The 72,089-nt window shown below is 43.1% G+C and overlaps 3 protein-coding genes across 3 annotated transcripts in view; 2 read left to right on the forward strand and 1 right to left on the reverse strand.

Annotated features, from left to right (window-relative positions):
• Positions 1-16,028: 16,028 nt before the first annotated feature.
• Positions 16,029-20,093, reverse strand: LOC139158760 (lysozyme C-3-like). Its single transcript, XM_070736094.1, has 4 exons — positions 19,942-20,093; positions 19,591-19,752; positions 18,533-18,611; positions 16,029-16,305 (listed from the first exon to the last, which is right to left on the reverse strand). Exons 1-4 carry the CDS (start codon positions 20,075-20,077, stop codon positions 16,239-16,241), a joined length of 444 nt encoding a protein of 147 aa, XP_070592195.1. The 5' UTR covers positions 20,078-20,093; the 3' UTR covers positions 16,029-16,238.
• Positions 20,094-44,239: 24,146 nt separating this feature from the next.
• Positions 44,240-52,149, forward strand: LOC139158761 (lysozyme C, milk isozyme-like). The gene is made up of 4 exons (XM_070736095.1): positions 44,240-44,409; positions 47,612-47,773; positions 49,527-49,605; positions 51,852-52,149. The coding sequence occupies exons 1-4, from the start codon at positions 44,274-44,276 to the stop codon at positions 51,916-51,918; spliced, it is 444 nt and encodes a 147-aa protein (XP_070592196.1). The 5' UTR covers positions 44,240-44,273; the 3' UTR covers positions 51,919-52,149.
• An 11,745-nt stretch (positions 52,150-63,894) lies between these two features.
• LOC139158762 (lysozyme C, milk isozyme-like) overlaps positions 63,895-72,089 on the forward strand; it is a 9,271-nt gene continuing 1,076 nt past the window's right edge. Inside the window, exons 1-4 of the mRNA XM_070736096.1 lie at positions 63,895-63,952; positions 65,239-65,457; positions 68,633-68,794; positions 70,542-70,620. Coding sequence (XP_070592197.1) covers positions 63,907-63,952; positions 65,239-65,457; positions 68,633-68,794; positions 70,542-70,620 — 506 coding nt within the window. The 5' untranslated portion in view covers positions 63,895-63,906. The remainder of the gene's footprint in view (positions 63,953-65,238; positions 65,458-68,632; positions 68,795-70,541; positions 70,621-72,089) is intronic.

A 72,089-nucleotide genomic window follows, 5' to 3' on the forward strand; every position in this document is an offset into this window, starting at 1 on the left:
ACTAGAAACCAGGACTTCGTGAGTTCCGGTCCTACCTTAGGCACTATGAAAAGACACTCCTTAGGTACTCCTCCAACTTGTTGTTAGTATCCTTAAAGATTTTTATTAATATTGATTGTTTCCTGATTGCTTATTTGACCCCTGTGACAATCATTAAGTGTTGTACTTCATGATTCTTGAGGAATGTATCTTTTCTTTTATGTACATTGAGAGCATATGCACCAAAAACAAATTCCTTGTGTGTCTAGTCACACTTGGCCAAGGATTCTATTCTATTCTATTCTATTCTATTCCATTCCACTCCACTCCACTCCATTCCATTCCATTCCATTCCATTCCATTGTATTCAATTCTATCTGAATGTCTTTGCATCCTTTTGCAGGAGAGGCGGAGTAACGACACGGACACAAGAGCTGGATTTAAAACTGGGTCATTTTTATTAACATAAATTTGCATAATTTATTGATTAAATCAGCATAATTAACTATGACCCTAACAAGGCCCCGCAGGGTCAAACAATTGCTTCCAGGGCGGAAAATGACGTATAATAAACTTCCAGGGCAACTTATGGGCGTAGCTCCATGCTAATCCAGGTGAGGGACCACTCCCTCACCTAAGACCTTGCCATGCACTTGCATGTGGGAGGTCCCGCCGGCTAACCCCTAGAAGGGGAATTAAATGGGCAGGACCCAAAGACAGGTTCCCCGCAACTGCTCAGGTCGCCAATATCACAAGCCTTTGGAGAGAACCTGTCAATCATCCCCAAAGATGCCCAACAGAGAACACGCAGTTGCTAAACCACCACCCAGTTTTCCGCCCCTAACCTGCCTACCCAAATGACCAAAGGTAAGCCAATCAACCTAAACAGGTGCAAGCACCCCCTAACCACTTATCCGTCTCCACAGTGTGGAATAGGTGAAAAAACAGTCACGGCTAAAAGGCCAGACCACCAAAAATTCCTATTCGGCCCCATAGGGTGACCCAGAATAGCACACTGCAAGATAGGGAGGGCGGGCGGGTGTCTTCTATCAGCAACGAGTCCGGGCGAAAAGGCTGAGCCCGGACCTTCATGCCCTTATATAGGGCAGGCAGGCCCTGCCCGGACACGTCACCCATCAGGCCACCCTGGCCTGATTATCGGCCGAAATCTCGTGAAATCTCGCGAGATCTCGGCTGAAAACAAGATGGCGGCTGCGCCACGTGTCCCTGTCTCCCCGGACCTCCAGCAAAAGGCGCCGGTGAGTAATGACCACCGGCGCTATTGCAAGAGAGGCGGAGTAACAACATGGACACAAGACACAGGTCGCCAATACCACAAGCCTTTGAAGAGAACCTGTCAATCATCCCCAAAGATGTCCAATGGAGAACACGTAGTTGCTAAACCACCACCCAGTTTTCCACCCCTAACCTGCCACAGAGTGGGGGTCAGATCTCTATCTTGGCCCCCCAACTCCCCCTCTAACTGCACCAGCTCGCGCAGTGACCGCTGCAGGTCCTGTAAGAAGATGGTGTTCCTCTGATCTGACAGGTGAACACCATCAGCCCGGTAAAGCCAAGGCTGCTCTATGGTGATGAGGGGATGGGCCACTACAACCCCACCTAACTCTCTGACCACCTTACCCAGGGCCTTATTCACTCTTCTTCTAACCCGGTGAATGGCCCTAAGGAAAATGGCGTCCCACCAAGCGATCCTCGGGAGGATCCAGACCCAACCACTTGCGTGGTGGGCCACACAGTGCAAAGCCACTGCAGGTCTTCGTGAGCCTGACAGATCAAGGGCAGACTTCCAAGCATGCACAGGTCATTGCCACCGAGGTGCAAGACCTGCCACCTGGGCGCAGCAATGGGATGCCGCCTTCCCAGTACCACCTGGGCGCAGCAATGAGATGCCGCCCTCCCAGTACCACCTAGGCGCAGCAATGGGATGCCGCCCTCCCAGCACCACCTGGGCGCAGCAATAGGATGCCGCCATCCCAGTACCACCTGGGCGCAGCAATGGGATGCCGCCCTCCCAGCACCACCTGGGCGCAGCAATGGGATGCCGCCTTCCCAGCAATAGCGGTAGAAACCCTTCCCACCGCACACCTCCTCTCCCCCAGCCAGACGACGTTGACCCATCAGCCCCACGACAGTTGGGTCACCCCGGCGGTTCTTGTTGCTGAGCGGTCGGCCCCAAAATATCACCTGTGACCTCAAAGCAACGCCGTCGGTCTCGTACCGGCGGGGCTAACTAGAAGAGGGCCAATCAATGGCAGCCTGGCCGGACCCTGGACACCAAAACCCAGCTAACCTAAATCAACGAACTGGAAGGTGCGGAGCGACCTGTCAGCCTGCGAGAAGGCCATAGCCTCGCTGACTCGCAGGGCCCCAAAAACATGACACAAGTCGCTGCCCTAAAGAGACGGGCCTCGTACAGAGAGGCACACAGACTGTCCAAAGCCTGATTAAATAAGCGACAGCTGCTACACTGTCAAAGCCTGGCGACTATCTCCATGGGTCCCCTGTCGCTCCCTCATCCAGCCTTCCAGCATCTTCCAAATGCGGAAGTCACCAGAAAGGTCCATAAACCCATCTGCCTTGGACAGAAAGGCGAGACTGGCTAGCTTGGACCTAATTGTCCTAACTGAAAGGCCACGCTGCCTAAGCTGGACACAAAATTCCATCAGGTGTTCTACCGGGGCAGGCCATCTATGGGGGTAACCCCTATCCTGCCTGAAATCCCCAAACTCCTTACCTGCCTGCTGGTAAGCCCTCAGGGTGCCTGGTGCCACTGAGAGGGCCATAGCCCTGCCGGCCTCTGTTCTCCACTGCTCGGGAGCCTGCCCAGGCTCCAAAGGTGGTTGGGAAAAGCCTCTGGTGACGCTCGGGCCCACGGGGCCAGGGTCTGAAACCTGGACAACTGACCACGGGACAAGGCATCATCAATCCCGTTGTCTAACCCGGGGACATGCCTAGCCAAAAATAAGGCATTCAGGGACAAAGACTTGTGCACAAAATGGTGGACAAGCTGCATGACCCTGTCACTCTTAGAAGACAGGGCATTCACAACATGGACAACAGCCAGGTTGTCGCACCAAAAGTGAACAGTCTTGTCCTGAAACTGTTCCCCCCAAAGCTCCAAGGCCACCACTAAGGGGAAGAGCTCTAAAAAGGTCAAGTCCTTAACCAGGGGAGAGGCCCTCCACTTTGGAGGCCAAGCAGACCAGCACCACTGGTCACCTAACACAACCCCAAAACCACAGGTCCCTGCAGCATCTGAACACAACTGCAACTCAGCTTCCAAAAGAAGCTCGTGCCTCCAAAAAGACAACCCATTAAACTGGTGCAAAAATGCCCGCCATACACGTAGGTCATCCTTGACCCCTGCGCATAAGCGGGTACGATGATGGGGCAAGCGCAGCCCCTTCATCGCACTGTACAACCTCCGTGAAAAAGCCCGGCCAGGAACAATGACCCGGCAAGCAAAATTCAGAATCCCCGCTAATTCTTGCAGCTGCCGAAGGGTGACCTTCCTGTAGCCCAACACTAGATCGAGTTTACCCCAGATCTTGACTAATTTGTCCAGGGGCAATCTAGAAGATTGCTCCTCTGAGTCCAATTCAATACCAAGAAAGGTAATCTTGGTAGCAGGGCCCTCGGTCTTCTCGGGGGCCAAAGGCACCCCCAACTGAGCACAAAGGGCTTCGAAGTCCCACATTAGAGCAAAGCATTGCTCTGAACGCGCAGGCCCTGCCATCAAGAAATCGTCAAGGTAGTGAACGACTGAACCCAGACCACTGCGCCTCCTGAGCGCCCACTCCAATAAGGTGCTAAAGCTCTCGAAAAGAGAGCACGAGACAGAGCAACCCATAGGCAGTGCTCTGTCCACATAAAAACCACCTTCGAAGTGGAAGCCCAAGAGCTCGAAGTCGTCTGGGTGTATGGGGAGGAGCCGGAATGCCGACTTAATGTCGCATTTACCCATAAGGGCTCCAACCCCACACTTCCTAACCATGGCCACTGCCGCATCAAAGGATGCGTACCGGACTGAACAAAGTTCGTCAGGAATGAAATCATTCACTGACTCCCCTTTCGGAAAAGACAAGTGGTGAATCAACCTAAATTCACCACTTGCCTTTTTGGGGACCACCCCTAATGGGGACAACCGGAGATTTGGGGAGGGTGGGTCCAGGAAAGGCCCCAGAACCCTGCCCTCGGCCACCTCCTTCTTTATCTTTGCCCTAACGATGTCTTCATGTCCCACAACTGACCTAAGGTTGTCGGACATGAAGGCCTTCCTAACCCCCATATAAGGGATTCTAAATCCCTCAGAGAATCCTTGCAGGAGAGCATCCGCTCTCGAGCGAGGGTGGTAGTTTTTTAGCCAACCCTTAAGTACAGGAAGATTAATTGGGCTGGGCCCCTTTTCCCCCAGCAGGCAGGGGTTGCTTTGCCTGACCCCCTCCCTTCTTGTCCTTCCCCTTTTTAGGCCTGGGACAAACGGAAGCGGCATGGGTACCCCCACAGTTCCCACACACATGCCTGAATTTACAAAAGGGATGAAAACAAGCCCCTTTTGCAGCAAATTCATGACATGGGGGAGAGGCTCCCTTCACCGCACCCCCCGTGGCGGCCTTAGCTGGGATGGAAGCTGGGGACTCATCCTCCATATAGTGCCCACTGTCAGTTCTGTCACAGCCCTCTTTCCCAGACATGTAAGTTGCTTGGAACCACAAGTCGGGAACTACCATGTCCCAGGGGAGAGTGGGATCGAATGCCATCCTAAATGCCTTATCGTAGTGTCTCCAGATCGAGCCCTTCTATTCAAAATGGGCCCGGGCTATCAGATCTATGTACTTAAGCATTGAGGCAGCCCTAGCCGGCTGCCTCTGGAGCACTATGGTGGGATAGGTCAGATAAGCGTACAGCCAAGAGCTGAAACACTTACTGACCTTTGCCTTCTTGGGCTTCTCACCCTGTACCTCTCCCTCCTTATCCTTTTTTGGGACCTCCCTATTCAGGATGGAAAAGAGGTCAACTTAGTCCCCTTTCCATGTGGCCTCCTTCACCGAGGGATGAAGGTGGAACCCCAGGGGTGTCGCTGGCAGCCCGCACGGGATGGCCCCTGCCCTAATGCTGGCAAACGGGTCCCAAACCGTGGTGGCCCCAACCCCCAGCACCCCCGGCTCTGACGGGTAAGCCATCACAGGGGCCGGAGGTATCGCGGCCGGAGCCGACGGGAACCAACCCCCCGTCCCTGACACCCCGGGCCCTGACGGAAAAGCTGTCACAGGGGCCTGAGCAACCGCAGCCGTAGCTGGCGGGGACCAAACCTGACTACAGGTGCCTGCAGGAGTACCTAGCAATGAGACCCCACTCCCAAAACCCGGCGGGACAAAGGCCTGTCCAGGCAGCGGGAGGAGCAGAGGGGATGCCAAGTGTGGTGCGACCTCACCTGACCTGAACGGGGTAGAAGCCATCCATGGGAGCCCCGGTTCCCCGGGGCCCGGCAACGCCGCCATCTGCCCAGGCTGGGCCCCCTGCCCGGACCGGGCCGCTGCCTCCTCTGGAGCTCTACCAAGGGCCGCAGGCGCTGATGTGGAGGCCCCTCCTGGGCCGGACGTAGACCACCACCGTTCGAGGTCGTCAAGCCGTTCGATGACCCTGGCCCAATAAAGAGATGACATGTCAGTATCCACTACTGGGGGCCCAGACCTCCTGCCCCCAAGCGGGACTTCCCCTTGGGGATCCCCCATGCTGGCTCGAGCCCGAGCCGAGGGCCTAACCACCCTCCTTGGCCTGGCTATGGGCACAGCCGGCGGGGCAGGGGTCTTCTGCTTCCTAGGGGCCATCAAGAAGGCTATATAATAGTATACAAAGTTATTCAATCATTTATGATGTCTGTATTGATATTTATTTAAACTATCGTTAACTTGAAAACAAGCCTGATGGCCAAGGGCCCTACAGGCTGGAGGGAAAGAAGGCCTCCTGCACTTGCCTCAAGGAGGCAGCAGGGACACTACCCCCCAAACGGCCGGGCACAAGCACTCCTCAGTCCCGAGGAGAAGCCCCGCCCCCCACAGCCCAGAAGAGCCCTAAAACCCCCAGGCCCAATGGGCACTTCTGCCCTATCCGCCCCCCTGGGCCCGTCCCACGAGCCCGCACGCAGGCCCTCTTCGGTCCCGAGGGGGACTTAAAAAGGCTTCCCGCCCGACAACTGAGCCCTTACAGCCTCCGATGAGGCTCTTAAAATGGCGGCCGTCCACAAAATGGCCGTTGCAAGCAGACACCAGCCGAGTGTCTGCTATCAGCAACGAGTCCAGGCAAAAAGGCTGAGCCCGGGCCTGCACACCCTTATATAGGGCAGGCAGGCCCCGCCCGGACACGTCACCCATCAGGCCACCCTGGCCTGATTATCGGCCGAAATCTCGCGAAATCTTGCGAGATCTCGGCCGAAAACAAGATGGCGGCTGTGCCATGTGTCCCTGTCTTCCCGGACCTCCAGCAAAAGGCGCCGGTGAGTAATGACCACCGGCGCTATTTCCTCTCATGTTACCTACATCATGGAAATGATGCACTGAACAGACTAGATTTAACAGAATAACAAATCTATACTTTGAAAGAAAGTAAGATGAAGACTTTGGAACAGCATAAATCACAATAATTTGGTCTGTATAATTTAATATGTTAATGTTGCTTTCTTGTTTGGATACTTCAGACTCACCAGTCAGAAATTTGACAGTGTCATGAAGCGAAGCAGCAAGCAGTTCACTGCATGTAAAATACTTCCTTGCAAGAACGGATGGCTAATAGGAAGGCAAACCGAGAAATACGTTTCTCCAACTTGTTATTCCCTCCAACCCAAACCACAAATCCCTCCCCATTTACAAAGACAACCTTCCTAGAATGCCTGTTTCTCCATGAATTTCCCCATTCTTAATCTGTTTCCCCACATTTTGCCCAGTTCCTCTTTTTCCAGACTACCTTTTTTCCCTTTTTTATTTCTTAACATTTATTCCTTGTTTCCTTACAATCCTTGCAGCAATATGCCGTTGATACTCAGCTGTACATCTCCACCCCATGTCCAGTCAGTGTTGTGATTCCGTCTGAGGCTCCTCAGGGAACGGCTGAACCTCTGCCGGCTCCATGCTCAGAGGGGGAGGAGGAGGAACAGGAGGAGGAGGAGGAGGCCCAGGCAGACGGGGAGGAGGAATATCAGGCCGAGGGAGAGGGAGAACAGCCTGAGTGCCCCGGGGTAGAGCTCTCCCCAGCAAGCAGCCTGGAGTCCTTGGATGAAAATGCACAAGCCATCATCGATCTCAGGCAGAGAAGAGCAGCACAACGAAGGGGACAATTAGCCAGGTATTTCCAGCCCTAACTAGGCAACAGCTGGGTTTGGGTGTGGTTCTCCCCAGAAAGGCTGAAAAGTCAGACCCACCCTTCCTGTATTGTGGAGTATTATCTTTGGGAGTCCTGGGACCTGGCTGTGATCTTTGGCGTTTCTGACTCTGGCTTGTGGCCCTGAAGGCTGAAACCTTGGGGGGAAAGATGTGGGTCTTATTCTCTACAGTGGTGTGTGTGCCAGCAAGAAGTCTGCTGTATTGTCTGGACGTCATGACTCTGCTGTGAAGCCTCATAGCCTGTCTGTTGGGAAGAACAGGTTTTTCTCTGTGTTTGTTTTTCCAACTATAAAGTGCCTTTGCTTTTACCAGCATGTCTGGCTGCTTTTTTCAGTTGGTGTTGAAGTCTGGGGGCACCCAGACAGAACAGTATAATACTCCACCAACCACCAGACACCTGGTTCTCATTTTGGAGGGGTGGTTTGGTTGTTTATTTTTCTTGCTCTCTGCTGCTGGTTCCTTGTTTGGCATTATTTGCTTTTTGGCTTCCTGTTTTTGCCTGCCACCATTGACTTTTCTGCAGCTGACATGCAGGCTGTCTTTGCAGAGTTGCGAGGGGACATTGCACAGTTGACCCAGATGGTCCTGGTGTTACAACGCCAGGTGGAGGTTTTGTCCCAGCCGGCCCCACCCCAGGCGGCCCCTGTGGTACCTCCTCCAGCACCTTTGCCCAGGAGGAAATGTTTTGTGGCAATGCCGGAAAAGTTCTGGGGGGACCGGCAGCTGTTTTCTGCATTCCAGAACCAGGTGCAGCTGTTTATCAACACCCAGATGATGCACTTCCCGGGGGATGACCACAAGGTGGTGTTTCTGTGTAGCTTGTTGGCTGGCCCTGCAGCGTCGTGGGTGGCACCTTACCTGGCTCGGGATGACCCGCTACTCCAGAACTATGCTGCTTTCTGTGACCTGCTGCGTCACCAATTTGCGGACCCGGTGCAGGAGCAGACGGCCACGCGGGCGCTGAAGCAACTGCGCCAGGGTTCGCGCCCCCTAGCGGACTACATGGCTGACTTTCGGTCTCTGGCCGGGCAAGTCCAGTGGAATGAGGCTGCCCTGATCGAGGCCTTTCAGGACGGACTATCAGACACTATGTTAGATGAACTGGTGCATGAGGTGATGCCCGGCACGTTGGATGCTTTGGAGCGGCATTGCTTGGCAATAGAGGCCAGGCTGTTGGCCAGGGAAGTCCGTCGAGTGGGATGGTCCAACCCCCGTGCGTCAGGCGTTCCGCCGACACCTGTTCCGCGGCGGGTGTTGTCGACCGTAGGCACCCCGGCTCCGGTCCCTGCGCCCCGACGTTTTTCACCAGCGCTGCCTCCACGCCTGATGGATTGTGTTGCCGTCGGGGAGCCGATGGACATGAGTTACGCATGACCCCGACAGACCCCGGAGGAACGAGGGCGTCGGCGGGCGGCTGGGTTGTGCTTCTATTGCAGGGCCCCAGGACATTTTGCTGTAATTTGTCCCCACATGAGGCGGAGCACGGTGGCTGTCGCCGTTCCAGTACCCTCCAGCTCTCCCGTGCTTCCAATGGCGTCCCCCATGCAGTTCCCGGAGACAACCCCTTGTGTCCCTGTCCCTGTCATGAACTCTCTGATGGCGGGGCCTTCGTCTGGACGTCCTCAGTCGCCGGAACGGTCGGGAAATGAGGGAGGCCCGGCTTGGTGGCAACACTAGGTCGGGCGGGGATCCCACTTTCTCCTGATTCCACGGCTACCGACTCTGGCCCGTTTCGTCACCTGACGCTCGCTGTTACTCTGCATATTGCGCAACGGACTCGGGCGTATCCTGCATTGGCCCTTGTGGATTCGGGGGCAATGACGAATTTCTTGGACAAAGCCTTTGCCCACCGCCATTCCTTGCCCCTTTGTCCTGTCATCCCGCCGTTAACCGTGGAGACCATTGATGGGCAGGTGTTGCTGGCTGGTCCCATCCGGTTCCAGACCCTGCCGGTGCGGATGTGCATCGGAACTCATGAGGAGGCCCTGCAGTTTTATATCACCAAGGGGCTTCATTTTCCCCTTGTGCTGGGGTTGTCGTGGCTGCGCGCACATGACCCGCATGTGGGGTGGTCCCAGAACCAGGTAACTTTCTCCAGTTTGCAGTGCGTGGACCACCACTGACATGTGTGCGCAGCCCATGGCCCCGTGGTTCCCGCGATCCAGTTACCCCGTTGCCTCGAGGAGTTCGCCGATGTCTTTAACGAGAAGGAGGCAGATCGGCTACCACCGCATCGGATGTACGACTGTGCCATAGACTTGATCCCTGACGCCAAGCTTCCGGCTGGTCGTTTGTACTCCATGTCAGAGCCGGAGCTTGTGGCTCTCAAGGAGTTTGTTGAAAAGAATTTGGCCAAGGGATTTATTCGGCCATCCAAGTCCCCTTTGTCTGCCCCTGTTTTGTTCGTGAAGAAGAAAACGGGCGATCTTCACCTCTGTTGTGACTATCGGCGCCTTAACGCCATCACGGTGCGTAATAGGTACCCCTTGCCTTTGATCCCTGAACTCATGGACCGGTTGCGGACGGCAACGGTATTCACCAAAATTGATTTGCGCAGTGCGTACAATTTGGTCCGGATGCGGGCCGGGGATGAGTGGAAGACAGCATTCGGCACGCGTTATGGCCACTTTGAATACACCGTGATGCCCTTTGGCCTCACTAAGGCCCCGGCCGTGTTTCAACATCTAATGAATGACGTGTTCCGGGACATATTGGACCATTTCATGGTGATAGAAACATAGAAGTCTGACGGCAGAAAAAGACCTCATGGTCCATCTAGTCTGCCCTTATACTATTTTCTGTATTTTATCTTAGGATGGATATATGTTTATCCCAGGCATGTTTAAATTCAGTTACTGTGGATTTATCTACCACGTCTGCTGGAAGTTTGTTCCAAGGATCTACTACTCTTTCAGTAAAATAATATTTTCTCATGTTGCTTTTGATCTTTCCCCCAACTAACTTCAGATTGTGACCCCTTGTTCTTGTGTTCACTTTCCTATTAAAAACACTTCCCTCCTGGACCTTATTTAACCCTTTAATATATTTAAATGTTTCGATCATGTCCCCCCTTTTCCTTCTGTCCTCCAGACTATACAGATTGAGTTCATTAAGTCTTTCCTGATACATTTTATGCTTAAGACCTTCCACCATTCTTGTAGCCCGTCTTTGGACCCGTTCAATTTTGTCAATATCTTTTTGTAGGTGAGGTCTCCAGAACTGAACACAGTATTCCAAATGTGGTCTCACCAGCATTCTATATAGCGGGATCATAATCTCCCTCTTCCTGCTTGTTATACCTCTAGCTATGCAGCCAAGCATCCTACTTGCTTTCCCTACCGCCTGACTGCACTGTTCATTTTGAGACTGTCAGAAATCATTACCCCTAAATCCTTTTCTTTTGAAGTATTTGCTAACACAGAACTGCCAATACAATACTCAGATTGAGGATTCCTTTTCCCCAAGTGCATTATTTTACATTTGGAAACATTAAACTGCAGTTTCCATTGCTTTGACCATTTATCTAGTAAAGCTAAATCATTTACCATATTACAGACCCCTCCAGGAATATCAACCCTATTGCACACTTTAGAGTCATCGGCAAATAGGCAAACTTTCCCTACCAAACCTTCCCCTATGTCACTCACAAACATATTAAAAAGAATAGGACCCAGAACAGACCCTTGTGGCACACCGCTTGTAACCTGACTCTGCTCAGAATACTCGCCATTAACAATAACTCTCTGATGTCTATGCTTCAGCCAGCTGCAAATCCAGGGATTAAGTCCAATCTTCACTAATTTATCTATCAGCTCTTTATGTGGAACCATATCAAAGGCTTTGCTGAAGTCCAGGTAGGCAATATCCACGGCACCGTGATTTACCTTGATGACATTTTAGTGTATTCCCCGAATCATGCCTTGCATTTGGACCATTTGCGCCGGGTCCTGCTCCGGTTGCGGGAGCAGCATTTGTATGCCAAGCTGGAGAAGTGCCAATTCTTCCAGACTACCGTCAAATTCCTTGGGCACATTTTGTCTCCAGGTGGCATTTCCATGGACCCGGGCAAAGTGGCCGCACTTCAGTCTTGGCAACCTCCATGACGAGTGAAGGACATACAACGTCTTTTGGGGTTTGCGAACTACTATCGGGCTTTTATTCCGGGGTATGCCACGTTAACCACGCCCTTGACTCGGTTGATACAAAAACAAGTTCCGTTTGGTTGGGGGGAGGCGGAACAGCGGGCTTTTGAGGCTCTAAAAGCGGCATTCATGGCGGAACCGCTTCTGCGTCATCCTGATCCCGCTCGGCCGTTTGTGTTGGAAACAGACGCCTCGGATGTAGCGGTTGGCGCAGTGCTCCTCCAAGCCCATCGTCCCGGTGACATGCTGTTTCCGTGTGCCTACTTCTCCCGCAAATTGTCTCCTTCGGAAAGGAATTATACTATTTGGGAGAAGGAACTCTTAGCTGTGAAGGCCGCCTTTGAGCATTGGCGGCATCACCTGGAGGGGGCCCGTCACCAGATTGAGGTACGGACGGACCACCGGAACCTCGAGTATCTGCAGACGGCCCGGAAATTGAACCAGAGACAGATCCGCTGGTCCTTCTTTTTTGCGCGGTTCAATTTCCGCATCAGGTACACTCCCAGCGCTCAGAACCCTCGAGCGGATGCCTTGTCACGCAAGCTGGAGTACACGCACCTGAAGAAGCCGGCTCCTCTGCAGACGGTTCTACCTCCTGCAGCTTTGGCTGCAATCCAGGACCCAGTGGACTTGCGTCGCCGTTTACGGGCGGCGCAGCAGGAGGATGGGTTTGTAGCGCAGAGGGTGCGGGAGTTAACACCCAATTCCCCCTGGACATTTCAAGACGGTCTGCTTCGGTACAGGGGGCAGCTGTATGTTCCCGCTGGCCCAGTGAGGGGCCTGATTATGGCCCAGTGTCATGACTGTCCAGTGGCGGGGCATTTTGGCCTGTTCAAAACATTAGACCTGGTCAATCAGACATTCTGGTGGCCACGCATCCAAGATGATGTGCGTTCCTACGTGGCCACCTGTGTCCGGTGTCGTACGGCCCAGGGGGTGACTGGAGCCCCACCAGGCTTACTGCAACCATTGCCCACGCCGGAGAGACCCTGGGGTGCTGTGTCCATTGACTTTGTAATCCATTTGCCTTCCTCAGCTCACTTCACGGTAGTCATGGTGGTGATGGACATGCTCACCAAGATTGTCCATTTTGTACCTTGCACTAGGGTGCCCACTGCTCAACTCATGGCTCAAATGTTTATCAGCCACGTGTTTAGGTTACATGGGCTTCCGGATCGGGTGGTCTCTGACAGGGGAACACAATTCACAGCCCGGTTCTGGCGGGAATTGATGCCGGCCCTGAATGTGTCCGTATGCCTCGCATCAACGCAGCACCCCCAGACCGATGGAGGCACAGAAAAGGTCATAGGGATACTGGAGCAATACCTGAGGTGTGTAGTGGCGGATCGCCAGACTGATTGGTCCAGGTTCCTCCCTGTCGCAGAGTTTGCTTTTAACAACTCCCGCCACTCCTCGACCCGACTCACGCCCTTTTTCACCAATTATGGCTTCCATCCTCGCTTCTTTCCCTTGACCCTCCTAGATTCCCCGGTGCCTGCTGCCGAGGACTTCCTCTCGGAGCTGCAGGCGGTGACATGGGCATATTTGGGGAAGCCCATGATTGCTCTTGCAGCTGCATTCTGCACGATTTGAAGTTTCCGAACACTTTTCAAAGGTAGCCCCATGTAGAGAGTGTTACAGTAGTCGAGCCTCGAGGTGATGAGGGCATGAGTGACTGTGAGCAGTGACTCCCAGTCCAAATAGGGTCGCAACTGATACACCAGGCGAACCTGGGCAAACGCCCCCTCGCCACAGCTAAAAGATGTTTCTCTAATGTGAGCTGTGGATTGAGGAGGATGCCCAAGTTGCGAACCCTCTCTGAGGGGGTCAATGATTCTCCCCCCAGGGTGATGGACGGACAGATGGAATTGTCCTTGGGAGGCAAGACCCACAGCCACTCCGTCTTATCCGGGTTGAGTTTGAGTTTGTTGACACCCATCCAGGCCCCAACAGCCTCCAGGCACCGGCACATCACTTCCACTGCTTCGCTGACTGTTCTGTCTGGGTGCCCCCAGACTTCAACACCAACTGAAAAAAGCAGCCAGACACGCTGGTAAAAGCAAAGGCACTTTATAGTTGGGAAAACAAACACAGAGAAAAACCTGTTCTTCCCAACAGACAGGCTATGAGGCTTCACAGCAGAGTCATGACGGCCAGACAATACAGCAGACTTCTTGCTGGCACACCCACCACTGTAGAGAATAAGACCCACGCCTTTCCCCCCAAGGTTTCAGCCTTCAGGGCCACAAGCCAGAGTCAGAAACGCCAAAGATCACAGCTAGGTCCCAGGACTCCCAAAGATAATACTCCACAATACAGGAAGGGTGGGTCTGCCTTTTCAGCCTTTCTGGGGAGAACCACACCCAAACCCAGCTGTTGCCTATTTAGGGCTGGAAATACCTGGCTAATTGTCCCCTTCGTTGTGCTGCTCTTCTCTGCCTGAGATCAATGATGGCTTGTGCATTTTCATCCAAGGACTCCAGGCTGCTTGCTGGGGAGAGTTCCACCCCAGGGGACTCAGGCTGTTCTCCCTCTCCCTCGGCCTGATATTCCTCCTCCCCATCTGCCTGGGCCTCCTCCTCCTCCTCCTGTTCCTCATCCTCCCCCTCTGAGCATGGAGCCGGCAGAGGTTCAGCCGTTCCCTGAGGAGCCTCAGACGGAATCACAACACCATCCCCCCCTCGGAAGGCCCCTCCCCATCTGCCAGCGGAGAGGACGCGGTTTCTGGGGAAACCGGGCATGAAAATCCCGAATAAGGTCGGGAGCGTCCAACAACGCTGCTTCCACCCAGGAGCAATCATCAGGGTCCCCCTCCACCCATTGAACCTTGTATTGGAAGGAATCGTCCACCCACCGGGAATCCATAAGGGCATGTACCATAGCCTCAGGGAGGTGGTCACGAACACACGGGGCAGGAAACACGGGAACGTTGGGATGGAGCGGACAATCGGGAGGGACAGCAACTAACAGCGAACGGTGAAACACAGGGTGAACCCGCAAGTTGGCCGGCAGGGTGAGCCGGTAGGCCACCAGATTGATCACCCTTTCAATGGGAAAAGGGCCCAGGAACCGGGGATCTAATTTGTGTCTGGGTAATTCGGAGACTATGTATTTCGTGGACAGCCACACCTGATCCCCCACCACCAAGGGGGGCACATCCCGTCTGGAGCGGTCAGCCACTCTCTTGTAGTCCTCCTTGGCCTTATTCAGGTACCTTTTCACCATCAACACTCCACAGTCTGCATTGGTTGCCGACCAGTTTCCGGTCACAATTCAAAGTGTTGGTTATGACCTATAAAGCCCTTCATGGCACCGGACCAGATTACCTCAGGGACTGCCTTCTGCCGCACGAATCCCAGCGGCCAGTTAGGTCCCACAGAGTGGGTCTTTTCCGGGTCCCGTCAACTAAACAATGCCACTTGGTGGGACCCAGGAGAAGAGCCTTCTCTGTGGCGGCCCTGGCCCTCTGGAACTAACTCCCCCCAGAGATTAGAATTGCCCCCACCCTCCTTGCCTTTCGTAAGCTACTTAAAACCCACCTCTGCCGCCAGGCATGGGGGAATTAAGACTTTTTTCTCCCCCTAGGCCGTTACAACTGTATACATGGTATGTTTGTATGTATGTTTGGTTTTTATATATTAAGGGGTTTTAATTTGCTTTTAGTATTGGATTTTATTGTATATTGTTCATGATTGTTGTTAGCCGCGGCATATAAATCCAATAAAACTTGAAACTTGAAACATAAGCATAATAAATTGAGGCAAGCAGTTAATTAATTTATCCACTATGTTTTTTAATCACTCATGTCATTAAAACTGTTAACTAATCTGCTTGCCCAAGCTGACTCATTTATCAAAATATCAGACCCTTCCTATTTTCCAGTCCTGAACTCTGTACCTTTAATATCCCAATGTCCTACTGGACTTTTAAATCCACATTTCTCAAAAATCACTTTCTTTGTAAAAACGACACTATCTCCATCAATTTCTTCTACTCTGGTATCTGCCAGGATATTGGATCATAGTAAGATGGCCACCAGATTCTAAATTCAGACATCAGTTGTGGTGTACAGCAAAAGCTAAGCCTCAATATAACTGGAAGTGCATCCTAGATATTGTCTGGCCTTCACTGCCAATTTAGAATTTTCATGTAACATTTCAAGGTACAGTAGAAGCTCTGGTCACAAACTCTTCTGAGCATGACTAAATCAGATTCTGAACTAAAAAAAAAAAATCACATTTTTTGGTAACCCCCATATTTCCAAAATTAGGTTTGAGTCACAACCAAATCAGTTTGTGATCAAAGTAATAGAACAAATTATGGTCGTGACCAGAGGTTCTACTGTAGTTCGCTCATATTGTATGAAGAGATACATCAAGATCTCTCTTAGGTGATGCCAAGTTTTGAACCAGTGATCTATTTGATTACACAGTTCTCCCCTGCCATAGGAAGGATTAATAGCCAGTTCACTTATGTGAAAATAATGAAGGATGAGATGAAAATGGCAAAATGCACAATACCATTTTATTGAAGGTTTTCAAGCAATATTTGAAGAGTTTAAAAGTGATTTAAAATCATTATTTTTATGCAGAGAAACTTGTTCTTCCCAACTTGTGGGGTACATGCTTCAAACTGGAAGATTGATTATGTAAGAAATAGCATCATTTTAATCACAAGAGGAGGAGAAATGCAGAAGAGAAATGCAGGCGCATCCATCTCAGAGCCGGCAGCCCTGAATCGATGACGACACATCTCTTCCCTTGCAGTGGTTCCTCCAGGCAGGCCTAGAAGTAAGAATAAGAATATTGCATGTCTTTCCAAACCACATGCATAGTTGTTTGTTTGATTATGTAAAGTACTTCAAGAATAACAGAATATGAGAATAACAGAATTGGAAGAGACCTTTGAGGTCTCTAGTCCAAGTCCTCCCCCCACAAGCAGGAGACAGGAATTCCCAGATAGCCAGCGGCAACTATCTTTGATTCATCTTTCCTGTATATTGATTGCTAAAGTTCTTTGCTGGTCAATGAATTCATTTCCACCAGACTAAAATTCAACATTTTTTTTAATTTTAGTTAAAATAGTCCTAACTTTCAATTTGTCACAATAAAGCCTATATGACTAGTAATGCCTAAGAGATACTTTGATTCTGGTTTGCTTCCTCCTTCACAGGAGGTGAACTCATACACAGTGGCAACAAATCCCATAATAATAATAATAATTTTAAAAAATCCAAAACCAATATGGTGAAGCATGTGCAATCCTGGAAACTCAGGTTCTACGCATGTGCAGAAGAAGAAAAAACACCAGGAAAAAATCTCCACCCCCCAAAAAAATAAGGAAAAAAAATCAATATTTTTAAAAAGGGATGGCGGCCTCCAGAGACTGGCAACAACCAAATCATGATTCAATAATGTCATGGTAATGTCAACAGCAATTTGCTATCAGTTTGAGCAAACCATCCAGAACCCGGAGGAACCCACATTTATTTGTTTGTTTGTTTGTTTGTTTGTTTGTTTGTTTGTTTACTTACTTACTTACTTACTTACTTACTTATTTACTTACTTACTTACTTACTTATTTACTTATTTATTTATTTATTCATTCATTCATTCATTCATTCATTCATTCAGTTAGTTAGTTAGTTAGTTAGTTATCTAAGAAAGAATAGGAAAGAAGATATAGTAATAGAACAAATCAATGAAAAAATAGAAGAAGAGACATAGGAATAGAAGAAAGGTATAGGAGACATAGGAGGGCAATAGGACAGGGGACGGAAGGCACTCTAGTGCACTTGTACTCACCCCTTACTGACCTCTTAGGAATCTGGATAGGTCAACCATAGATAATCTAAGGGTAAAGTGTTGGGGGTTTGGGGATGACACTATGGAGTCCGGTAATGAGTTCCACGCTTTGACAACTTGGTTACTGAAGTCATATTTTTTACAGTCAAGTTTGGAGTGGTTAATATTAAGTTTAAATCTGTTGTGCTCTTGTGTTGTTGTGGGTGAAGCTGAAGTAGTTGCCGACAGGCAGGACGTTGCAGCATATGATCTTGTGGGCAATACTTAGATCTTGTTTAAGGGGTCTTAGTTCTAAGCTTTCTAGGCCCAGGATTGAAAGTCTAGTCTCGTAGGGTATTCTATTTTGAGTGGAGGAGTGAAGGGCTCTTCTGGTGAAGGATCTTTGGACATTTTCAAGGGTGCTGATGTCTGAGATGCGATAGGGGTTCCAAACAGATGAGTTGTGTTCGAGGATGGGTCTGGCAAAAGTTTTGTAAGCTCTGGTAAGTAGTGTGAGATTGCCAGGGCAGAAACTACGTAGGATTAGGTTTACAACTCTTGAAGCCTTCTTGGCTATGTTGTTGCAGTGGGCTTTGGCACTTAAATCTTTTGTTATTAGCATACCGAGGTCTTTAACCGAGTGGGGAATATCTGTGATAATTTGATTATTCAGTTCGTATTTGAAGTTCCGATTCTTTTTCCCAATGTGTAGGACATCTATACTTGTTAGGGCTAATGGGAGTTCAAATTCCCATCTAACCGTTTAGTGCTGCAGCCCCTTTTCCTATTCAACCAACGATTGGAGGTTTCACAAATGATCTCTCCCTGATTCTCTCCCTGTATTCTTTGTTTACCAGTTCTCTGATCCCATTGACTCTTCCATGGGATCAGAGCCTTGGTGTTTAAAAGGGCATCTGCCAAATTCTTCTGCTACCTGCCCCAATTCTGTACCAAACCCCAATGCTGAACTTGGGATAAAAGATTTTAAAACAAATGAGAAGCACAAAAGTGGGCAAGAGATGGAAAATTACTGGGAAGAAATGATCCAGCTATAATAGTCATCAACAAACCCCTCTAGCAAGAAAAATGCAAATTGCTATATTTGAGAAATTGTATTTTACCATCAGGGTTAAAAGTTGTACAATAATTTAAAGATAATTAACTTTCAAGATAGTTCAATTGCTACCCAACATTACAAGTGAAAGATGTTAATGAAAGATTGACTTACCAGGCATTCATCCCTTGGGGATCACGGACAATTCTCTTAGCACACTCAATATCATCTGTGATGTCGTCATTTGTGAAAGCTGCCAGGAAAGACAAACTAGATGTTTCCAAAAAAATTCCAAAGACTTGCATAATATTGCTATTTAAAGCAGATTCTTACCCAAGTGGCATTTTAGTTGTAGGACCTCAATAGTTATTATGCAATGCATTCACTTCTTTAACAGTGTAACCTACTTTTTATACAACTGTTGTAGAGCATGAAATACCATTTCTCATCCTCTAGCCGGATAGAGTAACAAGTCTGAAAAGTGTAGAACACTAGCAATCTCTTAATGCAGACTTCCAGACTGTCATTATGCACTCTTAGATAGGAGTGAGAGAAAACCCTCACCAGAGTCCAAGAACCAGATTTCTCTGACAAAGGGCAGAGAGCACTGAATCAGGTTGCTTGCTAGTTGCAGTTCTAGTGCTGAAATTGCTGCCCCTGGGCAAGACATTGATTAACGGTGTGGTGGGTGGTGTGGAGGCCCAAAAAGAGATATGGCTGTGTAAAGGAAGTTAAAGGATTTGTGACAATTTGGGAAATAGAGTACAAAGTGAAGGAGAAGATTGAGGAAGGGTAAGAGGCCAACAGAAAATATGGTGGCTAGGATACTATCACAGATAACCCAAGCAGGAACTTTGAAATGGCAAGAACAAAGCAAGAACTTTGAGAGGCAGGATGATTCAACACCAAAGTTCGTGAAGCGCTGGGCAAAACTGAATAGGTACAAAGAGCACTAAAGGAGAAGAAGGATTAAAACTCCTGTTCACCTTACTTATTTCCCCTTTTATTATTATTATTTATTAGATTTGTATGCCGCCCCTCTCCGTAGACTCCCCTTTTCTAGTGTAATAGGTACACTTGATAGTAGGTCAGATCAGGAAACAAACACTAAAAGGATTGCAGGAATATTACAACACAACAACAACAAAAACAATAACAGAAGTTTGAAAGCTCCTAATAACTTTTGCATTATTTTCATCAAGATACTTCATTCTGTATATTAGATGTCTTACCACTGCAAGGCTTATTACAGCCATTAGCTGTAGGGCCCTGTTTATTGTCGCACCACAAGCTGTTGTTTATCTGGAAAATCCCATAGCCACGACTGCCATCTGTGTTTGGTGGCCCCACAGCTTGGCTGTTGAATCTGCTCTCATGATAAGCCATGCAGTTCCCTGGAAGAAAGCAAACAGACAAAGGAGTATAAAAGGTTACTGCTATAAATGAAAAACTATCCTGGTTTCTTACACAGCATATTTAACCATCTTCAATCATTCTTCCCCAACTAAGGAAGGATCCAAGGACCGCTCCCTCTTGAAAACCTTGACCAGGCTAAAATAGAGAGGTAGAAAGAGTAAACTCACAATCGCCCAGTGTGACCCTGCGATATCCATCCATGCCAGATCTTTTCAAAACTGAAGACAATTCACACATTTGAAATACTTTTGCTTCATTGGCTGCAATGAAGAGGAAGAGGAGAGTGAGAGTTAAGGCCTTCATTGCTGCAGCTTCTCAGAGGAGAAATTCTGACTTCTCTGGTGCAGCTACTGGATTTTATAGTCACAGCTTGTGAAAGTAGAAATTCAAGATTGAATGATAATAAAGTATGTAGCAATAGTAATTCCCAAACTTGAAGCAATAATGGATTAAGAGAGGATGTTGAGGAGAAAGACGAAGAAAAAAATATATTTAACTATCATTTTTAATTTTCTAAAAAGCTAAACCAATTAAAAAAATATGTGAGAAAAGCACCAGTCATGATTGAAGCCATATCATTTTTTATATGTTTTGCATGTGACGTATGTGGAAAAGGAAGAGGGCATTTATTGTGTGGTGGATTGCTGCCTTCTTGATTTTTTTGCACCCCCTTTCCAAAGACATTCCTCTCTCTCATTTGGTAGAGTTTTCTGTTTGGTTGCTTCAATACAACTCTTCTTCCAGTGGGGGGGGGAGTGTGTTTTTTGGTCTCGTGAAGTTTGCAGAGAAATGCAACATACTGAAATTACTCAGAGAACTGTATTTTATTTCCTTGGTTTTATTGCCTTATTATCCTCCTTGATGGCAATCGACAAAAAAGAGGGAGAGCTAGAAAAGTGAGGATGAGGTTGTAGTTTTGTATTTTCGGCTTTTATAAGAGAATCTGACATGGATGCACAATGAATTAATACCTTCTAGCAACTTGTAACTCTTGACATGATGCTTTATTTAAAAAAAAAACTTTCTGAAACATTACCTTGAATTCTGTAAATTTAATTTGTTTGATTTGTGGCCATGGTGAAGAAATACAGAGAAAAATGAATCGCTAGAGTAAAAAATACCATGTTAAATTAGTCACCAATGCCTCAAAATAACATTGATTGATTATGTGTCATCAAGTCTCTGTCAGCTGTTAGTGACAATATACAATAAATATTTTTTTCCCACCATGATCTGAAAATGCTGAATTGTGCAACCAGTCTTTGTAAATTATTCATGGTATGCAGTGAACTTTACATAAGTTGTCCCAGAAGACTATTCAGAAGCCAGATCTGGTCATGAAGTGGGCAGCAGAGGCAGGGAATTCAAGGCACTGGTTTTTATCTGCAAAAGCCCTATATTTCTGATCTGATCAATTAAACAGTAATACGTCTTGGATCCCAGAAAGCAGGAAAGTCTTAACTCTCCATCCATTCATAAAATTTCCCCCAAAATTTCTCTCTAATTTTTTTCTGCTTTATATATTAATTTTATGCAAATATTTGGAAATAACTTTCTATTTTGCCTCCCCCGGCAGTTTTCACAGATTATTATTATTCTCCAAGATCCACACAGCCTCCACCCTGCTCTCTTTTAAAAGACCATGAACCCCTTTCTGCTTCCTCATTACTGGCCCTCAGTGACATGACTCCGTTCCTGAATGGGAATCATTGTTATGAATGTTTGTGTATTCTGCACTTCTCCATATCAACTTTTACATGGTTCCAAATTATTCCTTTTTGTTTTTACCATGGTTACTTGTATTCAGATAAATAGCTTCCAAATTTTCCAGGAAGAGCCAAAAGATAAAGGAGTGTTCATGCATATGCTTTGAGAATGCCCGGTAGTGCAGAATTTTTGTCAAAAAGTGGAAGAGGATATTAATAGGATGTTAAATATACAATGGATAATTACTAAGGAAATGGCAGCATTAATTAAAAGTAATGCGATGGGATAATTTAGAGGAATTGGGTTGGAAGGATGCGACAAAATGGACAATGCAAAATTGGTACCGGTACATTGTGGACCATATTCAATTTGAGATTATGGATAAAGGGATGAATTCGGTTAATGAAACTGACTTGCGACAACTGATGGGATGATGGGACAAGGTAAGATGATATATGGCAAGTAGAATACGAGACCAAGCTACAATGAATAAATTGGAGTCACTCTATAATATAGATATTTTGCTCTTGAGTTAAAATCATATATATAAGATACACCCCCAATTTGGTGGTGGGGTGTGAATGCTTGTCTGGTGGTGGGTACTACTCGCAGAGCACCTGTTTTATGTTGTTTGTGTGTGTTCATATTTTAAAGAAATCAATAAAAATATTAAATTAAAAAAAGTTTCTTCTTCTGCTTGGCCTCAAGGGGCAATTTTACTCTTACGTTATCGAACATGTAAAAGGGGCATGCATAAGTGCACCAGTGTGCCTTCCGTCCCCTGTCCTTAATGTTCTTCAGGCATCATTCCTGTTTGAACCAGCAAAAGTGGAAAAACTATTTTTGATGCAAACCCAGAAAGTTTACATTGAGATCATCTTTCCAAGTTGAGGACTTGGTCTTCTATTCTTGCCCTTCTAAAATGGCGTAATCTTGTGCTGGGTCAGATAGGAAGTCTGGATCAGCCTCAAGGCACCAATCAGCTTTTCCAAAATGGTGGCCCAAATTGAATTTCATTTCTTCTCCAAACTGCCATTTTTGGGGGACTTTCTATGGCCATGGTAGTTGAGGAGAATACCCAGTTTCCCCCAAAATAAGACTTCCCCTGATAATAAGCCCAATTGGGCTTTTGAGTACATAGTATTAAAGTAAAGAGCTTATTTTAGTGTTCAAAAAAATTTAAGGTGTTAATTATTTTGGGGGAAACATAGTAAGAAATGAACCAACTTGGGAGAGACTATCAAAAAATGGTTTAAGTGAAAAATATAGTCAAGAGTGCATGTGCTTGAAAAAAAATCTCTGTTTCTTTCATTCAGTGACACTTTTGAAAACAATTTCAACAATTTTGAATATGTTTGAATGTCAATTATTTAATCAATTTGCTTAAGTTTTCCCATTTTGAGATGAGAATGTAGAATAAGGAGCTAATTGGAGAGAAAGGATGGAAGGGTTACAAACTGAAAACATTGGCCGTCAATAACTTTCTGAATTTTCATGAATTTTGCAATAAAATTCTTATTGAAGAGTATCACTAATGTCAAAACAAAATAAGCTATTCTTTATGCTGGCAAAATAAGCTATTCCTCTATTTCTAGTTTTGTTTGAAAGATATTTCTTAGTTAGATGAAACTTCAATCATTCAGAGCTATTTTCTTCTCACTTACATTAACAATTTATAATAGATAATTGAACTTTTCCCTCATTACTTTTTCAGGCCACTTTATCTTAAGTACTGCGACAAGAAGACCGTCCAATTTTATTACATAAAATGCCTTTTTGGTAAGAAGCATGCTACACCTTAAAACTGAATTCGACAGAAGACAAGGCACACTTAGCTTGGTGATTGCTTTTAAACAGCCTTAATAATTCAAAAAGAACTTTTAATGAAGTAGATTGATAGATGACAGACAGGCAGGCGGATGTTATAGATGAGAGAGAGAGAGATGATGATGATGATGATGATGATGATGATGATGATGGTAGTGAAGATAGACAATAGGCAATAGACAATAGACTAGATAGGATATACAGTGATCCCTCGATTAGCACGGTCTCGATTAGCGCAAAACGCTGCAACGCGGTTTTTCAAAAAATATTAATTAAAAAATAAGTCCGCGTTTTTTTCTCTACACCACGGATTTTCCCGCCCGATGACGTCATACTGATTGCTGATTGCCGCCAGCGCTGCCCCAAGAAAGCCGGTTAGAGGAAGGAAGGAGGGAGGGAGGGAAGGAGGGAAGGTTGCCATTGCCATTGCCACCAGCGCTGCCCCAAGAAAGCCGGTGAGAGGGGCGAATCGGGCGGGCGGGGGGTAGCGGCGAGGAGCCCGGAAAAATCACCATTGCATTGCCAGCCTCCGAACTTGCGTCGCTCCACCTTCTGCGCATGTGCGGCCATGGAACAAAGGGCGCGCATGCACAGATGGTGTTTTTACTTCCGCATCCAGTATAACGCGGAAATCGGTTAGCGCGGGAGGTCTTGGAACGTAACCCCCGCGCTAACCGAGGGATCACTGTATACTGTATATGTAGAGGTTGCATTTCCTTTGTTAATATCATATTTTATCATTCTTTTTGAACAAATAATTAGTTTCCAAGAGGAAACTTTTTGATATCTTTCTCCTTAAGCTCTTTATGGATATCAGTTATCCTTGGTGACACAGTGATTAGTGCAGTACAACAGGCTATTTCTGCTGCCTGCCAACTGCCTGCAATTTGGCAGCTCAAATCTAACCAGGCTCAAGGTTGACTCAGCCTTCCGAGATGGATAAAATGAGAACCCAGATTTTGGGGGGCAATAGGCTGTCTCTGTAAACCACTTAGAGTGGGCAGTAAAGCACTGTGGAGCACTATATAAGTCTAAATACTAGTGCTGTCCATAAAAACAGATCCTAAGCTTGTTCCCAATAATTGTCAGGGACAGTTTGAATCTGTTATTCTTCATTTCATCATAGGTACAGTATATGCCAAACAATTATTTGAGTATTTTATTTGAAAGCATATTTTAGGTTGTTCTAGAGTTATTTTTATGCTTCTTTTACTTTTTTGACTTTTTAAAAATCCAATAAGATGTAGAAAAGTTATTTTATTGTTGATTTATTACATTTATTATTATTTATTAATTTCCTAAAATAAACAAGTGTGTCATTTCAAACACAAGTGATGTGTTTGAAATAGGAACAGAACTTTTATTGTGTGGTGATTGCAATTTTCTTGACTTTTCAAACCCCTAAACATATTCCTTTCTGGGAGACCAAAAGATTATTTGAATTTTTCTGTTTGTTTTTTCCACTGCAATTGTGTCTCAGCATATATTTCTTTTGTCTGATGAAAGTTTGTGAAGACAAGCAATATATTATATTAACCCAATGAACTGTGTTTCATAGAGAGAGAGAAAGGTGGGAAAGAAGCTCTAATTTTGTATTTCTGGATAATATTGCAGGAGAATACCAGATTGGGGTGAAAGGAAGGGTTAAAAATTTCATCAAGCCGGAATTCCTTTGTGCCCGCAACAGTTCTTTTTTTTTCTTTTTTTTTAAATTTAATTAATTAATTTATTTTGTCCAATACACAATGAGAGTTTCAGTGGGTGTATATATATATGTGTGTGTGTGTGTTTTCGTAGATTTTCACGGGTACACGTATGACTGTCTTGGTATATTCGGGTTTCTTCCCGTGTAGGATTTGGAAATTTCTGGCGATGTTTCGACGAGGTCCCACTCGTCATCTTCAGGCTGGTGTTTCTGTCCTTCTTCTAGGGCAAACACAGCAAGACCTGAGCTGCCTTCCTTCTATAAATACTGGTGGCTGAGTGTAGTTTGATGGCTCAGCATTTTTCACATTTAGTTGAAGGATTGACATGGTGATGATTATGATATGTTTTTTTTTGTTTAGGGCTGGTTTCCAAATTTCTGGTAGGGGGAACGAGTCATCACGTTTATTCATGCTGAGGGGGTGTTTTTCTATCTCTATGGCTTCCATGATTATTCTTTTATATACGTGTTCTGTTTTGGAAAGTAATTTAGTTTTTTTGAAGTCAATTTCATGTCCTGTTTTTTAATGTGCTGGACAAGGGAGGAAGTTTTTTCTTCTTTTTTGACTGCATTTTTATGTTCTGCAATGCGTGCGTTTATTCTTCAATTAGTTTGTCCAATGTATGTGGCTGCACATATTTTGCATGGTATTTCATAGATTCTTGGTTTTCGAGATGGATTTTGTCTTTTGGGTTTCTTAGGATGTTTGATATTTTCTGGTTAGTGACAAATGAAGTTTTGATATTATGTTTGTGGAGAATTTTACTAATTTTGTCTGTGGTGCCTTTAATGTAAGGGAGGAGGGTGATGCCATTATCCTGTTCTTGGTCTTGATTTTTGGGGGATGTCTCTTTTTTATTAGGTTTGTAATTGTTTTTCTTTCAAATTCATTAGATACATTAATACATCTTTAAGTTTGTTCAATTCAGTTTTTAAGTTTTTAAGTGGTCATGGTCAGTTAGGCTTTTGGTTCTGGTGATGAGGGTTTTGGCTACTGAGGTGATCTGTGCAGGGTGGTGGTGGAAGTGTCCATTTAAATAACGGTTGGTGTGTGTTTTCTTTTGGTAGCTGGTGTGTCCTAGAGTGCCATTGGGTTTTTTATAAATTAGGACATCCAGAAAGGGAAGTTGATCATTGGCTTCTGTTTCCATAGTGAATTGTATTTTGGGGTGTAGGCTATTGAGATGTGTGAGGAAATTGTCCAGTTTTTCTTTTCCATGTGACTAAATTACAAAAGTGTCATCTACATATCTAAGTCAGAGTTTGGGTTTGTGTTCAGATTTATCCAAGGCATTGGTTTCAAAGTATTCCATGTATAAGTTTGCGATGACAGGTGACAAGGGTGATCCCATGGGGGCTCCTTCTATCTCTTTGTATCTTTGTCCATTGTGGATGAAGTATATGTTCATCAGGCAGTGGTTGGTCAGATCTAAGATGTGCTTCGGGGGGGTTGTATTTGTTTTGGATGGCTTTCAGGGCTTCTTTAATAGGCACTTGGGTGAAGAGAGATATGACACCGAAGCTTACGAGAAGCTCACTGGGTTGTAGGTTTTGTTCCTTTATGATTTCTATGAAGTGGAATGAGTTTTGTACATGAGACATGATGGATTCTGCATAGGGCTAAAGTTATTTGGCAAGAAATTTGGCAAGATTCTATAGGGGTGAGCCTATGGAGCTGACTATGGGTCTGAGTGGTGTTCCTTCTTTTCTTGTGGAGTTCATTTCTAATTAGGGCTAATTCAGTTCTTTTTAGGATCCTCTCAGTGCCTGGGGTTTTTGGATGGAATTTTAGTTGGAAGTATTTGGGAATTATTCTTTTGTTCCTGCAGTTGCGTAGGAATTTAAGATCACATAAGATGGAGGCTTTTCTGACTTCAAGTTTTTCATAGGTCCTAGACAGTAGGAAAGTATCCTCCCCGTAGAGGTAAGATATTTGTTTCCGTAGATTTTCACAGGTATATGTATGTAGATTGTTCTGAGTTCGGGTTTTGCCCCGTGTAATATTTTGAGTGTCTATGCGACATTTCGGTAAAATCACATTCACCATCATCAGGCTGAAGTTGTAAGCTTCTTGCTGCTGTAGATATAGTTATATATATATCTACAGCAGCACGAAGCTTACAACTTCAGCCTGATGATGGTGAATGTGATTTCACCGAAACGTCGCATAGACACTCAAAATATTACACGGGACAAAACCCGAACTCAGAACAATCTACATATATATATATATATGTTTTCGTAAATTTTCACGGGTATATGTATGTAGATTGTTCTGAGTTCGGGTTTTGCCCTGTGTAATATTTTGTATGTCTATGCGACGTTTCGGTGAAATCACATTCACCATCATCAGGCTGAAGTTCCAAGCTTCGTGTTGTTGTAAAATGGAATGTTTGCAACTGTCATTTCTTCCTAGTATATAGTGTGGGGGTGGAGATTTGGTTTGAATGTAGCAAATAGATTGGGTGATTATGTTTTAGTGATCTGATTGGTTGGTGTAATCATAATTATTAGAAGGATTGACATGGTGATTTTTATGAAGTGTTTTTATTTAAGGCTGGTTTTCAAATTTCAAAATTCCAAAATCATAGTTATTAGAAGGATTGACATGGTGATTTTTATGAAGTGTTTCATAAAAGTGTTTCACCACCCCGCACAAATCACCTCAGTGGCCAAAACTCTCATCACCAGAACCAAACGCTTAGCTGACCATGAGCACTTAAAAACTGAATTGAACAAACTCAAAGATGTATTAATTTCTAATGGATTCGAAGGGAAAACAATCACAAACTTAATCAAAAAAGAGACACCCCCCAAAAAACAAGATCAAGAACAGGACAATGGTACCACCATCCTCCCTTACATCAAGGGCACCACAGACAAAATTAGTAAAATTCTGCACAAACATAACATCAAAACTTCATTTTGCACTAACCAAAAAATATCTAATATCCTAAGGAGCCCCAAAGATAAAATCCAATTGGAATACCAAGGAATCTATGAAATCCCTTGCAAAACATGTGCAGCCACATACATTGGACAAACCAACTGAAGAGTGAGCCAACGCATTGCAGAACATGTGAATGCAGTTAAAAAAGAAGAAAAGACTTCCTCTCTTGTCCAGCACATTAAAAAAACAGGGCACGAAATTGACTTTGAAAAAACTAAATTACTTCACAAAACAGAGAATTTATATAGAAGAATTGCTCTAGAAGCCATAGAAATTGAGAGGAGCCCCCTTTGCATAAATAAAAGAGATGACACGTCCCGCCTACCAGAAATTTGGAAACCAGCCTTAAACAAAAAAAACACCTCATAAAAATCACCATGTCAATCCTTCTAATAATTATGAATTTGGAATTTTGAAATTTGGAAACCAGCCTTAAATAAAAACACTTCATAAAAATCACCATGTCAATCCTTCTAATAATTATGATTACACCAACCAATCAGATCACTGAAACATAATCACCCAATCTATTTGCTACATTCAAACCAAATCTCCACCCCCACACTATATACTAGGAAGAAATGACAGTTGCAAACATTCTATTTTACAACAGCACGAAGCTTGGAAACTTCAGCCTGATGATGGTGAATGTGATTTCGCCGAAACGTCGCATAAAGATGCAAAATATTACACAGGGCAAAACCCGAACTCAGAACAATCTACATACATATACCCGTGAAAATTTACGAAAACAAATATCTTACCTCTACGGGGAGGACACTTTCCTACTGACTAGGACCTATGAAAAACTTGAAGTCAGAAAAGCCTCCATCTTATGTGATCTCACATTCCTACGCAACTGCAGGGACAAAAGAATAATTCCCAAATACTTCCAACTAAAATTCCACCCAAAAACCCCAACCATTGAGAGGATCCTAAAAAGAACTGAATTAGCCCTAATTAGAAATGAACTCCACAAAAAAAGATTCATACTTGATGAAATCAACAAAAGTCTACTCTCTCTTCACCTTAAAATCAGCAACCAATTACACCCTATACTCTGGGATAAATTCAAACAAATATCAATCTGGAGAGCAGAAACAGAAACCCAATATAAGACAGACACACATAATAAAAAACTCCAAAAACTAGAAATACAGCAGAAACCCAGCCCTCCACAACAACTTATGACCAAAACAGTACATAACATATCAGACAGGATACTCACCACTACAGAAACCAATATTCTTTCAAAAGGATTCAATTTTGCAATAACCCCAAAACGTATACCAACTGAAAACATCATATGTGGAATTGAAACAAATCTAAATAAAATAAACCCAGATACAGCCAACAAAATCAGACTTAAAGTCACTAATATTCTCTGCTCTAGTAAACCTCCTAAAAGCAACATACAAAAGGAGGAAAGAGATGCACTTATCAATTTGAAGAAAGACAATCATATAACCATCCTCCCAGCTGACAAAGGAAACTCCACAATAGTGATGAATACAGCAGACTACAAAGAAAAAATGACAACTCTACTACAAAACCCAGCCTACAAACTCCTAAGCACAGATCCTACCACCTACCTAGAAAAAACTACCAAATCCAAAATCAAGGCCTCTCTCATCAGCGAAGAAATCCAGCAAAAAATCATCCCCAGAGAAAAATCTTCCATATGTCCAAAACTCTATGGCCTTCCAAAAATACACAAGGAAGGAATACCTCTCAGACCAATAGTCAGTTCTATAGGCTCCCCTCTACAAAACCTTGCCAAATTTTTAGCCAAATACCTTCAACCATATACAGAAACTATTACCTCACATGTTCAAAATTCATTCCACTTTATACAAATAATCAAAAAACAAAACCTACAACCCGATGACCTACTTGTGAGTTTTGATGTCGTGTCCCTTTTCACACAAATACCTATTAAAGAAGCCTTGACAGCTATCCAGGACAAACACAAACCCCCTAAATATATCCTAGACCTTACCAACCACTGCCTGACCAATACATACTTCATCTATAATGAACAAAGATATAAACAGATAGAGGGAGCCCCCATGGGATCACCTCTCTCACCGGTCATCGCCAACCTCTATATGGAATATTTCGAAAATAATGCATTAGAGCAATCCAAATACAAACCTAAACTTTGGCTGAGATATGTTGATGATACCTTTGTAATTTGGCCACATGGTAAGGAAAAACTAGACAATTTCCTCACACATCTTAACAGCCTACACCTCAAAACACAGTTTACTATGGAAACAGAAATCAATGATCAACTTCCCTTTCTAGATGTACTGGTCTATAAAAAACCCAATGGCAGCCTAGGACACACTATCTACCAAAAGAAAACCCATACCAACCGTTATCTAAATGCACACTCACACCACCACCCCGCACAAATCACCTCAGTGGCCAAAAATCTCATCACCAGAACCAAACGCTTAGCTGACCATGAGCACTTAAAAACTGAATTGAACAAACTCAAAGATGTATTAATTTCGAAGAGAAAACAATCACAAACCTAATCAAAAAAGAGACACCCCCCAAAAAACAAGATCAAGAACAGGACAATTGTACCACCATCCTCCCTTACATCAAGGGCACCACAGACAAAATTAGTAAAATTCTGCACAAACATAACATCAAAACTTCATTTTGCACCAACCAAAAAAATCTAATATCCTAAGGAGCCCCAAAGATAAAATCCAATTGGAATACCAAGGAATCTATGAAATCCCTTGCAAAACATGTGCAGCCACATACATTGGACAAACCAACCGAAGAGTAAGTGCACGCCTTGCAGAACATGTGAATGCAGTTAAAAAAGGAGAAAAGACTTCCTCCCTTGTCCAGCACATTAAAAAAACAGGGCACGAAATTGACTTTGAAAAAACTAAATTACTTCACAAAACAGAGAATTTATATAGAAGAATTGCTGTAGAAGCCATAGAAATTGAGAGGAGCCCCCTTTGCATAAATAAAAGAGATGACACGTCCCGCCTACCAGAAATTTGGAAACCAGCCTTAAACAAAAAAAACACCTCATAAAAATCACCATGTCAATCCTTCTAATAATTATGAATTTGGAATTTTGAAATTTGGAAACCAGCCTTAAACAAAAACACTTCATAAAAATCACCATGTCAATCCTTCTAATAATTATGATTACACCAACCAATCAGATCACTGAAACATAATCACCCAATCTATTTGCTACATTCAAACCAAATCTCCACCCCCACACTATATACTAGGAAGAAATGACAGTTGCAAACATTCCATTTTACAACAGCACGAAGCTTGGAAACTTCAGCCTGATGATGGTGAATGTGATTTCGCCGAAACGTCGCCATCTTCAGGCTGGTGCTTCTGTCCTTTTTCTAGGGCGAACACAGCGAGACCTGAGCTGCCTTCCTTCTATAAATACTGGTGGCTGGGTGTGGTTTGATGGTATGGGTGTGGTTTGATGTGTATATACAGTGATCCCTCTATTATCGCGAGGGTTCCGTTCCAAGACCCCTCGCGATAATCGATTTTTCGGGATGTAGTGGTGCGGAAGTAAAAACACCATCTGCGCATGCGCACCCCTTTTTCCATGGCCGCGCATGCACAGATGGTGTTTTTACTTCCGCACCTGGGAAGACCCAGCAGCTGAGGAGCCGCCTGCCTGCCCGCTTGTCCGCCGCTTGTCCGCTTGTCCAGCCGCCGCTTTTCCGCCGCTTGTCCGCTTGTCCAGCCGCCGCTTTTCTGCCGCTTTTCCGCTTTTCTGGCCGCCGCTTTTCCGCCGCTTGTCCGCTTGTCCGCCGCTTTTCCGCTTTTCTGGCCGCCGCTTTTCCGCCACTTGTCCGCTTGTCCGGCCGCCGCTTTTCCGCCGCTTTTCCGCTTTTCTGGCCGCCGCTTTTCTGCCGCTTGTCCGCTTTTCCGCCGCTTTTCCGCTTTTCTGGCCGCCGCTTTTCCGCCGCTTGTCCGCTTGTCCGGCTGCCGCTTTTCCGCTGCTTTTCCACTTGTCCGGCCGCCGCTTTTCCGCCCACCGCTTGTCCGCCGCTTGTCCACCCGCCACAGCTGATCTGCTCGGCAGCGCAGTAGCAGCGAGGAGCCGAAAATGGGGTTTCCCCGTTGCCCACGCAAAGGGAAAACCCCATCTTCGGCTCCTCGCTGCTACTGCGCTGCCGAGCAGATCAGCTGCTGGGCGGCCGAAGGAACATTCCCTGGGTGCCGCCCGCCGCTCGAGAGCAAGAGGGGGAGAGATAGAGAAAGAGAGAGAAGGAAAGAAAGAGATGAGAGAGGGAGGAAGAGAGTGTGAGAGAGGAAGAAGCAAGATAGAGAAAGAGAGAAAGAAACATGAGAAAGGAAGGGAGTGATGTCATCGGGTGGAAAAATCGCGATATAGCGTTTCGCAAAGATCGAGATCGCGAAATTCGAGGGATCACTGTATAAACATAGTAAAATACATGAAGAAGGTTATAGAGGAGATACTCATAGTAAGATATATCAATGAAGGAATAGAAGAATAGAAGAATAGATATAGGAATAGAAGAAAGGAATAGGAGATATAGGAGAGCAATAGGACAGTGGACGGAAGGCACTCTAGTGCACTTGTACTCACCCCTTACTGACCTCGTAGGAATCTGGATAGGTCAACCATAGATAATCTAAGGGTAAAGTGTTGGGGGTTTGGGGATGACACTATGGAGGCTGGTAATGAGTTCCACGCTTTGACAACTCGGTTACTGAGGTCATATTTTTTACATTCAAGTTTGGAGTGGTTAATATTAAGTTTAAATCTGTTGTGCTCTTGTGTTGTTGTGGTTGAAGCTGAAGTAGTCGCCGACAGGCAGGACGCTGCAGCATATGATCTTGTGGGCAATACTTAGATCATGTTTAAGGCGTCTTAGTTCTAGGCATTCTAGGCCCAGGATTGAAAGTCTAGTGTCGTAGGGCAGTGTTTTTCAACCAGTGTGCCGTGGCACACTAGTGTGCCGCGAGACATGGTCAGGTGTGCCGCGAAGCTCAGAGAAAGAAAACAAGAGAGAGAGAAAGAGAGAGAGAGAAAGAGAAAGCAAGCAAGAGAGAAAGAAAACAAGAGAGAAAGCAAGAAAGAGAGAGAGAGAAAGCAAGAAAGAAAGAAAGAGTGAAAGAGAACAAGAGAAAGAAAGCAAGAGAGATCAAGAGAGAGAAAGAAAGAGAGAGAGAGAAAGAGGGAGGGAAGGTGGGAGAGAAAAACATAAAGGGGTAGGGAAGGAGAGAGAAAGAGCAAAAAAGAGGAAAGAAGGAAGAGAGAAAGAAAGAGGGATGGAGAGAGAGGGAAAAAAGGAAGGGAGAGAAAGAGGGATAGAGAAATAGAGCAAAAGGGAGGAAGAGAGAGAATTTTTTTGTCCAATATTTTTTTAGCCCCCCCCCCCCCAAAAAAAATGTGCCCCATGGTTTTGTAAATGTAAAAAATGTGCCGCGGCTCAAAAAAGGTTGAAAATCACTGTCGTAGGGTATTCTGTTTCGAGTGGAGGAGTGAAGGGGTCTTCTGGTGAAGTATCTTTGGACATTTTCAAGGGTGTTAATGTCTGAGGTGCGATATGGGTTCCAAACAGATGAGCTGTATTTGAGGATGGGTCTGGCAAAAGTTTTGTAAGCTCTGGTAAGCAGTGTGAGATTGCTAGAGCAGAAGCTACATAGGATTAGGTTTACAACTCTTGAAGCCTTCTTGGCTATGTTGTTGCAGGGGGCTTTGGCACTTAAATCTTTTGTTATTAGTATACCGAGGTCTTTAACCGAGTGAGGATTATCTGTGAAATTTGATTATTCAGTTCGTATTTGGAGTTCAGATTCTTTTTCCCAATGTGTAGGACATCTGGGTCTATACTTGCTAGGGCTAATGGGAGTTCAAATTCCCATCTAACCGTTTAGTGGATTTGTGATGGGAAATAAAGTACAAAGTGAAGGAGAAGATTGAGAAAGGGTAAGAGGCCAAGAGAAAATATGGTGGCTAGGATACTATCACAGATAACCCAAGCAGGAACTTTGAAATGGCAAGAACCAAGCAGGAACTTTGAGAGGCAGGATGATTCAACACCAAAGTTCGTGAAGCGCTGGGCAAAACTGAATAAGTACAAAGAGCACTAAAGGAGAAGAAGGATTAAAACTCCTGTTCACCTTACTTATTTCCCCTTTTCTAGTGTAATAGGTACACTTGGTAGTAGGTCAGATCAGGAAACAAACACTAAAAGGATTGCAGGAATATAACAGCATAACAACAACAAAAACAATAACAGAAGTTTGAAAGCTCCTAACAACTGTTGCATTCTTTTCATCAAGATACTTTATTCTGTATATTAGATGTCTTACCACTGCAAGGCTTATTACAGCCATTAGCTGTAGGGCACTGTTTATTGTCGCACCACAAGCTGTTGTTTATCTGGAAAATCCCATAGCCATGACTGCCATCTGTGTTTGGTGGCCCCACAGCTTGTCTGTCAAATCTGCTGTCATGATAAGCCATGCAGTTCCCTGGAAGAAAGCAAACAGACAAACAGACAAAGGAATATAAAAGGTTACTGCTATAAATGAAAAACTATCCTGGTTTCTTACACAGCATATTTAACCATCTTCAATCATTCTTCCCCCAACTAAGGAAGGATCCAAGGACCCATCCCTCTTGAAAACCTTGACCAGGCTAAAATAGAGCAGATAGAAAGAGTAAACTCACAATCGCCCAGTTTGACTCCACGATATCCATCCATGCCATTTCTTTTCAAAAGTGAAGCCAATTCACCCTTTTGAAATACTTTTGCTTCATTGGCTGCAATGAAGAGGAAGAGGAGAGTGCCAAGGCCTTCATTGCTGCAGCTTCTCAGAGGAGAAGTTCTGACTTCTCTAGTGCAGCTACTGGATTTTATAGTCACAGCTTGTGAAAGTAGAAACTGAAGATTGAATGATAATAAAGTATATAGCAATAGTAATTCCCAAACTTGAAGCAATAATGAATCAAGAGAGGATGTTGAGGAGAAAGACGAAGAAAAAAATATATTTGACTGTCATTTTTAATTTTGTAAGAAGCCAAACCAATTAAAAAAATATGTGAGAAAAGCACCAGTCATGATTGAAGCCATATCATTTATTATATGTTTCGCATGTGGTGTATGTGGAAAAGGAAGAGGGCATTTATTGTGTGGTGGATTGCTGCCTTCTTGATTTTTTTGCACCCCCATTCCAAAGACATTCCTCTCTCTCATTTGGTAGAGTTTTTTGTTTGGTTGCTTCAATACAACTCTTCTTCCAGTGGGGGTGGTTTTTTTGGTCTCATGAAGTTTGTGGAGAAATGCAACATACTGAAATTACTCGGAGAACTGTATTTTATTTCCTTGGTTTTATTGCCTTATTATCCTCCTTGATGGCAATCGACAAAAAAGAGGGAGAGCTAGAAAAGTGAGGATGACGTTGTAGTTTTGTATTTTCTGCTTTTATAAGAGAATCTGACATGGATGCACAACCTTCTAGCAACTTGTAACTCTTAAGTCCCTTAAGACTTCACATGCCATCTGTAAAAAAATTTGTGTTGAACCCCTGGAACGCAGGGTTAACTGATTTTCATGGGCACAAAATTCCTGTCCTAGGCTGCATAAATGTACCAGTCATGTTCAAGGGGTTTAGGGGTCTATTGCCCCTCATTGTGGTCGATGACCCCAGGCACACTCTGCTGGGGCTGAAATGGTTGAAACCTCTAGGTATAACTATTTCTGGGTTACATAATGTATGTGAAAATGTTTGTGATTCTGTTGCCATAGTACAAGAATTTCCAGAGGTTTTTTCAAATGACCTGGGTCGATAAAAGGGAAATCTGATTTCTTTCAATCTGGACCCAAATGTGGCTCCCATCCGATTGAAGCCCCATCGCGTCCCCATTCCACTATTGATAAGCTAATAGCACAAGGCGTTCTAATACCAACAGACCATGCCAGCTGGGAAACCCCTATAGTTACCCCCCTAAAGCCAGATGGCTCGGTCAGAATTTGTGCAGATTATAAAGCGACTATCAATAGAGCCTTACAGCATAACGCATACCCCATTCCAGTAGTCCAACAACTTTTGCACACCCTGGGAAATGGCTCCATATTTGCAAAATTGGACCTTGCGCAAGCGTACCAGCAACTCTCTGTTGACCCTTCTACCGCTGAAGCCCAAACAATTGTAATGCATAGAGGCGCATTTAAATGTTCAAGACTCCAATTTGGGGTATCAATTGCCCCTGGTATATTTCAGGGGCTAATGGAATGCCTCCTGCATCAAATTCCTGGGATCGTCCCCTACTTTGATGACATGTTTATGCCCAGTCTAAGCTGCAACTTTGGGAAAGAATCAGAGCCGTTTTAACCAAATTTAAAGAGACAGGACACCGATTAAAGGTCGACAAATGTTCTTGGGCTGTTCCCAGTGTACAGTTCCTGGGATTTAAAATTGATAAATCTGGCATCCACCCTACCGACGAAAAAATTGAAGCCATAAAAAAGCTCCCACCCCCACAAACAAGACAGAATTGCAAGTGTTTTTAGGATTACTGAATTTTTATTCCATTTTCCTCAAATAGAAAGCAACGGTAGCGGAACCTCTACATAACCTTCTAAAAAAAAAAGGCACTGCCTGGATGTGCGGACCCACCGAACACTCTGCTTTTAATGCAATTAAAAACCTTTTGTCTTCTGAAAGTGTTTTAGTACAATACAATGTCACCATACTGGTGACTTTGACTTGCGATGCTTCCCCATTCGGCGTAGGCACCGTTCTCAGCCACTCATTTCCAGATGGTTCAGAGGCACCTATTGCCTTTTACTCAAAAACCTTGTCCTTGGCCCAACGAAACTACTCCCATCTGGATAAAGAGGCTTTGGCTGCCGTAGCCGGTGTAAAATGCTTTCACAATTAGGTTTGTGGCCATTTATTTATTTATTATTATTTATTTTATTACTTAGATTTGTATGCCGTCCCTCTCCGAAGACTCGGGGCGGCTCACAACATGTAAAAAACAAATCATAAGCAATCAGACAAATTTAAAATATTTAAATATTTAAAAAACCCCATATGCTAACAGTCACACACACAGACATACCATGCATAAATTAAACGTGCCCGGGGGAGATGTTTCAGTTCCCCCATGCCTGCCGACAAAGGTGGGTTTTAAGGAGTTTACGGAAGGCAGGAAGGGTAGGGGCAGTTCTAATCTCCGGGGGGAGTTGGTTCCAGAGGGCCGGGGCCGCCACAGAGAAGGCTTTTCCCCTGGGGCCCGCCAACCGACATTGTTTAGTTGACGGGACCCGGAGAAGGCCCACTCTGTGGGACCTAATCGGTCGCTGGGATTCGTGCGGCAGGAGGCGGTCTCGGAGATATTCTGGTCCGATGCCATGAAGGGCTTTAAAGGTCATAACCAACACTTTGAATTGTGACCGGAAATTGATCGGCAACCAATGCAGACTGCGGAGTGATGGTGAAACATGGGCATACCTAGGTAGGCCCATGACTGCTCTCGCAGCTGCATTTTGCACGATCTGAAGTTTCCGAACACTTTTCAAAGGTAGCCCCATGTAGAGAGCATTACAGTAGTCGAATCTCGAGGTGATGAGGGCATGAGTGACTGTGAGCAATGAGTCCCGGTCCAGATAGGGCCGCAACTGGTGCACCAGGCGAACCTGGGCAAACGCCCCCCTCGCCACAGCTGAAAGATGTTGTTCTAATGTGAGCTGTGGATCGAGGAGGACGCCCAAGTTGCGGACCCTCTCTGAGGGGGTCAATAATTCCCCCCCCAGGGTGATGGACGGACAGATGGGATTGTCCTTGGGAGGCAGAACCCACAGCCACTCCGTCTTATCCGGGTTGAGCTTGAGTCTGTTGACACCCATCCAGGCCCCAACAGCCTCCAGGCACCGGCACATCACTTCCACCGCTTCGTTGACTGGGCATGGGGTGGAGATGTAAAGCTGGGTATCATCCGCATATTGATGATACCTCACCCCATGTCCTTGGATGATCTCGCCCAGCGGTTTCATGTAGATGTTGAATAGCAGGGGGGAGAGGACCGACCCCTGAGGCACCCCACAAGGGAGAAACCTAGGAGTCGACCTCTGGCCCCCCACTAACACCGACTGCGACCGGCCAGAGAGGTAGGAGGAGAACCACTGAAGGACAGTGCCTCCCACTCCCAACCCCTCCAGCCGGTGCAGAAGGATACCATGGTCGATGGTATCTAAAGCCGCTGAGAGGTCAAGGAGCACCAGGACAGAGGATAAACCCCTGTCCCGGGCCCGCCAGAGATCATCCATCAACGCGACCAAAGCGGTTTCCGTGCTGTAACCGGCCCTGAAACCCGACTGCTGGGGACCTAGATAATCGGCTTCTTCCAAGGACCGCTGGAGCTGGAGTGCCACCACCTTCTCGACAACCTTCCCCATAAAGGGAAGGTTGGAGACTGGACGATAGTTGTTAAGTACGGCTGGGTCCAGAGAGGGCTTCTTGAGGAGGGGGCGCACAAGCGCTTCTTTATAGAGTGATGGAAAAACTCCCCTCCCCAAGGAAGCGTTGGTAATCTCCTGGGCCCAGCTCCGTGTCACCTCCCTGCTGGCTGAAACCAACCAGGAGGGACACGGATCCAGTAAACAGGTGGCGGAACTCACAGCTCCAATGGCCTTGTCCACTTCATCAGGTGTCACCAGATCAAACTCTTCCCAGACAGGTGGACAAGTACGTGCCCCAGTCACCTCGACTGACTCGTTGTCAGTCGACTCTGTTACACAATTGGAGTCGAGATCGGCCCGGATCCGAGCGACTTTATCAGCGAAAAACGTGTTAAAATCCTCGGCACTACTCTGTAAGGGCTCCCCAACTCCCCCCTGGTTGAGAAGGGAGCGGGTCACCCTAAACAGAGCGGCCGGGCGGGATTCCGCTGATGCAATCAAGGCGGCAATGTACGCGCATCTTGCCGCCTTGAGCGCCACTTTGTAAGTCTTAATAAAAGCTCTTACAAGTGTTCGATCGGATTCAGACCTACTCTTCCTCCATCGCTTCTCTAGACGTCTCTTTTGGCGTTTCAACTCCCGGAGCTCCTCGTTGAACCATGGGGCTCTACGGGGTCTAGCGCCATGGAGAGGTCGCAAAGGCGCAATCCGGTCAAGAGCCCCCGCTGCAGCCCTGTTCCAGGCCTCCGCGAGAGACTCCGCCGAACTGTGGACGAGTGCCTCTGGAATAACCCCAAGCGCCGTCTGAAAGCCCTCTGGGTCCATCAGGCGCCTGGGGCGGAACATCTTCATTGGTTCCGCCTCCCTGAGGGGGAGGATTGGAGCCAGGAAGTCAAGCCATAGTAGAAAATGGTCTGACCATGACAAAGGCAACACTTCTAAGCCCCTTAGTCTCAGACCATTACTCAATTGCTCGGAAAGGAATACCATGTCAGGTGCGTGCCCTCCCTCGTGAGTTGGACCCTGAACTACTTGAGTCAGGTCCACGGCTGTCATGGTGGCCATGAACTCCTGTGCCAACCCAGAGGTTTCGCCGAGTGACGGCAAATTGAAGTCCCCCAAGACAATAAGTCTGGGGAACTCTACCGCCAACCCGGCTACCTCCTCGAGTAGCACAGGCAGGGCTTTTGACACGCAGCTGGGAGGCAGGTACGTGAGAAATAAGCCCACCTGAACTCCTAAGTCCAACTTCATCAAGAGAGACTCGCAACCCGCTATTTCCGGAGCAATGAGTCTACGCAGGCAAAGGCTCTCCCTGGCTACAATAGCCACTCCTCCCCCCCTCCCCTGGGGTCGCGGTTGATGCCATGTCTGAAACCCGGCTGGGCAAATTTCAGAGAGAGGAACACCTCCCTCCGGGCCCAGCCAGGTTTCAGTAATACATGCCAGGTCGGCCTCCTCATCCAGGATCAAATCCCGGATGAGGAGAGCTTTATTAACCACCGACCTGGCATTCAACAGCAGCAACCTGAGCCCAGGGCCAGAGTTACACTCATCACCAGTACCCAAGATTGGGCTCACAGAGCCAGAACAGGGGACCGTTATTAAGCAACGGTCCCTCGTTCCCCTGGAACGGCTAACTCTGTGGCCCCCGCCATATCTGCCTCTCCCCAGCAACACAGGGATATTCCGACCCCCTGCCACCCCAGAGATCGGTGCCCCTCCCTCTCCTGTCTCCCGGGCGTCAGGTGGGCCAGACATATCATTCACACTACTATCGATACACTCATCCATACCATACCCCCCCCGCCCCCGCCCATCCAATCGTACCAGTCATTCCATTCGTAACCACAAACAAATTTATCCCAATCATCCATTACTTAGAACCCTAATAACGTTAAAAATCAATTAAATTAATAATAGTATAAAATGGCAGTTAATAACAATTTAAAAACACTAAAAACTGTTAAAAATATAACTATAAAATATAATATAAAAATATTCCTTTATGCTAATAACAGACCACAAACCACTCTTAGGCATCCTAGCCGGGGACAAACAAACCCCCATTTTCCTGTCCCTGTGTATGACTCGTTGGGCCATTTTTTTGGCCACATATAATTATACACTAAAGCCCAGAGGGGGGAAGGACATAGGACACGCAGATGCACTAAGTAGGTGTCCTCAAAAAGAATTAGTAATTGACCGTGCTCCAGCATCAAGCACCCTTCTTATTGAACTACTTGACCAAAGCCTGCTAACAGCCTCAGACATTGCAGAACACACCAAAATTGACCCCATATTAAAAAACATAGAACAATGGGTCCTAAAAGGGTGGCCCACAGAAAATATATCAGAAAAATTTCATCCATTTAGAAATAGACAAATAGAACTGAGCATTTTAAAGACTGACTATTATGGGGACATCGTGTGGTGATTCCCAAATCCCTTCAAAAAAGAGCTTTGAAGGCCATCCTGGCATAGTCAAAATGAAAAGCCTGGCCAGGAGCCACTTATGGTGGCCAGGCTTAGACAAGGACATCGCACTATGGGTTGCCTCTTGCTTCCCATGCCAACTATCAAGACCTCCAAAATCAAGACCATCTGAATGGCCCACTCTGAGAGGTCCATGGTCCCGAATACACATTGACTTTGCCGGCCCGATAAGGGGCCAGTCTTTCCTAATTGTGGTAGATGCCTACTCCAAATGGTTGGAGGTAGCCCTAATGACATCAACAACAACCTGCGCAACAATAAAAATCCTATGAAAATTATTTGCCACACATGGCATTCCAGACACCCTAGTGTCCGATAACGGGCCGCAACTAACGGCTCGACAGATGGAGACTTTCCTAGCAGATCTAGGAATCAAACATACACTCAACCCCCTCATTTTCCACAAGCGAATGGTCAAGTAGAAAGAATGGTGAGAATTATAAAAGAGCCTTTAAGTAAATCATCACCTGGGGACTGGCAACAACAAATCAATGAATTTCTCATAATTCAAAACATAACACCATCAGCCTCAACCCAAAAGAGCCCAGCAGAGCTGCTCATGGGGAGAAACATACGCTCTAAACTAGACCGAATACACCCAGATTATCAAATTGAAAAAGACGAACAAAAAACACAAACAGGGAGAAGTTTTAATATCGGCAACCCGGTATTCGCAAAAGAATACAAATCCAAAACCAAATGGAAAGAGGGAACAATAAAAGAGAGACTTTGTTCAAAAACTTATTTAGTAATGTTAACAGACAGACGAATATGGCACCATCACATAGACCAAATAAGGAAACGAATAAAAACTAACAATATTGTCTTACCCACTTTAGAAAAACAAAAAGAGCACTCACCTGAACCTGTTCAGGAATCCAGCGATGGCTACCTATTACCCCTGGAGGCCAGCAAGGATCTGGCTGCATCAATGCAATCAAGCCGGCAAATAGCCTACCAAAGTGGAGCAGAACAAGCGCCGACCATACAGGGAGATAGCTCTCCGGAAAATGAACTGTGCATGTCCCAACGAACACTCAAACTGCCAATCAGGTTAAAAGATTACGTCACTTGGATAAACTCCTAAAACCAATCACCGAACTAAAAGGGCAGGGATGTTACGTCCGTAACAGAAAATAAAGAGAAAATCACTGATTGGTTAAGACGCGGCTTGAGTTTAGGAAGCCGCCAAAAATAAACGGTTGTCAGTTCATTCCCACGCAAAAGACAGAGGATAAATAGGGCAATGGATTAGCCGTTGCCCTTGTTGGGAATTGATTGTTGGAGAGAGCTGTTTGTCCTATTATGTCTTATTCAATAAACCTGTTGAACCCGAAGAAGTCTCCGGTGCAGTGATTCAACAACTCCGTTCCTGAATTGGAATCATTGTTATGAATGTTTGTGTATTCAGCACTTCTCCATATCAACTTTTACATGGTTCCAAATTATTCCTTTTTGTTTTAACCATTGTTACTTTTATTCAGATAAATAGCTTCCAAATTTTCCAGGAAGAGCCACCAGTCGTCCTGAGTTATTGTGACACAGATTTAGAGTTATTGGGGAACAAAATGAGCTACATTTGGCTATGGGAACTTAAGACTGAAGACACATCTAGTTCTGCTGAAATTAACAGCTGAATCCTCCTGGGTCCTTGAAATACAGATTAGCCTGGCATTCAATTCTCACTAGAATGCAGTACTGCAAATCTCATTGAATGAAATCTCAAAAAGTAATATGCATTCTTTCTAGTTGAAATTTTTACAGACTGGCAGACTTTACAGGTTGAATCTTGTTTCGTATTTTCCAAGTATCTCCATATGCAGGTATCACAGATGGACAATGACTTGTTGATTACATCCTGGAACTGATGATGCACAAAATAGACTAGATTTAAAGCATATCTAGACTTTGTGAGAAGATGAGATCCAGATCTTGAAACAGTAGAATCAATGATGCATTTCGTTGCACAGGTCTGCTCTTCCATAGAAATGATTGGTAAGTAGATCTATTATGTAGGAATAATAAAAAAATGAAAATGAAAGAAGTAAACCATGAATCAGGGCAGGCCATAATGCATAAAACTTGTTTTATTGAAGCAATTTTCAAAGATTTTAAAAAAGCAAGGATTTTCCCTCTTTTCCACCCAGAAACCATTTAAAAATCACCATTTATGTGCAAAGAAGCTCATTGTTCAGAGTGTGTGGAGTGCAAGTGTTATACTTTGGGCCTAAGAGGCAGAACAAAGGGAGAATCGCGCACAGATATTTCAAAGCAAAACACTTGTATATAGAGAAAGGATTTACACAGGCAGAATCATGCTTTTTAGTCCATGTTGGCAGCTCTCTCAGTGAAATTGGTTAAGAGATAACGGTGCTGGCTACTGCTAGGAAACTGGCTTTCTTGAGATCCACACAACCTCAATTCTGCTCTCTTTTGAAAAATCTTGACTTCTTGAGCATCTTGCCAGTGACTTTGAGTCATTATTATGAATGTTTATTTATTTTGCACCTCTTATAAAACATGGTTTTAATTTATTACCATTTTAAAAAAATTGCTTTTAGAAGAATGGAAGTTATAAACAGATAAACAACTCCATGTCAAGTCTGAGACTTCAACTCAATTTTCAGTGTACAAAAATTAAAATTCCTTCCTCTTCCCTCTTCACCTCCTTTTGTAAAAGAGTTTGTTGTAGATAATCTTGAAATTTTGGAAAATTAGAGGACACATTAGTTCAGAATTGATGATGACTTTATGATACATGTGAAAAGACAGCATAAAAACAGGAATAAATTCAAGAAATAAAATAGAGTTCACTGGGTTATTTCAATATGTTGCATTACTCCACAAACTTCATTAGACAAAAAAATTTATACACCGAAACCATAGTTATATTAACACAAACAAACAGAAACCTCAATTAGATATGAGTCACCTAGAGAGAGAGGAATGTCTAAGGGGTGCAGGTCTGAAAAGTCAAGGAAGTGGCATTCATCACACAATAAAAGCCCTGTTCCTTTTTCACATACATCAAATGTGAGGCACATTTAAAAAAACTTGTGGCTTCAACCACACAGTTGAAACTAGCACTTGTTCATTGATGCAACATCTGTCAAGCGGCTGAAAATGCTGTCCACTATTTGTTGTTTTTGGCTTCTGATAAATTTGAAAGTGATAATTATTATTTCTCCTTGATATTTGATATTTGTCATAAGCACTTCCTGCTTATCAGGTAAGGGAATTATTGCTATTGTTTAATTATTGTTTACCATCTCTCCAGAGGTGCCAGTTTCTCAAGCTGTGACTATAAAATCCTATCGTTTCCCTGAGAAAGTCAAACATTGTCCTCCAGGAGCTGCAGCAATGAAGGCCTTAGGGCTCACCCTCCTCTTCCTCTTCATTGCAGCCAATGAAGCCAAAATATACACCAAATGTGAACTGGCTTCAATCCTGAAACGACATGGCATGGATGGATTTCATGGCTACTCATTGGGCAACTGTGAGTTCACTCTCCTTTTTTCTCCACCGTAGCAAGTTCTAGATTTGCAAGGGTGATCCAAAATGGGGCGGATCTTTCAAGGCTTAGTTTAACCAACCTTCCCAATGAATCTTTTGAATGTTCTAGAGCAGTGATGGCGAACCTATGGCACGAGTGTCACAGGTGGCACGCGGAGCCATACTTGCTGGCACACAGACTACTGCCCTAGCTCAGCTCCAGTGTGCATGAGTGTGACGGCCAGCTGATTTTTTGCTTGTGCAGAGGCTCTGGGAGGGCGTTTTTGGCTTCCAGAGAGCTTCCAGGGGGGTGGGGAGGGTGTTCTTACCCTCCCACAGCTCCAGGGAAGCCTTTGGAGTCTGGGGAAGGCAAAAGATGATCCTGCTGAGCAAGTGAAGGGCTACCAAAATTTTTACTACTACACTCTGGGTGTGGCTTATGCATTTTGTTTCAACATCTTTCAGTGCAAATTGGGTGCTCTGGGGTGGAGCTCCAAATTTTGCTACTGGAACTGTGCTGGGTCCACCAAAAGTTTAGAAACAGGCCATTTCCTGCCTCCATAGGACATCAGGGGGGGTGGGGGAAGCTGTTTTCAACCATCTCCAGGCATAGAATTATGGGTGTAGGCACTTGCACACGTGCAATAGCTCACACCCACGCTCTTTCGGCACCTGATGGAAAGAAAGTTCGCCATCACTGTTCTAGAATGAGAATACTGGAATATGCTTTCTTCCCATTCCAAATTTACTAAGGGAAGCTCATGCTTCTCCCTAGACTAACACCCTTATTTTTTTATATAGGTGGTAGATATCCAGTTTTTTGCCTGATTGGGACAATTGCAGAACAGGTTATACCATCTTGGACTCTTGTCCAACCCCATCTTGTGTGGGGTGGGGTTTTTTTTACAATTATGGCTTAGACAATATTTTACTCACTCTACCTGCAGTTCTGTTCAGGTCTGTGAGATCCAAAATCAAAGTTTGAGACCCTGTAAAAAGTTTTCCCTGCATATCTGAAACTTGAAATTTCATGACTTTTCATCATTTCAGGGGTTCTCTATATGAGAATTTATTTTGGGGGGTGGGGGGTTTCTTTCTTGCTGAAAAAGAAAAAGTCACACTTGTTCTGTTCCTGGGTCACCCTGATCCAGACCGAAAACTCTTCATTTGAAGTGCTTATGTTTGGTCAATTTGAAAACTTTTTACTTGAAAAGTAGTCTGAACATTTCTGCACACAATGATATGAAAATTGAACTGAAAACAATTATGCATATTGCTTTATTTTGATTATAAAAGGCAGGACCCCCCTCCCCCGGTTTTGTGAATTTTTTTTCCAATTTATAGATAGTTTAGCTTGCAAAATGTGTTCAATTTTCCTAAAGTTGGTGTGGGATTGGTAGTTTGAACATTTCTGAATATAAGAAAAATAGAAATGAACTGAAAGAAATGATTCTTATTGGTTTTTAAAAATCAGAAATAAGCCCTCTCCCCCCCTTGGCTGCTTGCAAACATTTTCACTTTATATTTTTTTAGGCTCCAAATCCAAAATATTTTTAATATCTTATGCATTCATTTACTCAATTTAACATTGCTGATCATCAAAACAATATTTTTGGGGTGAGTTTGCGGAGAGGGGCGGCATATACATCCAATAAATCTAATCTAACCTAATCTAATCTGATTTTTTTCTGGGCAAAAAATAATAATCACGTCGAGTCTGTTTCTGATCGTATACAACCGGACCAAAAAGAATTTTTTTAGGTACTTGAATTTGGTCTTTTTGAAAACTTTTTCCACTGGGAAACTAGTTTGAACATTTATGAACATAATGATATGAAAATTGAACTGAAAACATTGAGGCTTGTATTTTTATTTTGATCAAAAAGCCCCTCCCCCATTTTTTCTGAATTTCGTGTCAATTTATATTTTTTTAGGCTACAAATCTCTAAGGAATTTTCTCCCAAAAGTTTTGATATACTAAATTGAACAATCCTGAACATAGGAAAAATAGAAATGAACTGAAAAAATGATTCTTATTCGTTTATTTTTACCACAAAAGGGCCACCACCACCCCTCGGCATTGCTGTGTGCCATTATTTTCACTTTTTGTATATATTTGGCTAGAAATATTTGGAATATCCTTTTGAAAAGCAAGCACATTGTAGCCAGACAACTAATTTTATGAAAGAAATCCATTTTACTAAAAACAAGTATATAAGTTTGAAATTAACAGCATAAATTTATATAAATTGAAATAATTGACCACGGGGGGGGGAGAGACTTTTATGTGCAAAATAAACAAATATGCATCAATTTTTTCAGTTCAATTTTCATATCATTATGTTCAGAAATGTTCAAGCTACCAATCCCATACCAACTTTAGTAAAATAGAATGCATTTTGCAAGCAAACCTATCCATAAATTGAAAAATATTTCACAAAAACAGGGGGCGTGCGCATTTCATCAGCAAAATAAACCAATATGCATCAATTTTTCCAGTTCAATTTTCATATCATTATGTTCAGAAATGTTCAAGCTACCAATCCTACACCAGGTTTAGTAAAATAGAACGCATTTTGCAAGCAAAACTATGCATACATTGAAAATAAATTCACAAAAACGGGGGGTACACATTTTATCAGCAAAATAAACCAATTAGCATTAATGTTTTCATTTCAATGTGTGCAGAAATGTTCAAACTTGTTTCCAAGTGAAAAAAGCTTTCAAAAAGACCAAATATAAGCACTTCAAATGAAGAGTTTTCAGTCCGGGTCAGGGTGACCCGGGAACATAACATCAGGGTGTTTTCTTGAACAGAACAGCAGGGTTAAGAATAAGGGATTATCACTACTAGGATAAACACCCTCTCAAAGGTAAGATCTTTCAAATTCCACCTAATAATTTAAATTTAGTAAACAATTGAAATCATAGAAGATTTTCTACATGTGCAGATTACCAAAAGATGCACAATGAAAAACTACTTCCTCCCTGGAAAGCTCAAATTAGAAAAAGAGAAGAAAGGAAAATTCCCTGAAGATTTCCAAAAATGTATTGGAATTTTTGGGTCCTTCCTTGGTTGAGGGAAGAATGAGAAGATAGTTAATTATTGAGTGATAAATGCTCTATTTTAAAAAAAAATATCAGGATAGCTTCTTCATTTACAGCACAGCTCTTTTATAGTCTACTCCCCATTTGCTTTCTTCCAGGGATATGTATGGCTTATTATGAGAGCAAATACAACAGCCGACTTGTGGGGCCACGAAACTGGGATGGCAGTTACGACTATGGGATTTTCCAGATAAACAGCCGTTGGTGGTGCAACAATTACAGTGGGCGTACATCTAATGGCTGCAAGAAGAATTGCAGTGGTAAGACACTTAGTCTGACAGACTTCCAAAATTATGTTATTATTATGTTCTACAACACAATGAGATAATATGCCCCTACTCCTTGTAGTTTTTGGGATGGAAAGGATTGATACTGACTCACCAACACTGTCTATCAAACTTGTTTTGAGTTCCTGCTTGGATTAACAGTGATAATATCTAGCCACCCTACTTTCTGTTGGCCTCTTATCCTTCTTCTATTTAATGTCCTGCTACCCAATTTGTCACAACTATAAATTCCTTCACACAGATATATCTCAATTTCTGTCCTCAGAACGTAAAACACAGTATTATTTAAAGGCTCATAGGTGGTGAAGTCCCATTCACATTAACTATCTCACACTCTCTTCAGTGCTCTTTAAAGATTTCTTCATTTTTGTTATTTTTATAAACAATTCAAAGTTGCACACATACCTAATATTCCTTCTTCTTCCTATTTTTCTTAAAATAACTCAACTCTGTGAAGTGAATTGGGCTGAGAGGAAGTGACTGGGCCAAAGTCACTCAACCAGCTTTCATTTCAAAGCTGAGACCAGATCAGATATGGGTTCTATAGAACTGGTAGTAAAACAGTGGCGATGTCATGGAGCCGGTTCTGGTGGTGCTGTTCCATGGATGCTGACATGTTTTTTTGCATTTTTGGGGTGGGGATTTTTTTTTTTTTTTTGCTGGTTTTGCCTCTGCGCATGAGCAGAAGGTGAGATTTTGGCATTGTGCATGTGCCATCATCTTGGTTTGGGGGGGGGGGCTTTGCTTGCTTTTGTTTCTGCACATGAGCTGGATCTCCATGTTGTGCAATGAATAGTGTTGCTTCGTAAGAGAGACACATGAAGAGAGCCACATCTTCACAGTAATTAGTCAATATGTTGCCAGAGGAGCCAGTTAAGGACAGTAATTTCAGCTCCAGAAACCCACCCAGTTAAAGAACCCAATCCTTGTGTGTTTTTTCTGCCTTTTGTCAAAACGTAGGAGTTCAGTGAGAGATTTCCTCTCTGCCTCCTTTCCAAGAATGCAATAATGCTGTCAGGATATCCAGCATATTCAGTCCAGAGCAGAAACAAACTATTAGCACTCTACACTTTTCAGACTTATTAGTCTACATGATCAAAACAGGAGAAAAGGTATATTATGATGTACACCAGCTGTGTAAATAGAAGCTTATACTGCTAATGATATGGATATATTGTAGGTGATATATAACTAATGATGGTTAAAAATTCTATTTTGGGGGGGCCTGCATAAGTGCACTAGCATGCCTACTGTCCCTGTCCTACTGTACCCATTTGTATGTACTCTTTTTGTGTGTTTATGGCTATTTTGCTTCTTTATATCGATTTATTTGCACCATTTTTTCTTGTGTCCTGTTTCCTTGCATTGTGGACAAACAAACTTAGGACTTTGTTGAGAGATTTCCTCTCTGCCTCCTTTCCAAGAATGCAATAATGCTGTTGGGATGCCTTCATATCCAGCATATTTAGTCCAGAGCAAAAACAAACTACCACTACTCTATACTTTTCAGACTTATTACTCAGAGAAAGAGGAAAGCTATTTCATGGTCGGCTGTGTAAATAGAAGTTTATAAGGCAAATGATATAAATGCATTATACAGGGTATATAACTAATGATGGTTAAAAATTTCCTTTTGTGCTAAAAATCTGCTTTAAATAATAAGTTTATGGAAGTCTTTGAAAATACCTTTGAAGTTAGATAAATTCTAATTTGCCTCTTCTGGCAGCTTTCAAAAATGATGACATCACAGATGATATTGTTTGTGCTAAGAGAATTGTGAAGGATCCCAATAAGATGAATGCCTGGTAAGCCAATCTCTCATTAATATCTTCTAGTTGTAATATTGGGCAGCAACTGAGCTTATAGTCATTAATTACTTTCTTTGGACTATTGTAAAACATTTGAGCATAAGTAGTGAAATATACTTCCTGAACATTACAGAACGTACTGTATTTTTATTGCTCTGCTTGCATTCTGGTTGCTTTAAAATATGGGTGTAAGCAGTATTTTTGAATCCTGGTTAAAAAGTAGCCTGAGACCAGTGGTGGGCTATGAGCCGGAACACTAATTGCGCTTGCCGCCACGGCTCGTAAGTGCTTGCCAGGCCAGCACGGTTTTGCTTCTGCACCCGTGGAGATAGCAAAATCAAGCACAGAGCCGCAGGTGCACCTGTGTTTTGGCATGCACGGAAGCAAAAAATCTCACCAAAACATGGGCGCACCTGCAGCTCCATGCACGATTTTGCAACCTCCACAGGTGCAGAAGCAAAATTGCGCTGGCCCAACAAGCACTTACAAGCCATGGCGGAGAGTGCAATTTAGCGTTCCAGCTAGTAGCCCACCGATGCCTGAGACACAATTTCAGATGGTGCTGTTAATGCTGTTATAGCTAGATAACTCCTTCCCAAACATTTGACATCAATTATCCACTTCATAGAAACATAGAAACATAAAAGTCTGACGGCAGAAAAAGACCTCATGGTCCATCTAGTCTGCCCTTTTACTATTTTCTGTATTTTATCTTAGGATGGATATATGTTTATCCCAGGCATGTTTAAATTCAGTTACTGTGGATTTATCAACCACGTCTGCTGGAAGTTTGTTCCAAGGATCTACTACTCTTTCAGTAAAATAATATTTTCTCATGTTGCTTTTGATCTTTCCCCCAACTAACTTCAGATTGTGTCCCCTTGTTCTTGTGTTCACTTTCCTATTAAAAACACTTCCCTCCTGGACCTTATTTAACCCTTTAACATATTTAAATGTTTCGATCATGTCCCCCCTTTTCCTTCTGTCCTCCAGACTATACAGATTGAGTTCATTAAGTCTTTCCTGATATGTTTTATGCTTAAAACCTTCCACCATTTTTGTAGCCAGTCTTTGGACCTGTTCAATTTTGTCAATATCTTTTTGTAGGTGAGGTCTCCAGAACTGAACACAGTATTCCAAATGTGGTCTCACCAGCACTCTATATAACGGGATCATAATCTCCCTCTTCCTGCTTGTTATACCTCTAGCTATGCAGCCAAGCATCCTACTTGCTTTCCCTACCGCCTGACTGCACTGTTCACCCATTTTGAGACTGTCGGAAATCACTACCCCTAAATCATTTTCTTCTGAAGTTTTTGCTAACACAGAACTGCCAATACAATATTCAGATTGAGGATTCCTTTTCCCCAAGTGCATTATTTTACATTTGGGAACATTAAACTGCAGTTTCCATTGCTTTGACCATTTATCTAGTAAAGCTAAATCATTTACCATATTACAGATGCCTCCAGGAATATCAACCCTATTGCACACTTTAGAGTCATCGGCAAATAGGCAAACCTTCCCTACCAAACCTTCCCCTATGTCACGCACAAACATATTAAAACGAATAGGACCCAGAACAGACCCTTGTGGCACACCACTTGTAACCTGTCTCTGCTCAGAATACTCGCCATTAACAATATCTCTCTGATGTCTATGCTTCAGCCAGCACTTCTGTGCTTGTCAGCAGTTTAAAAAAATCTAGCAGGTTGCAGTCCAATTAGTCAGAGACCCTTTTGAAGCCAAGGATTCTAATTCCATGGACCAGCTCCATGGGATCAGAGATCTGGTAGGTAAAGAACCTAGTAGTGGGAGAAGCAGGGAGAGATCATTCCTGAAGCCTCCAATCATAGAATGAATAGTAAAGGGGGAGGCGGCAGCAGATCATTAGATGGAACATTTTTTCAGCTGAGGTTCTAGATGCAAAGAATAAAAATGCTTTGTGGTAAATAATTTAAAAAGTATTCTGGATATTGCTCTGAAGAGCATCCAAAGTATCTATTGGGCATTAGTGGCATGTAAGCTTTATTGTGAGAAGTAGAAAGAAAATCAGGACAATTTTAGCTAAAATGATTATTTAATCTGGAGGAAAGGAGATTCATTTAAAGAACTAAGGAGAGAACTTTATCAGTCAATGAACAGGAAAGATGAATGAATGATAGTTGCACTAGTTCACCCAAAAGTTTCCTGAATCTCTTCAAGTGCACTATGCTAATTTTTATACTTATTGCTCTCTTAAGGGTTGCCTGGAGGAACAAGTGCAAAGGAACAAATCTGTCAAAATGGACCAGTGGCTGCCGGCTCTGAGTTTGATTATCCTGCATTTGTCTTCCTCCTGCTTTGATGAAAATGATTTTATTCCCTATATAACCACATTGAGCAGTTTGATTCTATTCTTGCACTCCACACATTGGGAAGAATGAGTATCTTTGCACACAACCAATGATTTTTAAATGGTTTCTGGGTGGAAAAGAGGGACAGACCTCGCTTTTTAAAATCTTTAAAACATACTTCAATAAAATTAGTATTGTGCATTAAGCCCTTCTCTATATCATGCCTTTGTTTCCTTTCATCCTTCATTATTCCAGCATAATAGAACTGGCTACCAATCATTCTTATGGAAGAGCAGATTTGCAAATGGCAGATTGGCATCCAAGGCCAGACAAATTCTATGGTCAACCTTCAGTTTTGTTAAAATTTGACTTTTGCTGTAGGAAAAAAATGAGGTCTGAATTTAGAATTTGGTGGCTATTTAAATCCCATTAGTTTACCTGCCAATTACCAGAGCATCCAAATAAGTCAGCAATGCCAGTAGGTTAATGACACAGATCAAACTATTGTGAATTTTGCTGTTCCAAAGTCTTTTCACATCTCTTCTCATAATCTAGACATGCCAGTCTGTTAAATCTAGTTTACTCTGTGTATCCTCAGTTCAAGTATGTGCAACAAATTATGGCCAAACTTTGATACCTGCAAATGCAAAAAGTTGAGAAGACTGCTGGAAACTTTGTTCAAGTAAACATACACACAAAACCTCAAGAAGCGGATGGCAGAAAAAGCTAATGTTAGCTCCTGGCTAACTTGGGGAATGTTAAGCAGGGTCAGCCTGCAAAATCTCGCAGCTTATAATAGTTCCATCCCCAGAAAGAATCCACAATCTTTTTGAGATCTCATTCAATGGGATTTGCAACACCAGATTCTAGTGAGAATTGAGGGGCAAGCTATTCTGTATTTGAAGGATCCAATATAAGCGTGGAACTCATTACCTGACTCAGTAGTGTCAACCCCTAACCCCTAACATTTTTCCCTTAGACTATCCACGATTGACCTCTCCAGGTTCCTAAGGGGCGTGCATAAGTGCACCAGTGTGCCTTCCGTCCCCTGTCCAATTGTCTCTCCTTATCTCATTTATCTTTTCTTCCTTTCATATATGTTCTCCTATATTTTTATATCTTTTCTTCTATCCTTTTCTTTATTTATTATTACATATCTATTCTCTTCAATGCGTATTATGTATTGGACAAAATAAATAAATAGATAAATAAATAAATAAATAAATAGATAGATAAATAAATAAGGAGGATTCAGTTTGGATATAGTTTATCTGATAGAAAGTTAGTGTGCAGCATGTAGTCTGTTGAAAAAATCATACATTGATTGAAATAAGCAGAAAGCTTTGTATATCAGAGTGTTTCTATTGCCCCGGAAGCGGAGTAAAGACGCTGACACAGTGTATGGGTTAAATATCGGGTCACTTTATTAAATTAGCATAAATTTAAATAACGTAACTTTAAATACGTACATTTAAATATTCAAATCAACTATAAACAAGGGACCTGCAGAGGCCAAAAAATGAACGGGGCGGAAATTCCTGCCAAAACCTTCCTGGGCAACATTGGGCAAAAACTCCTTGCTGAACCAGGTGAAGGTAGCCACCTTCACCTGGTTCCAAGCCACGCCCCTTGGCGTGTGGGAGGAGGTCACCCTCTAATCCCCAAGGGAAATTGGATCCGGTGAGTCCCATGGGCATCCTCTCTCCAATCCCCGAAGTTATAAAAAACTATAGTTCCTGGAGAGAGGCGGTCCATCATCCTTTTAAAAGATGCCCGAAGGAGCATGCACAGTCACTTCTACAGCCCATTTCCACCCCAAACCTGCCATAGAGGGGGGGTCAGATCTCCTCTACAAATTCCTGAGGCACCTCTGCAGGTCCGAAGAGCAATGGCATTCCCCCTCTGAGAGGTGAATGCCGTTGGCCCGGTAGAGCCGGGGCATCAAAACTTTAGTAGAGGATGTTAACTAGCAACCCTTTAACCCCTTGCCCATCAGCCCTGTCCAGATTATCCAACCTGGCCAGTCGGCCCTGGCTACACTAACTGCCACAGTCTGGTGGACGCATCTGAAAACACAGCGATGGCCCCGAGGTCATCATGGGCCAGGAAGCACACTGCCAGACCCCACAGGATACCAGGTTCACTGCGCCCAGGGTGGAAACCATGGTTGGGGCTCGCCCGGAACGGCAACGACCAAAACACGGGAGGACACCTTCACACATAGGCCTAATGGCCTAGCAGCAAGATGGTCCCTGGCCCAGCGGTCATGGATGGTCCATCAGCCTAGGCAGGCCCTCCGAGGGCCGACATACAGCGTATCGCCGTCTGGAGACAGATGTGGCCCCGCCACCGCTTCCAAGGCAGACGGCCAGGAAACAAAAACAAATTAACCTGCCGGTGAACTGGGGCCCTGTTAGAAGGGGGGGCCAGCATGACCAGAAAGACAGTGACTGCCCACGACCACATACAGGAGTGGAACAGTGGGTGCTGCCACCAGGCGGCGCCAATCCGACAACGGATGGTCAGAACTATTCCACCCGTCATGGCTGACAATCCCAGCTTGCTGCTGGGGGGGGGGTCAGGAAAACTATCTAAATGGGGTGGAAGTCCCCAACCGCAGGGAGGGAAAACCTATCCCTGACTATTGGCCTTAAGTGCTTGGCCCAAGGCATAGAGGACATCTCGGGGAATTGCAAGTCTGCTTGGAAAAGCAAATCTTGCATTAAGGGGAAAGCTCCCTCTAACTTTCAGGAATGTTTGCCATATGCAAGTCTTCCTGGTTCGGCCTGAGTCACCCCAGGCTGGGGCGCTCAGGCCCTATAAGGGGGGATGGAGGGGAAGGGGGACCCAGTCCTTGTTCGCAGAAAAAACCTCTAAGGATGACGGCCATGCAGATGCGCGGCTGCCCGCCCCAGAGGGCCGGCCAGCGTGTCAGACCTAATCGGACTGGGGCTCCACTTGGTCATCGGCTGGTTTGTTCCTGCGGGGGCAGGTATGCATGGCATGTTTGCCGCTGCATGTACCACAAGCATGACGGAACTTGCAAGAGGGGCGTGCACAAGAAACCTTGGCACTGAATTCAAAACTAATTTGGAAGGACCGATCACCCTGCCCCGCACCAGTGCGTGGGGTAACAGTCACCTCCTCCATCAGGTCACCGCTATCGGTCCTTTGTCCAGAGCCGGACTTCTGGGTGGCGTGAAACCATAGGTTGGGCACCTCCCTGTCCCATGGTAGGGAGTTATCAAAAGCCACCCTCATCCTGAAGGACTCATTGTATTTTTGCCACACATCCCCTTTCACCTCGAAATGGGCCATGGCAATCAAATCGATGATTTTATCATTCTTTTTGAACAAATAATTAGTTTCCAAGAGGAAATTTTTTGATATCTTTCTCCTTAAGCTCTTTATGGATATCAGTTGGACACAGTGATTAGTGCAGTAAAATAGGCTATTTCTGCTGCCTGCCAACTGCCTGCAATTTGGCAGCTCAAATCTAACCAGGCTCAAGGTTGACTCAGCCTTCCGAGATGGATAAAATGAGAACCCAGATTTTGGGGGGCAATAGGCTGTCTCTGTAAACCACTTAGAGTGGGCAGTAAAGCACTGTGGAGCACTATATAAGTCTAAATACTAGTGCTGTCCATAAAAACAGATCCTAAGCTTGTTCCCAATAATTGTCAGGGACAGTTTGAATTGGTTATTCTTCATTTCATCATAGGTACAGTATATGCCAAACAATTATTTGAGTATTTTATTTGAAAGCATATTTCAGGTTGTTCTAGAGTTATTTTTATGCTTCTTTTACTTTTTTGACTTTTTAAAAATCCAATAAGATGTAGAAAAGTTATTTTATTGTTGATTTATTACATTTATTATTATTTATTAATTTATTAATTTCCTAAAATAAACAAGTGTGTCATTTCAAACACAAGTGATGTGTTTGAAAAAGGAACAGAACTTTTATTGTGTGGTGATTGCTATTTTCTTGACTTTTCAAACCCCTAAACATATTCCTTTCTGGGAGACCAAAAGATTATTTGAATTTTTCTGTTTGTTTTTTCCACTGCAATTGTGTCTCAGCATATATTTCTTTGGTCTGATGAAAGTTTGTGAAGACAAGCAATATATTATATTAACCCAATGAACTGTGTTTCATAGAGAGAGATAAAGGTGGGAAAGAAGCTCTAATTTTGTATTTCTGGATAATATTGCAGGAGAATACCAGATTGGGGTCAAAGGAAGGGTTAAAAATTTCATCAAGCCGGAATTCCTTTGTGCCTGCAACAGTTCTTTTTTTTTTTTAATTAATTTATTTATTTTGTCCAATACACAATGAGAGTTTCAGTGGGTGTATATATATGTGTGTGTGTTTTCGTAGATTTTCACGGGTACACGTATGACTGTCTTGGTATATTCGGGTTTCTTCCTGTGTAGGATTTGGAAATTTCTGGCAACGTTTCGACGAGGTCCCACTCGTCATCTTCAGGCTGGTGTTTCTGTCCTTGTTCTAGGGCAAACACAGCAAGACCTGAGCTGCCTTCCTTCTATAAATACTGGTGGCTGAGTGTAGTTTGATGGCTCAGCATTTTTCACATTTAGTTGAAGGATTGACATGGTGATGATTATGATATGTTTTTTTTGTTTAGGGCTGGTTTCCAAATTTCTGGTAGGGGGAATGAGTCATCACGTTTATTCATGCTGAGGGGTTGTTTTTCTATCTCTATGGCTTCCATGATTATTCTTTTATATACGTGTTCTGTTTTGGAAAGTAATTTAGTTTTTTCGAAGTCAATTTCATGTCCTGTTTTTTAATGTGCTGGACAAGGGAGGAAGTTTTTTCTTCTTTTTTGACTGCATTTTTATGTTCTGCAATGCGTGCGTTTATTCTTCGATTAGTTTGTCCAATGTATGTGGCTGCACATATTTTGCATGGTATTTCATAGATTCCTTGGTTTTCGAGATGGATTTTGTCTTTTGGGTTTCTTAGGATGTTTGATATTTTCTGGTTAGTGACAAATGAAGTTTTGATATTATGTTTGTGGAGAATTTTACTAATTTTGTCTGTGTTGCCTTTAATGTAAGGGAGGAGGGTGATGCCATTATCCTGTTCTTGGTCTTGATTTTTGGGGGATGTCTCTTTTTTTATTAGGTTTGTAATTGTTTTTCTTTCAAATTCATTAGAAATTAATACATCTTTAAGTTTGTTCAATTCAGTTTTTAAGTGGTCATGGTCAGTTAGGCTTTTGGTTCTGGTGATGAGGGTTTTGGCTACTGAGGTGATCTGGGCAGGGTGGTGGTGGAAGTGTCCATTTAAATAACGGTTGGTGTGTGTTTTCTTTTGGTAGCTGGTGTGTCCTAGGGTGCCATTGGGTTTTTTTATAAATTAGGACATCCAGAAAGGGAAGTTGATCATTGGCTTCTGTTTCCATAGTGAATTGTATTTTGGGGTGTAGGCTATTGAGATGTGTGAGGAAATTGTCCAGTTTTTCTTTTCCATGTGACTAAATTACAAAAGTGTCATCTACATATCTAAGTCAGAGTTTGGGTTTGTGTTCAGATTTATCCAAGGCATTGGTTTCAAAGTATTCCATGTATAAGTTTGCGATGACGGGTGACAAGGGTGATCCCATGGGGGCTCCTTCTATCTCTTTGTATCTTTGTCCATTGTGGATGAAGTATATGTTCATCAGGCAGTGGTTGGTCAGATCTAAGATGTGCTTCGGGGGGTTGTATTTGTTTTGGATGGCTGTCAGGGCTTCTTTAATAGGCACTTGGGTGAAGAGAGATATGACATTGAAGCTTACGAGAAGGTCACTGGGTTGTAGGTTTTGTTCCTTTATGATTTCTATGAAGTGGAATGAGTTTTGTACATGAGACATGATGGATTCTGCATAGGGCTGAAGTTATTTGGCAAGAAATAAATAAAAGAGATGACACGTCCCGCCTACCAGAGATTTGGAAACCAGCCTTAAACAAAAAAACACTTCATAAAAATCACCATGTCAATCCTTCTAATAATTATGATTCCACCAACCAATCAGATCACTAAAACATAATCACCCAATCTATTTGCTACATTCAAACCAAATCTCCACCCCCACACTATATACTAAGAAGAAATGACAGTTGCAAACATTCCATTTTACAACAGCACGAAGCTTGAAACTTCAGCCTGATGATGGTGAATGTGATTTCACCGAAACGTCGCATAGACATGCAAAATATTACACAGGGCAAAACCCGAACTCAGAACAATCTACATATATATATATATATATATATATATATATATATATATATATATATATATATATATATATATATATACATACATACATACATACATACATACATACATACATATATATATATATATATATATATATATATATATGACGGTCTTGGTATATTCGGGTTTCTTCCCATGTAGGATTTAGAAATTTCTGGCGACATTTCGACGAGGTCCCATTCGTCATCTTCAGGCTGGTGCTTCTGTCCTTTTTCTAGGGTGAACACAGCGAGACCTGAGCTGCCTTCCTTCTATAAATACTGGTGGCTGGGTGTGGTTTGATGGTATGGGTGTGGTTTGATGTGTATATATACACATAGTAAAATACATGAAGAAGGTTATAGAGGAGATACTCATAGTAAGATATATCAATGAATGAATAGAAGAATAGAAGAAGAGATATAGGAATAGAAGAAAGGAATAGGAGATATAGGAGAGCAATAGGACAGTGGACGGAAGGCACTCTAGTGCACTTGTACTCACCCCTTACTGACCTCGTAGGAATCTGGATAGGTCAACCATAGATAATCTAAGGGTAAAGTGTTGGGGGTTTGGGGATGACACTATGGAGGCCGGTAATGAGTTCCACGCTTTGACAACTCGGTTACTGAGGTCATATTTTTTACATTCAAGTTTGGAGCGGTTAATATTAAGTTTAAATCTGTTGTGCTCTTGTGTTGTTGTGGTTGAAGCTGAAGTAGTCGCCGACAAGCAGGACGCTGCAGCATATGATCTTGTGGGCAATATTTAGATCATGTTTAAGGCATCTTAGTTCTAGGCATTCTAGGCCCAGGATTGAAAGTCTAGTGTCGTAGGGTATTCTGTTTCGCATGGAGGAGTGAAGGGGTCTTCTGGTGAAGTATCTTTGGACATTTTCAAGGGTGTTAATGTCTGAGATGCGATATGGGTTCCAAACAGATGAGCTGTATTCGAGGATGGGTCTGGCAAAAGTTTTGTAAGCTCTGGTAAGCAGTGTGAGATTGCTAGAGCAGAAGCTATGTAGGATTAGGTTTACAACTCTTGAAGCCTTCTTGGCTATGTTGTTGCAGGGGGCTTTGGCACTTAAATATTTTGTTATTAGTATACCGAGGTCTTTAACCGAGTGAGGATTATCTGTGAAATTTGATTATTCAGTTCGTATTTGGAGTTCAGATTCTTTTTCCCAATGTGTAGGACATCTGGGTCTATACTTGCTAGGGCTAATGGGAGTTCAAATTCCCATCTAACCGTTTAGTGCTGCAGCCTCTTTTCCTATTCATCTAATGATTGGAGGTTTCACAAATGATCTCTCCCTGATTCTCTCCCTGTATTCTTTGTTTACCAGTTCTCTGATCCCGTTGACTCTTCCATGGGATCAGAGCCTTTGTGTTTAAAAGCCATCTGCCAAATTCTTCTGCTACCTGCCCCAATTCTGTACCAAACCCCAATGCTGAACTTGGGATAAAAGATTTTAAAACAAATGAGAAGCACAAAAGTGGGCAACAGATGGAAAATTACTGGGAAGAAATTATCCAGCTATAATAGGCATCAACAAACCCCTCTAGCAAGAAAAAATGCAAATTACCATATTCGAGAAATTGTATTTTACCATCAGGGTTAAAAGTAAGATAATTAACTTTCAAGACAGTTCAATTCCTACCCAACGCTACAAGTGAAAGATGTTAATGAAAGATTGACTTACCAGGCATTCATCCCTTGGGGATCACGGACAATTTTCTTAGCACACTCAATATAATCTGTGATGTCGTCATTTGTGAAAGCTGCCAGGAAAGACAAACTAGATGTTTCCAAAAATATTCCAAAGACTTGCATAATATTGCTATTTAAAGCAGATTCTTACCCAAGTGGCATTTTAGTTGTAGGACCTCAATAGTTATTATGCATTGCATTCACTTCTTTAACAGTGTAACCTACTTTTTATACAACTGTTGTAGAGCATGAAATACCATTTCTCATCCTCTAGCCCAGTAGAGTAATAAGTCTGAAAAGTGTAGAACATTAGCAATCTCTTAATGCAGACTTCCCGACTGTCATTCTGCACTCTTAGATAGGAGTGGGAGAAAACTCTCCAAAAACCAGATTTCTCTGACAAAGGGCAGAGAGCACTGAGTCAGGTTCCTTGCTGTGGTGGGTGGTGTGGAGGCCCAAAAAGAGATATGGCTGTGTAAAGGAAGTTAAAGGATTTGTGATGGGAAATAAAGTACAAAGTGAAGTGAAGGGAAATAAAGTACAAAGTGAAGGAGAAGATTGAGAAAGGGTAAGAGGCCAAGAGAAAATATGGTGGCTAGGATACTATCACAGATAACCCAAGCAGGAACTTTGAAATGGCAAGAACTAAGCAGGAACTTTGAGAGGCAGGATGATTCAACACCAAAGTTTGTGAAGCGCTGGGCAAAACTGAATAAGTACAAAGAGCACTAAAGGAGAAGAAGGATTAAAACTCCTGTTCACCTTACTTATTTCCCCTTTTCTAACAATGTAATGCATAGAGGTGCATTTAAATGTTCAAGACTCCAATTTGGGGTATCAATTGCCCCTGGTATATTTCAGGGGCTAATGGAATGCCTCCTGCATCAAATTCCTGGGATCGTCCCCTACTTTGATGACATGTTTATCTCAGCCCAGTCTAAGCTGCAACTCTGGGAAAGAATCAGAGCCGTTTTAACCAAATTTAAAGAGACAGGACACCGATTAAAGGCCGACAAATGTTCTTGGGCTGTTCCCAGTGTACAGTTCCTGGGATTTAAAATTGATAAATCTGGCATCCACTCTACCGACGAAAAAATTGAAGCCATAAAAAAAGCTCCCACCCCCACAAACAAGACAGAATTGCAAGTGTTTTTAGGGTTACTGAATTTTTATTCCATTTTCCTCAAATAGAAAGCAACGGTAGCGGAACCTCTACATAACCTTCTAAAAAAAAAGGCACTGCCTGGATGTGAGGACCCACCGAACACTCTGCTTTTAATGCAATTAAAAACCTTTTGTCTTCTGAAAGTGTTTTAGTACAATACAATGTCACCATGCTGGTGACATTGACTTGCGATGCTTCCCCATTCGGCGTAGGCACCGTTCTCAGCCACTCATTTCCAGATGGCTCAGAGGCACCTATTGCCTTTTACTCAAAAACCTTGTCCTTGGCCGAACGAAACTACTCCCATCTGGATAAAGAGGCTTTGGCCGCCGTAGCCGGTGTAAAATGCTTTCACAATTATGTTTGTGGCCATTCCTTTATGCTAATAACAGACGACAAACCACTCTTAGGCATCCTAGCTGGGGACAAACAAACCCCCATTTTCCTGTCCCTGTGTATGACTCGTTGGGCCATCTTTTTGGCCACATATAATTATACACTAAAGCCCAGAGGGGGGAAGGACATAGGACACGCAGATGCACTAAGTAGGTGTCCTCAAAAAGAATTAGTAATTGACCGTGCTCCAGCATCAAGCACCCTTCTTATTGAACTACTTGACCAAAGCCTGCTAACAGCCTCAGACATTGCAGAACACACCAAAATTGACCCCATATTAAAAAACATAGAACAATGGGTCCTAAAAGGGTGGCCCACAGAAAATATATCAGAAAAATTTCATCCATTTAGAAATAGACAAATAGAACTGAGCATTTTAAAGACTGTCTATTATGGGGACATCGTGTGGTGATTCCCAAATCCCTTCAAAAAAGAGCTTTGAAGGCCATCCTGGCATAGTCAAAATGAAAAGCCTGGCCAGGAGCCACTTATGGTGGCCAGGCTTAGACAAGGACATCGAACTATGGGTTGCCTCTTGCTTCCCATGCCAACTATCAAGACCTCCAAAATCAAGACCATCTGAATGGCCCACTCTGAGAGGTCCATGGTCCCGAATACACATTGATTTTGCTAGCCCGATAAGGGGCCAGTCTTTCCTAATCGTGGTAGATGCCTACTCCAAATGGTTGGAGGTAGCCCTAATGACATCAACAACAACCTGCGCAACAATAAAAATCCTACGAAAATTATTTGCCACACATGGCATTCCAGACACCCTAGTGTCCGATAACGGGCCGCAACTAACGGCTCGACAGATGGAGACTTTCCTAGCAGATCTAGGAATCAAACATACACTCAACCCCCTCATTTTCCGCAAGCGAATGGTCAAGCAGAAAGAATGGTGAGAATTACAAAAGAGCTTTTAAGTAAATCATCACCTGGGGACTGGCAACAACAAATCAATGAATTTCTCATAATTCAAAACATAACACCATCAGCCTCAACCCAAAAGAGCCCAGCAGAGCTGCTCATGGGGAGAAACATACGCTCTAAACTAGACCAAATACACCCAGATTATCAAATTGAAAAAGACGAACAAAAAACACAAACAGGGAGAAGTTTTAATATCGGCAACCCGGTATTCGCAAAAGAATACAAGTCCAAAACCATATGGAAAAAGGGAACAATAAAAGAGAGACTTTGTTCAAAAACTTATTTAGTAACGTTAACAGACGGACGAATATGGCACCATCACATAGACCAAATAAGGAAAGGAATGAAAACTAACAATATTGTCTTACCCACTTTAGAAAAACAAAAAGAGCACTCACCTGAACCTGTTCAGGAATCCAGCGATGGCTACCTATTACCCCTGGAGGCCAGCAAGGATCCGGCTGCATCAACGCAATCAAGCCGGCAAATAGCCTACCAAAGTGGAGCAGAACAAGCGCCGACCATACAGGGAGATAGCTCTCCGGAAAATGAACTGTGCATGTCCCAACGAACACTCAAACTGCCAATCAGGTTAAAAGATTACGTCACTTGGATAAACTCCTAAAACCAATCACCGAACTAAAAGGGCAGGGATGTTACGTCCGTAACAGAAAATAAAGAGAAAATCACTGATTGGTTAAGACGCGGCTTGAGTTTAGGAAGCCGCCAAAAATAAACGGTTGTCAGTTCATTCCCACGCAAAAGACAGAGGATAAATAGGGCAACGGATTAGCCGTTGCCCTTGTTGGGAATTGATTGTTGGAGAGAGCTGTTTGTCCTATTATGTCTTATTCAATAAACCTGTTGAACCCGAAGAAGTCTCCGGTGCAGTGATTCAACAACTCCGTTCCTGAATTGGAATCATTGTTATGAATGTTTGTGTATTCAGCACTTCTCCATATCAACTTTTACATGGTTCCAAATTATTCCTTTTTGTTTTAACCATTGTTACTTTTATTCAGATAAATAGCTTCCAAATTTTCCAAGAAGAGCCACCAGTGGTCCTGAGTTATTGTGACACAGATTTAGAGTTATTGGGGAACAAAATGAGCTACGTTTGGCTATGGGAACTTAAGACTGAAGACACATCTAGTTCTGCTGAAATTAACAGCTGAATCCTCCTGGGTCCTTGAAATACAGATTAGCCTGGCATTCAATTCTCACTAGAATGCAGTACTGCAAATCTCATTGAATGAAATCTCAAAAAGTAATATGCATTCTTTCTAGTTGAAATTTTTACAGACTGGCAGACTTTACAGGTTGAATCTTGTTTCGTATTTTCCAAGTATCTCCATATGCAGGTATCACAGATGGGCAATGACTTGTTGATTACATCCTGGAACTGATGATGCACAAAATAGACTAGATTTAAAGCATATCTAGACTTTGTGAGAAGATGAGATCCAGATCTTGAAACAGTAGAATCAATGATGCATTTCGTTGCACAGGTCTGCTCTTCCATAAAAATGATTGGTAAGTAGATCTATTATATAGGAATAATAAAAAAATGAAAATGAAAGAAGTAAACCATGAATCAGGGCAGGCCATAATGCATAAAACTTGTTTTATTGAAGCAATTTTCAAAGATTTTAAAAAGCAAGGATTTTCCCTCTTTTCCACCCAGAAACCATTTAAAAATCATCATTTCTGTGCAAAGAAGCTCATAGTTCAGAGTGTGTGGAGTGCAAGTGTTACACTTTGGGCCTAAGAGGCAGAACAAAGGGAGAATCGCGCACAGATATTTCAAAGCAAAACACTTGTATATAGAGAAAGGATTTACACAGGCAGAATCATGCTTTTCAGTCCATGTTGGCAGCTCTCTCAGTGAAATTGGTTAAGAGATAACAGTGCTGGCTACTGCTAGGAAACTGGCTTTCTTGAGATCCACACAACCTCAATTCTGCTCTCTTTTGAAAAATCTTGACTTCTTGAGCATCTTGCCAGTGACTTTGAGTCATTATTATGAATGTTTATTTATTTTGCACCTCTTATAAAACATGGTTTTAATTTATTACCATTTTTTTAAAATTGCTTTTAGAAGAATGGAAGTTATAAACAGATAAACAACTCCATGTCAAGTCTGAGACTTCAACTCAATTTTCTGCCAGTGTACAAAAATTAAAATTCCTTCCTCTTCCCTCTTCACCTCCTTTTGTAAAAGAGTTTGTTGTAGATAATCTTGAAATTTTGGAAAATTAGAGGACACATTAGTTCAGAATTGATGATGACTTTATGATACATGTGAAAAGACAGCATAAAAACAGGAATAAATTCAAGAAATAAAATAGAGTTCACTGGGTTATTTCAATATGTTGCATTACTCCACAAACTTCATTAGACAAAAAAATTTATACACCGAAACCATAGTTATATTAACACAAACAAACAGAAACCTCAATTAGATATGAGTCACCTAGAGAGAGAGGAATGTCTAAGGGGTGCAGGTCTGAAAAGTCAAGGAAGTGGCATTCATCACACAATAAAAGCCCTGTTCCTTTTTCACATACATCAAATGTGAGGCACATTAAAAAAAAACTTGTGGCTTCAACCACACAGTTGAAACTAGCACTTGTTCATTGATGCAACATCAGTCAAGCGGCTGAAAATGCTGTCCACTATTTGTTGTTTTTGGCTTCTGATAAATTTGAAAGTGATAATTATTATTTCTCCTTGATATTTGATATTTGTCATAAGCACTTCCTGCTTATCAGGTAAGGGAATTATTGCTATTGTTTAATTATTGTTTACCATCTCTCCAGAGGTGCCAGTTTCTCAAGCTGTGACTATAAAATCCTATCGTTTCCCTGAGAAAGTCAGACATTGTCCTCCAGGAGCTGCAGCAATGAAGGCCTTAGGGCTCACCCTCCTCTTCCTCTTCATTGCAGCCAATGAAGCCAAAATATACACCAAATGTGAACTGGCTTCAATCCTGAAACGACATGGCATGGATGGATTTCATGGCTACTCATTGGGCAACTGTGAGTTCACTCTCCTTTTTTCTCCACCGTAGCAAGTTCTAGATTTGCAAGGGTGATCCAAAATGGGGCGGATCTTTCAAGGCTTAGTTTAACCAACCTTCCCAATGAATCTTTTGAATGTTCTAGAGCAGTGATGGCGAACCTATGGCACGAGTGTCACAGATGGCACGCGGAGCCATACTTGCTGGCACACAGACTACTGCCCTAGCTCAGCTCCAGTGTGCATGAGTGTGACGGCCAGCTGATTTTTTGCTTGTGCAGAGGCTCTGGGAGGGCGTTTTTGGCTTCCAGAGAGCTTCCAGGGGGGTGGGGAGGGTGTTCTTACCCTCCCACAGCTCCAGGGAAGCCTTTGGAGTCTGGGGAAGGCAAAAGATGATCCTGCTGAGCAAGTGAAGGGCTACCAAAATTTTTACTACTACACTCTGGGTGTGGCTTATGCATTTTGTTTCAACATCTTTCAGTGCAAATTGGGTGCTCTGGGGTGGAGCTCCAAATTTTGCTACTGGAACTGTGCTGGGTCCACCAAAAGTTTAGAAACAGGCCATTTCCTGCCTCCATAGGACATCAGGGGGGGTGGGGGAAGCTGTTTTTAACCATCTCCAGGCATAGAATTATGGGTGTAGGCACTTGCACACGTGCAATAGCTCACACCCACGCTCTTTCGGCACCTGATGGAAAGAAAGTTCGCCATCACTGTTCTAGAATGAGAATACTGGAATATGCTTTCTTCCCATTCCAAATTTACTAAGGGAAGCTCATGCTTCTCCCTAGACTAACACCCTTATTTTTTTATATAGGTGGTAGATATCCAGTTTTTTGCCTGATTGGGACAATTGCAGAACAGGTTATACCATCTTGGACTCTTGTCCAACCCCATCTTGTGTGGGGTGGGTTTTTTACAATTATGGCTTAGACAATATTTTATTCACTCTCCCTGCAGTTCTGTTCGGGTCTGTGAGACTCGAAATCAAAGTTTGAGACCCTGTAAAAAATTTTCCCTGCATATCTGAAACTTGAAATGTCATGACTTTTCATCATTTCAGGGGTTCTCTCTATGAAAATTTATTTTGGGGGGTGGGGGGTTTCTTTCTTGCTGAAAAAGAAAAAGTCACACTTGTTCTGTTCCCGGGTCACCCTGACCCAGACCGAAAACTCTTCATTTGAAGTGCTGTGCTTATGTTTGGTCAATTTGAAAACTTTTTTTACTTGAAAAGTAGTCTGAACATTTCTGCACACAATGATATGAAAATTGAACTGAAAACAATTATGCATATTGCTTTATTTTGATTATAAAAGGCAGCAACCCCCCCCCCCATTTTTGTGAAAAAAAAATTCAATTTATAGATAGTTTAGCTTGCAAAATGTGTTCAATTTTCCTAACGTTGGTGTGGGATTGGTACTTTGAACATTTCTGAATATAAGAAAAATATAAATGAACTGAAAGAAATGATTCTTATTGGTTTTTTAAAATCAGAAATGAGCCCTCTCCCCCCCCCCCCCTTGGCTGCTTGCAAACATTTTCACTTTATATTTTTTTAGGCTCCAAATCCGAAATATTTTTAATATCTTATGCATTCATTTACTCAATTTAACATTGCTGATCATCAAAACAATATTTTTGGGGTGGGGGCTAATTTTTTTCTGGGCAAAAAAAAAAAATCACGTCGAGTCTGTTTCTGGTCCGGTCGTATACGACCGGACCAAAAATAATTTTTTTAGGTACTTGAATTTGGTCTTTTTGAAAACTTTTTCCCCTGGGAAACTAGTTGGAACATTTATGAACATAATGATATGAAAATTGAACTGAAAACATTGAGGCTTATATTTTTATTTTGATCAAAAAGCCCCTCCCCCATTTTTTCTGAATTTCGTGTCAATTTATATTTTTTTAGGCTACAAATCGCTAAGGAATTTTCTCCCAAAAGTTTTGATATACTAAATTGAAAAATCCTGAACATAAGAAAAATAGAAATGAACTGAAAAAAATGATTCTTATTTGTTTATTTTTGCCACAAAAGTGCCACCACCACCCCTCGCCCTTGCTGTGTGCCATTATTTTCACTTTTTATATATATTTGGCTAGAAATATTTGGAATATCCTTTTGAAAAGCAAGCACATTGTAGCCAGACAACTAATTTTATGAAAGAAATCCATTTTACTAGAAACAAGTATGTAAGCTTGGAATTAACAGCATAAGTTTTATATAAATTGAAATAATTGAACACGGGGGGGAGACTTTTATGTGCAAAATAAACAAATATGCATCAATTTTTCCAGTTCAATTTTCATATCATTATGTTCAGAAATGTTCAAGCTACCAATCCCACACCAACTTTAGTAAAATAGAACGCATTTTGCAAGCAAACCTATCCATAAATTGAAAAATATTTCACAAAAACAGGGGGGGGCGCATTTCATCAGCAAAATAAACCAATATGCATCAATTTTTCCACTTCAATTTTCATATCATTATGTTCAGAAATGTTCAAGCTACCAATCCTACACCAGGTTTAGTAAAATAGAATGCATTTTGCAAGCAAAACTATGCATACATTGAAAATAAATTCACAAAAACGGGGGTGTACACATTTTATCAGCAAAATAAACCAATAAGCATTCATTTTTTTCATTTCAATTTTCATTTCAATGTGTGCAGAAATGTTCAAACTTGTTTCCAAGTGAAAAAAGCTTTCAAAAAGACCAAATATAAGCACTTCAAATGAAGAGTTTTCGGTCCAGGTCAGGGTGACCCGGGAACATAATATCAGGGTGTTTTCTTGAACAGAACAGCAGGGTTAAGAATAAGGGATTATCACTACTAGGATAAACACCCTCTCAAAGGTAAGATCTTTCAAATTCCACCTAATAATTTAAATTTAGTAAACAATTGAAATCATAGAAGATTTTCTACATGTGCAGATTACCAAAAGATGCACAATGAAAAACTACTTCCTCCCTGAAAAGCTCAAATTAGAAAAAGAGAAGAAAGGAAAATTCCCTGAAGATTTCCAAAAATGTATTGGAATTTTTGGGTCCTTCCTTGGTTGAGGGAAGAATGAGAAGATAGTTAATTATTGAGTGATAAATGCTCTATTTTTTAAAAAAATATCAGGATAGCTTCTTCATTTACAGCACAGCTCTTTTATAGTCTACTCCCCATTTGCTTTCTTCCAGGGATATGTATGGCTTATTATGAGAGCAGATACAACAGCCGAGTTGTGGGGCCACGAAACCCGGATGGCAGTTACGACTATGGGATTTTCCAGATAAACAGCCGTTGGTGGTGCAACAATTACAGTGGGCGTACATCTAATGGCTGCAAGAAGAATTGCAGTGGTAAGACACTTAGTCTGACAGACTTCCAAAATTATGTTATTATTATGTTCTACAACACAATGAGATAATATGCCCCTACTCCTTGTAGTTTTTGGGATGGAAAGGATTGATACTGACTCACCAACACTGTCTATCAAACTTGTTTTGAGTTCCTGCTTGGATTAACAGTGATAATATCTAGCCACCCTACTTTCTGTTGGCCTCTTATCCTTCTTCTATTTAATGTCCTGCTACCCAATTTGTCACAACTATAAATTCCTTCACACAGATATATCTCAATTTCTGTCCTCAGAACGTACAACACAGTATTATTTAAAGGCTCATAGGTGGTGAAGTCCCATTCACATTAACTATCTCACACTCTCTTCAGTGCTCTTTAAAGATTTCTTCATTTTTGTTATTTTTATAAACAATTCAAAGTTGCACACATACCTAATATTCCTTCTTCTTCCTATTTTTCTTAAAATAACTCAACTCTGTGAAGTGAATTGGGCTGAGAGGAAGTGACTGGGCCAAAGTCACTCAACCAGCTTTCATTTCAAAGCTGAGACCAGATCAGATGTGGGTTCTATAGAACTGGTAGTAAAACAGTGGCGATGTCATGGAGCCGGTTCTGGTGGTGCTGTTCCATGGATGCTGCCATGTTTTTTTGCATTTTTGGGGTGGGGATTTTTTTTTTTGCTGGTTTTGCCTCTGCGCATGAGCAGAAGGTGAGATTTTGGCATTGTGCATGTGCCATCATCTTGGTTTGGAGGGGGGGGCTTGCTTGCTTTTGTTTCTGCACATGAGCTGGATCTCCATGTTGTGCAATGAATAGTGTTGCTTCGTAAGAGAGACACATGAATAGAGCCACATCTTCACAGTAATTAGTCAATATGTTGCCAGAGGAGCCAGTTAAGGACAGTAATTTCAGCTCCAGAAACCCACCCAGTTAAAGAACCCAATCCTTGTGTGTTTTTTCTGCCTTTTGTCAAAACGTAGGAGTTCAGTGAGAGATTTCCTCTCTGCCTCCTTTCCAAGAATGCAATAATGCTGTCAGGATATCCAGCATATTCAGTCCAGAGCAGAAACAAACTATTAGCACTCTACACTTTTCAGACTTATTAGTCTACATGATCAAAACAGGAGAAAATGTATATTATGATGTACACCAGCTGTGTAAATAGAAGCTTATACTGCTAATGATATGGATATATTGTAGGTGATATATAACTAATGATGGTTAAAAATTCTACTTTGGGGGGGCCTGCATAAGTGCACTAGCACGCCGACTGTCCCTGTCCTACTGTACCCATTTGTATGTACTCTTTTTGTGTGTTTATGGCTATTTTGCTTCTTTATATCGATTTATTTGCACCATTTTTTCTTGTGTCCTGTTTCCTTGCATTGTGGACAAACAAACTTAGGACTTTGTTGAGAGATTTCCTCTCTGCCTCCTTTCCAAGAATGCAATAATGCTGTTGGGATGCCTTCATATCCAGCATATTTAGTCCAGAGCAAAAACAAACTACCACTACTCTATACTTTTCAGACTTATTACTCAGAGAAAGAGGAAAGCTATTTCATGGTCGGCTGTGTAAATAGAAGTTTATAATGCAAATGATATAAATGCATTATACAGGGTATATAACTAATGATGGTTAAAAATTTCCTTTTGTGCTAAAAATCTGCTTTAAATAATAAGTTTATGGAAGTCTTTGAAAATACCTTTGAAGTTAGATAAATTCTAATTTGCCTCTTCTGGCAGCTTTCAAAAATGATGACATCACAGATGATATTGTTTGTGCTAAGAGAATTGTGAAGGATCCCAATAAGATGAATGCCTGGTAAGCCAATCTCTCATTAATATCTTCTAGTTGTAATATTGGGTAGCAACTGAGCTTATAGTCATTAATTACTTTCTTTGGACTATTGTAAAACATTTGAGCATAAGTAGTGAAATATACTTCCTGAACATTACAGAACGTACTGTATTTTTATTGCTCTGCTTGCATTCTGGTTGCTTTAAAATATGGGTGTAAGCAGTATTTTTGAATCCTGGTTAAAAAGTAGCCTGAGACCAGTGGTGGGCTATGAGCCGGAACACTAATTGCGCTTGCCGCCACGGCTCGTAAGTGCTTGCCAGGCCAGCACGATTCTGCTTCTGCACCCGTGGAGATAGCAAAATCAAGCACAGAGCCGCAGGTGCACCTGTGTTTTGGCATGCACGGAAGCAAAAAACCTCACCAAAACATGGGCGCACCTGCAGCTCCATGCACGATTTTGCAACCTCCACAGGTGCAGAAGCAAAATTGCGCTGGCCCCACAAGCACTGACAAGCCATGGCGGAGATTGCAATTTAGCGTTCCGGCTAGTAGCCCACCGATGCCTGAGACACAATTTCAGATGGTGCTGTTAATGCTGTTATAGCTAGATAACTCCTTCCCAAACATTTGACATCAATTATCCACTTCATAGAAACATAGAAACATAAAAGTCTGACGGCAGAAAAAGACCTCATGGTCCATCTAGTCTGCCCTTATACTATTTTCTGTATTTTATCTTAGGATGGATATATGTTTATCCCAGGCATGTTTAAATTCAGTTACTGTGGATTTATCAACCACGTCTGCTGGAAGTTTGTTCCAAGGATCTACTACTCTTTCAGTAAAATAATATTTTCTCATGTTGCTTTTGATCTTTCCCCCAACTAACTTCAGATTGTGTCCCCTTGTTCTTGTGTTCACTTTCCTATTAAAAACACTTCCCTCCTGGACCTTATTTAACCCTTTAACATATTTAAATGTTTCGATCATGTCCCCCCCTTTTCCTTCTGTCCTCCAGACTATACAGATTGAGTTCATTAAGTCTTTCCTGATATGTTTTATGCTTAAGACCTTCCACCATTTTTGTAGCCAGTCTTTGGACCTGTTCAATTTTGTCAATATCTTTTTGTAGGTGAGGTCTCCAGAACTGAACACAGTATTCCAAATGTGGTCTCACCAGCACTCTATATAGCGGGATCATAATCTCCCTCTTCCTGCTTGTTATACCTCTAGCTATGCAGCCAAGCATCCTACTTGCTTTCCCTACCACCTGACTGCACTGTTCACCCATTTTGAGACTGTCGGAAATCACTACCCCTAAATCATTTTCTTCTGAAGTTTTTGCTAACACAGAACTGCCAATACAATATTCAGATTGAGGATTCCTTTTCCCCAAGTGCATTATTTTACATTTGGGAACATTAAACTGCAGTTTCCATTGCTTTGACCATTTATCTAGTAAAGCTAAATCATTTACCATATTACAGATG

The sequence above is a fragment of the Erythrolamprus reginae genome, chromosome 2 (genome assembly GCF_031021105.1).
Source record: "Erythrolamprus reginae isolate rEryReg1 chromosome 2, rEryReg1.hap1, whole genome shotgun sequence".
In the NCBI taxonomy this organism is placed as follows: Eukaryota; Metazoa; Chordata; class Lepidosauria; order Squamata; family Dipsadidae; genus Erythrolamprus; species Erythrolamprus reginae.

Bases quoted from the DNA above. Each gene is read 5' to 3' on its own strand.
- LOC139158761 (XM_070736095.1), top strand. From the start codon at position 44,274: ATGAAGGCCTTAGGGCTCACCCTCCTCTTCCTCTTCATTGCAGCCAAT. The intron at 44,410-47,611 runs GTGAGTTCACTC...GCTTTCTTCCAG, and splicing joins TGGCTACTCATTGGGCAACT to GGATATGTATGGCTTATTAT. The intron at 49,606-51,851 runs GTAAGCCAATCT...TGCTCTCTTAAG, and splicing joins CCCAATAAGATGAATGCCTG to GGTTGCCTGGAGGAACAAGT.
- LOC139158760 (XM_070736094.1), bottom strand. From the start codon at position 20,077: ATGAAGGCCTTAACTCTCACTCTCCTCTTCCTCTTCATTGCAGCCAAT. The intron at 19,753-19,941 runs GTGAGTTTACTC...GCTTTCTTCCAG, and splicing joins CAGGGTCACACTGGGCGATT to GGAACTGCATGGCTTATCAT. The intron at 16,306-18,532 runs GTAAGTCAATCT...TCTTACTTCTAG, and splicing joins CCCCAAGGGATGAATGCCTG to GCCTGCCTGGAGGAACCACT.